The following is a 60,948-nucleotide window of genomic DNA, read 5'->3' on the forward strand; positions in this document are numbered from 1 at the left end:
CAGACTGTGACTTTCGGAAAGTCACTTAACCCCTCTGGGCTTAAGTTTCCCCTGTGGTGAATGCTGACTCCTCTTGCAGGGTCATTTTATGAGAAATAATGAGAAAATACAAAGGATGGCAGGTTCCTCTGGAGACATTGATAATAGCAAATGGCAATCAAGGGTTGACACAAGTTCTTTTCCAAGCTTGTAAACCAGTACGCTACCCGCTCTGAAAGGATGGGGCTCAGATGAGAGCACTGAGTGGAACACAATGGGAAAGGGAATCCCTGGGGGTGTGCCAGGCTGCAGACCGAACCCCTCTGAAGTTTTCTGAGAAGCAGAGTGGTCTAGTGGAAAGAGCATGGGTCTGGGAGACGGAGGACCTGTGTTCTAATTCTGGTTCCGCCCCTTGCTTGCTGTGGGAACTCGGGCAAATCACCTCTCTGTGGCCCAGTTTCCTCATCTGTCAAATGGGGATTCAGTACTTGTTCTCCCACTCATGCTCCCTCTCTGTGAGCTCCATGTGGGGCAGGGAATGTGTCTGACTGGATTATCTGGTATCTAACCCAATCCTTGGCATACAGTATGCACTTAACAAATTCCACAAATAATTATCCATGAGGCTAGGTTGATTCTACCCCCTCTTCCCTAAATTCTGCAGTTATCTAAAGTGAGACTGAGATTGCCTCCTGGGTCCCCAGGCTGATCCAGCCCCCAGAGCAGAAATGAACCCCCAGAACAGGTTCACAACCAATTCAGCCCCGGGAGTGGCAATGGATCAATTAATCAATCAATTAATGGTATTTATTGAGCACTTCCCCTCTCAGGGTTGCACCTGGAGAGTTTCCAGTAGTCTACAAGTCTTGACTACGGGAGGGAGAGTCAAGCGGAGGCATATCCATTACATTTCTAGCTTGGACAGTGGCAAGAGATTGGAAGGCAATCTGCTAAAAGTCAAAACCCACCTGTGCTGGGCAGCAGTGGCAAGGGAGAGAGTCGAGGACGGAGACTCAAGTTTACTGCATGGGGAAGCAAAGGTAAATTACTTTTGTATTCTTACCAAGAAAACTCTATGGGTATACTACCAGAATGACTGCAGGTGGAGGTGGGGCATTCTGGGAGAGATTTGTCCATCGTGTCTCTATGGGTCAGACACAACGCGACAGCATAAGACAAGACAATTGAGCACTTACAACATGCAGAGCACTGTACTAAGCACTTGGGAGAATACAATAGAGTTGGTAGATGCAATTCCAGCCCTCAAGGACCTAAAAAAAACTGCCTGTACCCCTCCAGGGGTGTCCACCCCATCAAGTGGTCCCAAAGGACTGGAAGAGAAGTATCCCAAGGGTTCCTCTGGACCCTCAGCCTGGAAACAGAAGGTGCTTCTGTGAATCAAGCCATGGAGTGGAGGAATTCGAGGGGCTGGGATAGCCTATCTGGATGACTCCTGCCTGCTGACTCTTCTCTTGGGGCTCAGGGAGGACAGCTCCAAAGCCTAGCCTTGGAGAGAAGCAACACGGCCATGTGTCTGTTGTGTGATCTTGGGCAAGTCACTTCACTTCTCTGTGCTTGTTAGCTTACATGTAAAATGGGGATTAAGGCTGTGAGCCCCATACGATACATGGATTGTGTCCAACTTGATCAACTTGTATGTATCCCAGTGCTTAATACAGTGCCTGGCACAGAGTAAGTGTATACAAATACCATTTAATAATAAAAAAAACACAGAAGAGAAGTTGAGTAAACTGGTCTGGGACATGGTTACTCCCAACCAGAGAGGGCAACTAGTCACCCCAAGTTGGTCCTGGGCATTGAACCCCACTGAGAATAGTGCATCCTGTTGGTCACTGGTGGACTGCAGCAGCTGAGTCCACTGGTGGGTGACACCAAACTACCCCATTGGATTAGAAGATCCTTGAGGAGCAGAGACAAGTGTACTCTCCCGAGGGTGTAGTACAGTGCACACAATAAGTGCTCAATGAAAACTCTTTGACTGATTGATTAGTTGTGGCATTTGTTAAGTGCTTTCTATGTACCAAGTGCTGTGCAATGTACTGGGGTAGATAGAAGATCATCAGTTCAGACACAGTCCCTGTCCCCCATGGGGATCACAATCTAAGGCAAACGGATAGTAAATGCCCATTTAATAGATTATTTATATTAATGTCTGCCTCCCCCTCTAGACTGACTGTACGCTCGTTGTGGGCAGGGAACGTTTACCAGCCCTGTTGTATTGTATTCTCCCAAACTCTTAGTACTGTGCTCTACATAAAGTAAGTGCTCAATAAATAGCATTGATGATCTGAGGCACAGAGAAGATAAGTGATTTGTCCAAGGTCACAGATTGGGCAAATGGTGGAGCTGGTACTAGAATCGAGGTCTCCAGACTCCCAATCCTGTACTCTACCAACAAGGTCATGCTACTTCTCATGGACTGATCATGTGCCTTACAGATTGTCCTTTCTTGGGCGCCGATGGCCTCTCCCCTTTGTACAGTCACCGGATGGGGGGAGGGGGATAGGTAGGAGAGTGAGAGCAGGAAGAGGGTTGATGATGAATGGACATTTGCAGCTGGGCGGAGCAAAGCAAGCCTAGGAAAACTGTGTGAATATTTACAAGCATGTCAGTCCTAGACTAGGATTCAACATGTGACCTGGGGATTAAGCCGAAACACCTGGGGTGAAACCGCCCCACTCCACAGGGCCTGCAGCTTTCTGTCTAATAGTGTGACTAATGCAGAGGGTTGGAAAACACTTTGCAAATGCCTGAGACTAATTATTCTGATCGTTATTGTTAGTAAGTAATAGTTTTAATTAAATAATAATAGCTAATACTTACTAATGAAATTACCGACACTTCCCACAGCGTTTCTGGACCTTGAAGTAGATCATCAAAGTCGTTCGGTAGAGAGTTCGTCTTGAGAGACGGGCAGAGGTCAGAGGTTGGGACCGGAGGACCTGGCTTCTGACCGGGGGATCTGGGACACAGTTCTCTCCTCCGCACCAGATCTGCTCATGTGACATGCCTTTCTTTCTCAATCTGGGACTCCCCGGCTAGCTCCATCCCCGTTCCCATCTTCCCCACTCTCCCCTACAGACTGACCAAGGAACGGCTTGACCTATATACAATGGGCATTCTGCCCACATCACCCAGGATGAGAGTTGAGGGGTCGGGACCTGGGCCAGAGACAGGAGCAAATGTGTTCAGTCAGTCAGTCAGTCAGTCAGTCAATCAATCATATTTACTGAGTGCTTATTGGACACAGGGCACTGTACTAAGCACTTGGAAGAGTACAATATAATAGACACATTCCCTCCCCACAATATGCTTACAGTCTAGAGGGACACCAGCAGTTATGTTTCCCTCAGAAATTAAAAGACCATCAGCTATGCTATTACCAGACGAGAGGAATGGGGTGCCTAGCCCAAGGTTTTGTTTCTGACTGTAAGACTGTAACCTTGTTGTGGGCAGGGGAAGAGTCTGTTCAGTTTATTATTATATTGTACTCTCCCAAGTGCTTAGTACAGTGCTCTGTGCACAGGAAGCACTCAATAAATGATTGAATGAATCAATCAATAACTGGCAACAGAATGCTTGGAGCGCCTGAAGGATGGTTGTCCTCCTGCCATCAAGGGGCATTCTAGGCACCTGAAGGAACCATCTGGTGCCACTTGTCTGCTCTGAGACCTTGGGCAAATTACTTAACTTCCCTGTGGCTCGGTTACCTCAATGGTAAAATGGGGATTAAGACTGTAAGCCCCATGTGGGACATGGACTGTGTCCAACCGATTAAGACTGTAAGCCCCATGTGGGACATGGACTGTGTCCAACCTGATTAGCTTGTATCTACCCCAGTGCTTAGTACAGTGTCTGGCACATAGTCAGCTCTTAACAAATACCGCACTCACAAACAAAAATGTGATGGTCATCCTCCTGCGCGTGCAGCTGCATTCTGCACTCTTCTGTATGATAGTTATTCTCCTACACATACAGATGCATTCTGGGTACCTGGAGGGGCACACAATCAATGCTGTACCAGAGCCCAATAACCTAACAGGCAGTTGCCAGGATAGCCACCTCAGTAGCCTCTGTGGTATTTGCCATCTATATTAGCAGGTCATTTTTCAGAATTCCTACTGGGTCTCAAGTTGCCTTAGGTGGTTCTTTGATGGGAAACCTACACCACTGCTGGCTGTCTTATTTCACCTGTGCAGAAGAGATGCTTTTGGTCTCCCCCTGGGAACATTCTTACTGGGTAAATAGCTGCCTGATTAACATTTCTCATCTGCCTCTTCCAGCCCCCGCCTCCCTCACTAGGAAAACATTTCTTTTCTCTTTCTCAGAGTCACTACTTTGCCACCATCTCAATTCCATGGGCAGTGATTTTTGAACAGTAGTATGTGGGCCACTGCAGGCACTGATTTCTGAGAACATTTTCCCATTCCTTTCCCCATTCCGGTGCCATCGAGAGACAGGAGAGAGAGGAAGGAAGGAACCCGAAGACAAAAAGCCTCCCGATCAAACCCGCAGAACTGGCACAAATGATGTCCAGTCCACTCAGTCTCCACCAGGTCTGAGGCCGAATCCAACCGCAAGTCAGCTGGTACTGGGTCTGATCCACCTCTATCTCTGCCAGTACTGAGACCCAAGCCACCCCGGTGTCTGCCAATACTGAGTCTGATCCACACCTACCAAGGCCCAATCCATCCCTGTCTTCACTCAGGATCTCACTCAGGGCCCCAGAAACAAATGGCTGGGGTTCAGTGGGTTTCTAGAAACCAAATGAAATGATCCAGATTGAGATGGGGATTGGGAAGGAGAGAGCAGTGGACAAGAATGAGGTTTTCGGACTGCAGCAGAGATAGGGAGGGGATGTTAGTCTCCTACCCAGTGCTTGACCCATCTTGGCAAGGAGGAGAAAGTTCCAAAGCAGCTGGGCTAGGATCAGTTCGTGTAATAATTGTGGCATTTGTAAAGTGCTTACTCTGTGTCTAGCACTGTTTGTAGTGCTGGTGAAGATACAAAATGATCAGGTCGGACACAGTCCCTGTCCCACATAGGGCCTATGATCTAGGCAGGAGGGAGAACAGGTGTTGAATCTCCATTTTACAATTGAGGTAACTGAGGCACAGAAAAGTTAAGTAGCTTGCCCGAGGTCACACAGTCGGCACGTGGCAGAGCTAGGATTCTCTAACTCCCAGGCCCATGCTCTTTCCACTGAGCCACACTGCTCTTCACCATTGGAAGAGCATGCTCCCTTCCCACTGAGGGAAATTCAGAATGAAGATCATGAAAGGACTGCTACCTTGGAGAGACACAAACCATCTCTCCCTCCTTAGGCTTCTGAGACCTCAGCCCCCTCCATTACCTCCCCTATGAGAAACAGCATGGTTTAGTGGAAAGAACATGGGCTTGAGAGTCAGAGGACATGGGTTCTAATCCTGACTCTGTCACTTGTCTGATATGTGACCTTGGGCAAGCCACTTAACTTCTCTGTGCCTCAATTAACTCATCTGTAAAATGAGGATTAAGACTGTCAGCCCCATTTGGGACAACCTGCTTACCTTGTATCTACCCCAGTGGTTAGAACTTGGCACATAATAAGCACTTAACAAATACCATCATTATTACTATTATTATCCCTGTCCCTCCTCAACCCATTCACCAGCCAGATGACTAGATCATCACTTGATGTTTCTTCAGAGCCACGGGAAGGTATGGGTAGTTGTTCTGTGGGTATGGGTAGTTGTTCTATATGTTGCCAACTTGTACTTCCCAAGTGCTTAGTACAGTGCTCTGCACACGCAAGTGCTCAATAAATACGATTGAATGAATGAATGAACAACTGCTCACATGACTTTCCGAGCCTTCCTTCTCTTGAAGAACTACTCCACATTGTTTGAGGGTGGAAGGAGGCTCCTATGGTCATCTCCAGCTATCACAACATATCACGTGGTTTTATACCAAAGACCGCATAGTTTCCAGCTGATCTCCTCACTCTCCCCTAACCCAGGGCCAGCTTCAAACAGTAAGTGGAAGAGGCAACAGCCTCAGGGAGCACTGTGAGGTAATAATAATAATATTAACAACAACAATAATTATGGTACTTGTTAAGTGCTTACTATGTCTGAAGAAGTTAAGTGACTTGCCCAAGGTCACGCAGCAGACATGTGGTGGAGCCAGGATTAGAACTAGGTCCTTCGGTTCCCAAGCTCTTGTTCTATCCATTAAGCCACACTGCTGGCAAGGGTACTGCAGAACTCTGAGGATTTTCCCCTCAGAACTTCTGAAGCATGGCCATTTTGAGACCCTCTTCTAAGCCTAAAATTGTTAGGAGATTGAGTTTATCCTTTGTTTTTATTCTCATGTTCTTGAAATAGGTTCTGGAAGACTCAGGAATTTCCATATAATGCTTCTTGTGAAAACACTAAGTTATGTTCTGCTTTCAGTACAATGCCTGCAGCAGCACTTGACACAGGGCGACCACCCAAGAGAGAGGATGGATAAATCTTGCCCACCCGGTGACAGCTAAATGTCTGTCCTGTTGGGTAGGTGCGTAGGCGGGGGTGTGGGAAGAGAGCTGGCAAAGATATTCTGGATAATCTTGGTGCCATCAGCAACACCCTGTTCCACAGGTTAGGCCTGAGGGGATATCCTTAGGCTTTACCTTCTGGCAGGCAAGAAGGGAGACCAAAGATGGGAACAGTGTGTAGTCCACAGGAACCCCTGATTCTTCCTTCCCCACTGGGGTCTACTACGCCAGCTCCAGACTCCTCCAGGTCATAATAATAATAATAATGATGGCATTTGTTAAGCGCTTACTAAGTGCAAAGCACTGTTCTAAGCGCTGGGGGGGATACAAGGTGATCATGTTGTCCAACGTGGGGCTTACAATCTTAATCCCCATTTACAGATGAGGTCACTGAGGCTCAAAGAAGTTAAGTAACTTGCCCAAAGTCACACAGCAGACATGTGGGGGATCAGGATTAGAACCCATGACCTCTAACTCCCAAGCCCATGCTCTTTCCACTGAGCCCTGCTGCTTCTCTGCCATGACAGGAGGCCATGACAGGAGGACTCCAGAACACTGCCAACATCCAATCCTGTTTCATTATTTATTGCCTTCTGATAAAAAATAAAGGTTTTAACACAACTGCTTTGCAGCTTTCTGCCAACTCCAGGAAGAACAAGGCACTTTGGTGATGGGTAATCCTACCACCCTTTAATAGGTCAAAGGCACACACACATCTTCAACAAACACACACAAGCTTTCTCCAGCAATGGCTCCTATAACTCTTCATGCCCCTGCCCCAGCCCTCCCTGCCCGACTCAAAACACATCGGATGCTTTTTAAAATCCTACAGAAATAAGTGCTGGATCAGTGAGGCTACTCTGCCTCTCTCTCTCTGTCTCTCTCTCTTTCCTTTTCTGTCATGGCAATGCCTGACATTGGCAGAGGAAAGAGCAGAAGGCAGTGTAGACCACAAAGGGGGGATTTCTCTTACCCAGTCCTGGACCGGAAGCCCCTCCCCCAACAGTGATGGGGACCCCCAGACCCTCCCCTAATCAGGTTGAGCAACTTGGGGGCTTCTTATACCCGTTTTAACTGGAGAAGACCCGCCCTCCCGCCCTGAGGTGAGCAAGACCTTGTCAAGCACAGCGGGGTGAGGATGGGACGACTCTCCAGGAAAGAGGGGAGACAGTGGAACAATCTTCCCTCCTCTCCTCACCCATTGTTTGATTCTCAAAGGCACCAGGTGTGTCGAGTTGTCATTTGGGAGTGACCCCCGCTAGTCTCCCCCTCCGGCCTGTTCCCTCAAGTTTTGCTTTAGCTTGATGACGAGGCAGATGGCGGAGAAGGCGGGAGCCCCTCTGGGGGCCGCTCCGGGGTTGTGGGTGCCTCTGAGGGGAAGTCGGACACCTTCGGTTCCTCTTGGGCTCTCGGTTCCTCTTGCTCCTCGCCCTCCTCCTCCTCCTCAGGTTTGTGCTGATCCTGGGGCTGGGGCTGGAGCTCGCTATTCATCTTCTCCTCGGCCTCGATTTCTTCTGACGTGGGGATGGAGTTCTTCTTGGGACGGCCTTTTGGCTTGGTGGGGGCTTCCTGTCCTCCTTTGAGGACCTGTGGAACATAAACATGTAAGCCTGTGAGCATGGTCTTTCCAGGGTCAGGCTCATGGTCCACCCAGTGTTCTGCCTCCAACCCACAGAATGTTTGGGAAATCCATGAGATAGCATCCCCACCTGCCATTCAGCAGCCCTAACCCTTCCCTCTAGAGACCCCTGTCACCCATGAATTTCTCCACTCCCTCTCAACCTTTATCCAAACCCTTCTTGTGCTGATGCCTTCCTCCTGCACAAGCTTATTGTACCAAATCCCATATCTTTATCACCACGTGGGTAAAGATCTGTTTTTTTCTTATGGTATTTGTTAAGCACTTACTATTTGTCAAGCATGGTTCTAAGCCCTGGGGTAGATATAAGGCAATCAGGTCAGACACAGTCCCTGCCCCACATGGGGCTCACAGTCTAAGTAGGAGGGAGAATGGGAATTAAATTTCCATTTTATAGTTGAGGAAACAGAGGCACAGAGAAGTTAACTAACTTGCCCAAGTCACAGAGCAGGCTAATGGTGGAGCTGGGATTAGAATCCAGGTGCTCTGACTCCCAGGCCCATGCTCTATTCTCTAGGTCACAATGTTTGTTTGGCACCTTTCCCCTTTCAAGCCTCAATGTGTATGTGGTAGGGAAGGTTCAGGGGGTTCCCTTATCCTGAGGCCGTGGGATATAGAAGCAGCATGGCTCAGTGGAAAGAGTACGGGCTTTGGAGCCAGAGGTCATGAGTTCAAATCCTGATTCTGCCAGTTGTCAGCTGTGTGACTTTGGGCAAGTTAGTTAACTTCTCTGTGCCTCAGCTCCCTCATCTGTAAAATGGGGATTAAGACTGTGAGGCCCACATGGGACAACTTGATCACCTTGTATCCCCCAGCACTTAGAACAGTGCTTTGCACATAGTAAGCACTTAACAAATACCATTATTATTATTATTTGCTGAGCAACAATTCCATGTTTACCTCACCCACCTCCTTAATTGTTTTCTAGACATTAATAGGGTCCCCCTCTCAGTCTCTGTCTTCCTGGGCTGAAAGTTCCAAATCTTATAAGACTGTCCACACAGAAGGCTTCCATCTGCCTGAGCTTTTTGGCTAGTGAAAAAAAGGAAGTTGCCCAGAACCTTGTCCTGCCCTGCCTGATCCATCCCTGGAAATTCGCAGGCTTCAGTGAGAATGCCTTTGACCCCTTCAGTCGGAGAGGAGCAGTGGTAACAGGTGTCAGACCATCACAGATGGATGAATATTCAGAGACTGAGCTGGGAAGACTTCCTTGTTGGTAGCTGCCTATGTTAACTCATCCCTACAAAATCACTCCCAACTCCCTCTTGCTTCAAATCCACCAGGGCACAGCTCCTCCATTCTTCAAAACCCTCCTGAAAGCCCGCCTCCTTCAAGAGGCTTTCCCTGATTCATTTTCTTCTCCCATTGTCCAAGTCCCTCAGCATTTATGCACTCACTGCCCCCTTCTAGCATTTTCATACATATCGATAGATGCATTCCTACTATTTAAGCACTTAATCACTAATCCATCTTTCCATCCTCCTCTTCCTCCTAACCACAAATTATTCTGTGTCTGTTTCCCCCATTTGACTTTTAACACCTCAGAGGCATGAAGTGTATCTTTCACCTCTATTATACTTGCCCTAGCACTTATTACAATGCTCTGTACTCATTAGGTTCTCAAAAAATATGATGGATTGACTGATTGAGGCTGTAAATTAGGACATAATATTGGAGCGAGAGAGTAGTCTTGCGGAAAGGGCCTGGAATTTGGTGTCAAGAAACCTGAGTTCTAACCCAACTCTGATACTAGACTGCTCGGTGAGTTGGGACAAGACACTTTAAGCCTCTGTACCTTAGTTTCCTCATCTGCAGTGTGGGGATAATAATGCTTTGCTCTACTTAAATGAGTCAGATGGTACAAAGATGCTTTGGAATGAAAGGGATGTCTCCCCCAACAAATCGTAAGCTCTTTGAGGTCAGGGATCATGTCTTTTACCACACTATCACACTCTCCTAGGTGCTTATTATAGTGTTCTGCTTAGAGTAGGTTTTCAATAATGTTATTGAAGAATCGAAAACTAAGATGACTTTATTTTGAAATACTTTTGTGGGGGTATCTGTCAAGCACCTACTATGTGCCAAGCTCTGTACTAAGCACTGGGGTAGATACAAGATAATCAGATCAGAAAGAATCACTGTCCCACCTGGGGCTCCCAGGCTAAGGGGGAGGGAGAACAGACTTTGAATCCCCATTTTACAGATGAGGAAACTAAGGTACCGAGAGGTTAAGTAACTGGCCCAAGGTCACACAACCGACAGGTGACTGAGTCAAGATTAGAGCCCAGGTTTCCCAACTCCCATTCCAGTGCTCTTTCCTATCAGGTCACATCTCTTCGATAGGAAATGCAGTTGACCAAGGAGTTCTGGTGGGCTCTCAGCCCCATGGAATCTCACCTGAAGGACAGTCCAGGGCTGGCTCAGCTTGGAAAACTGATTCCTTCCAACCCCTTCCCCTTCCCACCCCCCAACCCATTCCCAGCTTCTACAGAACCGTAACACTCAATAGTTAACCTTCCAAGCTGGAGAGGATTGACTGACCACCTCAGTGATGTGATGATGCCAATGACCTCAGTGCCCAGTGAGCAGAACAACTGCGCCAGGAACTGGGCCACAGGGAAGTTAGCTCTGTGCCTCTGGGGTGATTCCTAGCCCCAATGGAAGCCAAGACCCCTCTGGTAGAAGGGCAAGCGGTGCATGAAGAGAGTCAAATGGCCGCTGTGGAAGGGATCGGAATGATGCACTCACATCCAATGACACACAATCAATTCTTGTCTCCCTGACCCCTGTTTCATAAATCTCTTTGAGCAAAACACCATTTTCCACTCAGTGGCCTTAATGATCTATATGGAAAGGCCCTTTCAGGTGGAAATATCCTGTCAGAGTTCCCCTCATTTCCATGGGGTCATAAAGCTATGTATCAAGCATTGGATGAATGTGGGGCACTGTATTAGGCTCTTGGGAAAAGACAACAGAAACATGAGGCACATTCCCTGTCCACAAGGGTCTTTTGCTCTGATGGGGGTTTCCCCTTTGGCCCCCGACAATCTCCATGTGAAAAATAGGATTGGCCTAGGGGAAAGAGCACAGGGCTGGGTGTCAGGAGACCCGGGTTCTAATCCCAGAGCTGCCCCTTTTCTGCTGTGAGACTTTGGGCAAGTCACTGAACTTCTCTGGGCCTCAGTTTCCCGTTGTACTAAATGGAGATTAAATATTCTTTGTCCCTTCTCTTTCAGACTGTGAGCCCCATGTGGGACTGGGTCCAATCTAATCTTCTACGTCAGTTCTGGGTTCTACCTCAGAGCTGGGCACACAGTCAACACTTAACAAATACCACAGTTATTATGCCATTGGCACTGTCTGCTATCGACAGGGCCTGCTTGAGGGATGGTGCTTGATGGCTGTAGCTCCTAGTGGAGAGGCTGCTAGTACCGTGTTCTGCATACAGTAAGCGCTCAATAAATACAAGTGATCGATTGACAGTTCTCCAATACTCATCCCAGCCCCAGAGTACTTAAACTTTCCTGTTTCCCCTGAATCTATTTTAATGTCTGTCTCCTGCTGTGGACTGTAAGCTTCTTGTAGGTAGGGAACATGTCTGTCTTCCAACTCTGTCATAGTGTACTTTCCCAAATGCTCCCGAGAGCCCAAAGTGATTGATTGGACAGTGGTCAAAGCTGGATGGAATGATGAAACTTGACCCTTCCAGGTCTTCAATTGACCTCTGAGAGGGCAGACCTCCAGCAGTCACCTAATTGGCAACGGAAAGTCCGACTGAAGCAATTAGCAAACACCGCCCACACGGCCTGGGCCCGCTCACTCTGCTCTTTTTCCTACTGCAGAGAAAACAATCAGACCATTTTCTTAGAGGAGTTGAGCGTTCCAGGAAGTGCCCTCATTAAGAGATAAGGACTTTCTTGGCTGCTACAGGATTTCATGTTTTGGCCCCTTGCCTCCGGACACACCTAATTGAAACAAGCAATTATCTCTCCCCTCTCCCCTTGCCAGGTACCACCGCCAACTGAGCCTTTGCCTTCCCTTCCAAAAGGCTGTCCTCTGGGCTGGGGCCAATCTCATCCTCTGTCCCTCCCTACACTTCTCATTCATTCATTCAATCGTATTTATTGAGCACTTACTGTGTGCAGAGCACTGTACTAAGCACTTGGGAAGTACAAGTTGGCAACATATAGAGACGGTCCCTATCCAACAGCGGGCTCACTGAACAGGGGGTCAAGCCCCCTCCCTCTTTCTCCCCTGGAAAACTGTGCAAACACACCCATCTCTTCTCATAGGCCATCAGGGCATGCCCAGTTTCCAGTGCTACTACAGGGCCAAAGCCAGATCAGCAGGATCTCTCTGGGGCTTAAAGGAAGGAGTAGCAGTGTGGTCTAGTGGAAAGAGCATAGGCCTGGGAGTTGGAGGACCTGGGTTCTAATCCTGGCTCTGCCACTCATCTGCCGTATGAACTTGGGCAAATCACTTCACTTTGCCATGCCTCAGTTCCCTCATCTGCAAAAATTCAATACCTGGTCTTACGTCTATCAGATTATGAGCCTTATGTGAGACCTAATTATCCTGTATCTACCCCAGTGCTTAGTAGAGTGCTTGGCACATAGTAAGTGCTTAACAAATGCCAGAATTATTATTATTATTATTATTATTATTATTATTATTATTATTATTATTATTATTATTATTATTATTAAAGGAGTAGCTAGGCACCTGATCAGAACGATTTGTAGTGGTGGTAGAAATGCTAGTTGTTGAATCCCCACTAAGTGTCTGGGAAAGTACAGTGGAAGTAAAAGACCTCCCCGGAAGGAGCTTAAGCTTGAATGGTGGTGAAAGTCAATCATTTTAATTGAGCGCTTATATGTGCAGAGCACTGTACTAAGTGCTTGGGAGAGAACAATATGGCACTAAAAGACACATTCCCTGCCCACAATGAGCTTACAGTCCAGAGGGCAGTGAAAGTGTGAGGCACTGGTCTTGCTGACCTCTACAGGACATCTCCCCACCCTCTATAATATATAAATGTTTCTACATCTCCATCACTTGCTTTTGCTGGGGTTCTTTAGCATTTGGCTGGTGTTCCCTACTAGATGGCAAGCCCCTCAAGGGCAGGGGAAAGTTCTTCCCTTCTTCCTGTACCTCCCCAAGTCTTTTGGTAGACTGCTTAGCACCAGGGAAATGCTTCATGAATGGTATTGCCTGGTCTGGGGAAACAGAGCCTGGAGAGCAGACCACAGAGCTTTTAAATGCTCAATTTCTCCCAGCTTCTTATGCTCACTCCTCTCCCACTACACCCCAGCCTGCATACTTCCCTCCTGTGTCCTCTAGACTGTAAGCTCATGATGGGCAGGGAATCTGCCTGCTAATTATGTTGTATTGGTCTACCCAAGCACTTAGTACAGTGCTCAGCATATAGTAAGCACTCAGTACTATTGATCGATCGATCGATTGATTGATCTGATGCCCACCTACTTACATTGCCTTGCCTTCATCTCTGTTGCTGCCAACTTTTGCTCACACCTTCCCTCCTGCCTGGAATCTCCTCCCCTTTTGCATCTGTGGCTGTGTGGAAAAGCACGGGCTTAGAAGTCAGAGGTCATGGGTTCTAATCCCACCTCTGCCACTTATCAGCTGTGTGACTTTGGGCAAGTCACTTAACTTCACTGTGCCTCAGTTACCTCATCTGTAAAATGGGGATGAAAACTGTGAGCCCCATGTGGGACAACCTGATTACCTTGTCTCTACCCTAGCACTTAGAACATTGCTTGGCACGTAGTAAGTGCTTAACAGATACCATTATTATTATTATCTGACAGAGTCCCACAGCACTATGTAAATATCTGTAATTTTATTTACTTATATTAATGTCTGTCTCCCCCTCTAGACTGTAAGCTCATTCTGAGCAGGGAATGGTGTCTGTTTTATTGTTATATGGTACTCTCCCAAGGGTTTAGTACAGTGCTTTGCATACATTAAGTGCTCAATAAATATGATTGACTGACCACTGCCCTTCCCATGTTCAAATCCCTACTAGAATCATAGCTCCTTCAGGAAGCCTTCTCTGACTAATCTCCCTCTCTCCACTTTATTGCCCTCCTCATTTCATCTCTGCACTTACCCCTCCAGCCACATAGGTATCCATCCCAGTATTGCTACTATTATTGTTATGGTATTTGTTAAGCACTTACTGCGTGTCAAGCACTGTTTTAAACTTTGGGGTAGATACCAGTTAATCAAGTCAGACATGGTCCCTGTCCCACATGTGCTCACAGTCTAAAAAGGAAGGAGAACAGGTACTGAATCCCCATTTTACAGTTGAGCAAACTGAGGCATAGACAACTTAAGCGACTTGCCCAAGGTCACATAGCCAGCAAGTGGTAGAGCTGGGATTAGAACTCTCGTTCCCTGATTCCCAGGCCTGTACTTTTTCCACTAAGCCACTCTGCTTCCCCCTCCCCCTTTCCCCTTTTCCAGGGCTCTTATGTCAATATTTTTTTCTTGGTTTCTTACCCCATCCAGTAATTTATTTTAATGTCTCTCTCCCCCAACCCTAGATTGTCAGTTCTTTGAGAGTAGGAATTATGTCTACTCATTCTACTGTGCTCTCCCAAGTGTGCTGTGTAGTGCTCCACCCAGAGAAAGTGTTCTGATAAATACCCACTGAAGTACGGACTGATTGACTGAGGAGGAGATTCACTGATGTGACCTGTCTCTCCTCCCCCATGTACACAGCAGCTCCTCTCTGGAGGAGTCAGTAAGCTGCGCAGGGTAATTTCCCTCCTCACCATGCAAGTCCACCAGGGGCAAATCCATCAAGCTGGGCAGGTTCCAGAAGAAATGTAAGCAGGATCTCACCACCACTTTGGACAATGCCCCTCTGATCCAGATAGGCTCCTCTTTTTGTTTTTATTATTTTTTATAACAAAGGTATATGTTAAGTGCTTACTATGTGCCAGGCACTGTACTAAGTACTGGGGTAGATACAAGCTAATCAGGTTGGACACAGTCCATGTCCCTCATAGGGATCACAGTGTTAATCCCCATTTTACAGATGAGGGAACTGAGGCCCAGAGAAGTGAAGTGACTTGCTCAAGGTCACACAGCAACAAGGAGCAGAGCCAAGATTAGAACCCAGGTCCTGTTTACTTGTTTACTTGTTACAAATGTATATATCTATAATTCTATATATTTATATTGCTGTCTGTTTACTTGTTTTGGTGTCTGTCTCCCCTCTTCTAGTCTGTAATGCCAGTGTGGGCAGGGATTGTCTCTATTGCTGAATTGTATTTTTCAAGTGCTTAGTACAGTGCTCTGCACACAGTAAGTGCTCAATAAATACAATTGATTGAATGAATGAACGAATGAGTCCTTCTGACTCCCAGGCCTGTGTCCTATCCCCTAGGTCATGCTGATTTTTTCAGGAGGTCTTCAGAGAACTTTCCCTGGCTGACAATCCCTGTACACCATTTCCTCCAAACTCTCCCGAGGCACAGAGCTGGGGTCGATAAGAGGCGAGCCCACACCCCAGGGGGAATCCAGTTGGCAGAGGAGATTCCAGGACAGTGGACTGGGTGGAGATTTCTGTCTTCCTTTTCATGCCGGGACCGTGAGTGCAGAGATGGGGGGCAGCAGTGGGGGAGGGGTCCACCTCTGCTTTGGGTTTCTTTGAATAATTCCATTTGTCGCAAAAACCTGGTAGGATTTTTGGATCGACCCAAAGCAGTGATGACCCCAAGGGGAATCTTACACTGAGCCTGCAAGAACAAATTTTCCCAACCCTCTGCAGTTTACCAATCCCTATCAGTAGCAACTAGTCAGAGATGCTATCTTGGCTGTGACAAATTGGCAGCTGCCATCTTGGCAGCCAAGTCAGTAACTCTGAGAATCCATTTCTAAGCCTCCTCTGTTTTTTTAAATGGTAATTTTTTAGCACTTACTAAGTGCCAGGCACTGTACTAAGCACTGGGGCAGATACAAGATAATCTGGTTGGACAGAGTCCATTTAATAATAATAATAATAACAGTAGTATTTGTTAAGTACTTACTATGTGCCAGGCACTGTACTGAGCGCTGGGATAGAAACAAGCTAATCAGGTTGAACTCCATCCATGTCCCAAATGGGGCTCACGGTCTTAATCCCCATTTTGCAGATGAGGTAACTGAGGCCCAGAGAAGTGAAGTGATTTGCCCAAGATCACAAAGCAGAGAAGTGGCAGAGCCAGGATTAGAAGCCAGGTCCTTCTATTAGGCCCATGCTCTATCCACTAGGCCATATGGCTTCTCTTCCATCATAAGCAGGGCACAGATCTCTGAAATGTCTTCAGTGCCCAAATCATTGCTTTCTCTTCCTTCCCAGAATCTGGAAAAGGACTGCAAGGAGGTCTCTAAACCCTTGTTTGTTCCTGTTCTCGAACCACTGTGGGGATGGGGAGAGGAGCACCACACTTCTCTCAAACGCATTTAAGGAGGGGCTATAAGATGGTCAGGTCAGGTCAATCTGCCAACACAGGGTGCCCACAGCTCTGCATCATCACCAATCTGGGCATCCAGGGACCGGGCAGGGGATGTCAATCCTGGGCGAGGAATGAAGAAGAAAGGACCAGATGGTTTTTTGTTGTGTTTTTGAACCTGGGCAAGGCCTGCCAATGCTGGTGGGTAGTAAATCAACTCAAACCATGACTCACTAAGGCAGCCTCCACCACACTTTCAAACTACAGCCCTTGTCACTCTGTGAACACTTTCCACCTGGGGGAAACTGAGTCACGGGGTGGGGAGGGGGTCTTGTTCCCACTTGGAGGTTGAGCTGGGAGGACAAACAAAAGCCCTGGCTCCCAGCCTTGCATTACACCCTCTCCGACCAAGGCTTTGCTTAAGGTTAAGGTAACCCAGGTTGTCAGCAAATTTACTTCTCTCTCTCTCTCTCTCTCTCTCTCTCTCTCTCTCTCTCTCTCTCTCTCTCTCTCTCTCTCTCTCTCCTCCCTCCCCTTTTCTGTCACTCATCCCACTGCACCTCTAATTCTCCAACCACCCACCCGGGCATGAATCTACATAATCAAGCACACGTGGGAGCGTATGCACACAGAAATATCTGCATTTCTTATCATTAGTAAGCTCATTATGGACAGGGAATTCTGCTAATTCTGTTGTATTGTAATAATAATAATTATTATTATGGTACTTGTTGATCACTTACTATGTGCCAAGCACTGTTCTAAGCTCTGGAGTAGATACAAGCTAATCAATTGGACACAGTCCCTGTACCCCAAGGTGCTCACACTCTGAATCCCCACTTTGCAGATGAGGTAACTGAGGCCCAGAGAAGTTAAGTCACTTGCCTAAGAGTATACAGCAGATACATGGAGGAGCCAGGATTAGAACCCAGGTCCTTCTGAATCCCAGGCCTGTGCTCTATCCATTAAGCCATGTTGCTTCACATACACTCCCAAGTGCTTAGTACAGTGCTCTGCACCTAGTAAGCACTCAGCAAATACCACTGATTGATTGATTTGTCTCGTGTCTGTTTGCTTCATCTTCCTCCTCGAGAGCAGGGCCAGGGTCAAATCCATACTCTGAAAGTCCCTCATAAGTGCACAAGAGAGGCCCAGGCTGGTGGAAGGTACACTAATAAACTCTTGCTGAAGACAGCAATGAGCTGGTGTGGAGATTTCCCCTCAGGCCCCAGTGCAAAGGAGATCGGCATCTGTGGGTGGACTGTCTGCTCTCCTACCTATAATAATAATAATAATAATGATGATGGCATTTGTTAAGCGCTTACTATGTGCAGAGCACTGTTCTAAGCGCTGGGGGGAGATACAAGGTGATCAAGTTGTCCCACATGGGGCTCACAGTCTTAATCCCCATTTTACAGATGAGGTAACTGAGGCTCAGAGAAGTTAAGTGACTTGCCCAAGGTCACGCAGCAGACATGTGGTGGAGCTGCGATTCGAACCCATGACCTCTGGCTTCAAAGTCCGTGCTCTTTCCATTGAGCCACGCTGCTTCCCCAAGTACCTACTTGTCTTATCTTCACCAGCCCAGCCAGGAGAGGAGGCCAAGACTGGGGAAGGAAACCATAGAATTTCCAGGCCTCAGCAGTGAGGCCCGAGAGAACGGGGGAGGTTGGGGTTGCAGAGTGGCCTGTGGGTGAGGGGGGAGGGTGGGGAGGCGGGGAGGCTGATATTGCTGGGGGCGGGAAGGTTGTGGGGGTTGAGCCTGAGGAGGACAGAGGATGGGGAGAACAGGGAGGTCAGTATGAGGAGAGGCTGGAGGAGGAAGGCAGGGAGGTGGGGAGGCAAGGAGGTGGAGGCTGAGGAGATCGGGAGGCTGGGTGGGTGGAGGCTGGGAAGATGAAGGCTCGGGAGGCCAGGAGATGAGGTGAGGGGGCAGAGGCCTTCCTCTTTCTTACCATTTTCTTCCACTTCATCCTGCGATTCTGGTACCAAGTCTTCACCTGGAGCTGTGTGAGTCCCAGAGACTGGGCCAGGTCCAACCTAGGGAGTGAGACCGGGAGGAAGGGTGAGTCATTCATTCATTCATTCATTCAATCATATTTATTGAGTGCTTACTGTGTGCAGAGCACTGTACTAAGCGCTTGGGAAGTACAAGTTGGCAACATATGGAGATGGTCCCTACCCAAAAATGGGCTCACAGTCTAGAAGGGGGAGACAGACAACAAAACAAAACGTGGACAGGTGTCAAGTCGTCAGAATAAATAGAAATAAAGCTAGATGCACAAAGCTAGAGTCATGGGTGGGAGGGAGGCAGGGGGGTGCTGGGAAGCTGGCAGTGATGGAGGCTCCCGCTGGGGGCTTCAGAGTTCCCTGGTTGAAAACCTCAAGCCCGAAGGAGGCAGTGCGGAGTCTAGGCTCTGGTCTGAGCCAGGCAGGAGAGGCCCTTACTCCCTGGTCCTCACCAGGATGGAACCACGGCATAACCCCAGCCCCTTGGCATGCCAAGGAAGGTGGGGAGCAGGTAGAGGGGTCACGCTCTATGTCGGAATTGAATTGGGGCGAGCTCTGCCTTCCTCCTGACTGGAGTGCAAGGCTGGCCACCGAAATCCCCCGAAGCTTCCAGTGGCACCCACCACGGGGCAGCAGAGACCACACAAACTGAGAAGCAGCATGGGCTAGTGGATAAAGCATGGGCCTGGGAATCTGAAGGACCTGCGTTCTGATCCCGGCTCTGCCACTTGTCTGATGTGTGAAATTGGGCAAGTTGCTTTATTTCTCTGGGCTTAGTTTCCTCATCTGTAAAATGAGGATTAAGATTGGGAACCCCATGTGGAACATGAACTGTGTCCAACCTGATTATCTTCTAACCCAGTGCTTAGGACAGTGCCTGGCACATAATAAGCACTTAACAAATACTATTAGGAAAAATAAATCCAGGTTCAGAATTGGTACCGAATCCACATGGCCCTGGGAAGGGAGGGGACTGCAGAGGCAGGGGTTGGGTGGCGGTGGGGGGCGGGGGGGGGCAGGGGCACACTAAGTATGCACCAAGTTTCTGTGAATTTTCACGTAGAACCTTTTCCTGTGTGGTCCCGCTGCCCCTGTCAGTCAGCCAATCATATTTATTGAATGTTTACTGTGTGCAGAACACTGTACTAAGCGCTTGGGAGAGTACTATGTAACAATACAGCAGACACATTCTCTGGCCACAGACGGAGATTCTGGCCACCAGCTGCTGCTCTTGTGTTTGGCCCAGCAGTCCTGTTTGCAGGGCTGTTTTCTAAGCAGCAATCCACCAGGGGGCGAAGGCCTCCACCACTTTCCTTCTCTGTGACCTTGGGCAAGTCACTTTACTTCTCTTGGCCTCCTTTTGTTTATTTGTAAAATGGGAATTCGTTGCCTGTTCTCCCTCTTGCTTAGACTGGGAGCCTTTTGTGGGACAGGAAGTGTGTCCAATCTTGTATCTACCCTAGTGCTTAGTACAGTTTCATTCCTAGTAAGAGCTTAATAGATACCATAATTATTGTGAGGGTTATTGTCATCAACCCCCAGCTGCTGGTTCAGCCTCCAGGATGGGCATTCCACACTGTTAGCCCCGGGGAGCAGCTCCTCAATGCCGGCCCCAGAGCTGGGAGCTCTGGGAGAATGCTGCTCTAGACTCAACCCTGCTTCAAGCAAGCCTGACACCCTCCAACTAATAGCCACCGGGACAGCCTCCCGGCAAGTACACTAACCCATGGGGGTCACCTTGGCAACCAGGGAAACAAACAGAAAGAGAGACAGAGAGAGACACATAGAGTGCGAGAGAGCAGTACCATTAAGGGTGATGGTGCATGGCTGCAGTCACGTACAGGGCAAGGCGTGGCCATGACAGCCTGCTCCACAGGGTCGGCCTCCTCAGCTAGCGGCCCAGCCCCAAGCAGGCCAGTTAGGGCAGCCTCAGTGGTCCCAAAATGCCCCTGGAGGAGTCTCTGAGCTGAGGTGAGGGGCGGATCTCAAAACATTTTGATTCCCAGGCAAGAAATCATTTTTCCCATCTCCCGGTGCCTCGGCCTGCTCAGTCCAACCAACTCTGATGAGCCATAGTTCAGGGAACGGGGGTTAGGGAATTCACCCCATCTCCCACCAACTCTGATCACCCCGAAAATCCTAGATCAGAGCAGCAGCCAAGCAGAACAGGACTGCACTTCCTCTACTCCCCTGTACCTCCTTGACAGGACTGAGGAATGGAGAGACAGTCCAGTGGGAGGAAATGTAGAGTTCGGGCAGGACAGTCCAGTGGGATGTAATGTAGAGTTCGGGCAGCCTGGGGAAGGTGAGGAAGCCTGGGGATGTTCCAGGTGATTACTTCCACTCCCCAAGGGCAAACAGGGTAAACCCCAATCATCCATAATCCACCACGTAGGAATATTTGCCTACCACGGGGTGAGGTCTAGGCAGAGACAGGGAGGTGGAAGTCTGGTCTGATCCCAGTTCCATCCCTTTCTCCACTTGGTGACTCCAGGGAAACCTGTCTCCCAACAAGGCCAGGCTTGTTTTAGAAGATGGGGGGCAGAAGAGAATAAGATGCAGCTGGACCTTGTGGTTTCCTCATAATTGCTTTTTTATGGTATTTGTTGAGTGCTTACTATGTGCCAGGCACTGTTCTAAGCTCTGGGGTAGATACAAGGTAATCAGGTTGTACGCAGTCCCTGGTCACATGGGGCTCACAGGCCTAATTTCCATTTTACAGATGAGGGAGCTGAGGCACAGAGAAGGGATGTGACCACTTGCCCAAGGTCACACAGCAGACAAGTGGAGGAGCCAGGATTAGAACTCAGGTCCTTCTGGCTCCCAGGCCGTGCTCCATCCACTAGGCCATGCTGCTCCTCCAGTCTTCCTGGTTGGAATGGTGGTATGTCACTCTGTTACCCAGCAAACCCCTCCCTATGGAGCTCAAAGAGAAGCAGGCTGTGGGCTGGGCATGAGAACACCTGTCCACCAATCCAGTGAAGGTGCTGGGCTCTGGGGCCTTCCAGTTGCAGAACCCAGGAAGAAGGTCCATTAAGACTGTTAGCTCCTTGAGGATAGGAATCATGTCTAAAATGCAAGCCATGCTTACTACAGTGCTCTGCAGAAAGTAAGCGCTCAATAAATACCATCAATTGATGAATTAGGGCAGGGAATGTGTCCACCAACTCAGTATTCTGTACACAGTAAGTACTCAATAAATCCGATCGATTGAATTGATTGATTGATTGATAGGGTTATGATGGGAACTGTCCATCAAGATGCCAGCCTGTGCCCAGAGGCTAACCTGCTTGGCAGCTCTGCGGGGGGCAGGGGGCAGAGCTCTTCTCAGCCGAAAAAGCCTGGCAGGAGGTCAGGGTAGCCAGTGCCAGTTTTCCCTTTCCATCCATGCCTGGAAAAGGGAAAACTCATGAATCTCTTAACCAACGCTTGGGGAGAGATGACTGGACCCATTTCATATGCTGATGTCCTGGGAAGCTAAGAGGGTTGTCCACAATACATTGAGGCCTGGCACTAGAGAGCAGGAAACTCTTCTCCATACCAAAACCCCCGGGCCCCATCAGTCAATCAATCAATTGCATTTACTGAGTCGCTTACCGTGTCCAGAGCACTGTACTAAGTGCTTGGAATGTACAATTTGGTAACAAATAGAGACAATCCCTACCCAACAATGGGCTCACAGTCTGACCCTAGCTCGGGCCCTCTTATGGTCTGTGTCAAGCGCTTACTATGTGCCAGGCTCTGTTCTAAGTGCTGGGGTAGATACAAGTTAATCGGGTCAGAAACAGTCCATGTTCCACATGTGGCTCACAGTCTTCAGTCTCATTTTCCAGATGAGGCAACTGAGTCACAGAAAAGTTAAGTGACTTGTCTAAGGTCACTCGGCAGACAAGTGGCAGAGCCAGGAATAAAACCCAGGTCCTTCTGACTCCCAGGCCCATGCTCTACCCACTAGGCCCCACTGCTTCTCACGGCCTTCAGCACCTCCACAGCAGATGTACAAATGCCCTTCTACCTTTCATTCATTCATTCCATCGTATTTATTGAGCGCTTACTGTGTGCAGAGCACTAACAGGGAATTTCCAGTCCAATCAGAGGCTATAGGGACAGTAAGGCCCTTCTCTTCCTGCTAGCCACTGCCAGTTCCTATGGTGCTTTCTTAGGGCTGGGCCTCCCTCCTTCCAGAGTCCTTCTCCTCGCTGCTCTACGATCCTCTTTGCCTAAGCCTCCCTTCTGCCCCATACCATGTTATAAACCTCCCTGCCCTTAGCATTCCCTCTTCCTGCCCCTTCTTCTCCCTCCCTCCGGTACACAGTCCTCCCTGCCCACCACCCCACATCCCTCTCCCCCCGCCCTATGATCCTTCCTGCCCCAACCTGTCCTCCTCCTCAATCCAGGGTCCTCCCTGCCCTGCCTCCCCTTCCCGTCCCCACTCTCACCTGTCAGGAGTGGACAGGTATTTCTGTTTCTGGAATTTTTTCTCCAGCCCCATGAGCTGCACCTCCGTGAAGATGGTCCGGCTCCGGCGGGGTTTTTTCAGGCGAGGGGCGGGCTGCTCGGCCTCGGACTCGCTGCTGGCGGGAGCCTCGCGGGCTGGGGTCTCAGTGGCTGGGGAGGTCTCTGAGGCCGGGCGGCAGGTCAGCACCTGGGCCAGGCGGGGGTTGGCGGGGACGAGGCGAGAGACACTGGGGGGCTGGCGGGTGATCACAGAGAGGAGAGGGTATGCCCGCAGGGAAGGAGACCCTGGAAGACAGAATGGGAATCAATCGATCAATCAATCGGTGGCATCCATTGAACAATGAACCTTGTGCGCAGCACTGAACATAGCACTTGTGAAAGTACAATAGAGAAAGTACATTCCACCCCTGAAGATGGGAGGATGAGAAGTAGAGTGACCTAGTGGAAAGATCATAGGCCTGGGAATCAAAGGACCTGGGTTCTAATTCTAACTCTGCTGCTCGTCGGCTGTGTGACTTGGGAATGTCACTTTACTTCCCTGTGTTTGAGCTTCCTCATCTGTAAAATGGGGATTCAGTACGTGCTGTCCCTCCTACTTAGACTCTGAGCCCCATGTGGGACAGGAACTGTGTCTCCTTTGATAATCTTGGATCTACCCAGCACTTAGTACACTTCTTTGAATACAATAAGAGCTTAACAAACACATTATTATTATTATTATTATTATTATTATTATAAATATTGCTATTATTAAATTTCAGAAAGCAAAGATAGAAGGGTCCCAGAAAAATCAGGTGAGCATAGAGAAAGAAGGAAGTACCCAACCAATCTCCAGGCAGAGAGAGGCCATCCAAAACCTACAAGGGGTAGGCAGATTCTTGAGAGGCTGTCACACTTCAGGGTGTTTGATGGGGAGTGGGGAGGGACTGGGGGTGGGGTGTGGGGGAGACCTCCATGAACATCCCCCTCCTCTACTTTACCACCTCAGACGTCTCTGATATGTACGGGTAGGTTCTCGGATTACAACACAGTGTGGTGAGTCAGAACCACTTTTCTCCTAGCAACTGAGTTATTAATGGGTCTTGTTTTCTGACCCAAGTTTGGACACTCTAATATTAGTAATAATATTACTAAAATCATCCAGAATCATGTAGCTACATTAATGCATTTGTATTATGACAGAGGGAGTCTATTGTAGGGTAGCCAACTTGTACTTCATTAGAAGTAAAATATTTCTATTTCTGTCTCATCCTTTGGAGTGTAAGCTCCTTGTGGGCAAGGAGAATGATGTTCCATTATTTTATACTTCCCAAGTGACTAGTACAGTGTACTGCATCACGGGGGAGCTCAGCAAATGCTACTACTACTACTACTACTACTACTACTACTACTACTACTACTACTACTACTACTACCACTACTACTATTACTACTACTACTACTGCTACAACATGTCATCCCCACTAGACTGTATATAAGCTCCTTGAGGACAGAGGAAGTGTCTACTAAGTCTATTGTACTGTCCCAAGCACTTAGTACAATACTCTGTACATGATAGGTGTTCACTGTCCTAGCAATCAGATTGTGAGTTTAAATTGTGAACCCCCTGAGTGTCAGGGACCATGCCTAGTTTCCATCCCTGTACTCTTTTCCAGGGCTTAGTACAGTGCTCTGCACTCAATAAGCACTTGAATTCTATTTCTACTATTAGTAGATAACATCCCAAACCCTCTGCCTTTTTGGCCTCCCACCATCTTTAAGCGTTTTCGCCTTCCTTCCTACTTATCGTGACTTTTAAAATTTTTTCTCCTTTTCCTCTCGACTCCTGTCTGTCCCCACCCGCTGCACCTCCAGTTCTTTAAAGCAGGCTAGTTTTGTAAAGTTGAAACCAACATGCTGTTAAGCTGAAACAAGGTGCAAACTGAGAAACTATACAATCGTAAACTATTTCCACGTTTGCTCCTCCAGCTAGATTGTAAATTTCTTGAGGTTAGGAATCACATTTGCTAATTCTTTTCTGCTCCCTCAAGTTCTTAGTACAGTGCTTTGCAAGGAGTAGACTGTAAGCTTTTTGAAGGCAAGGATAGTGTCTACTAACTACTGTGCTCTCCCAAGCACTTAGTATTGTGCTCTGCACAGAGTAGGAGTAATCCCCATCCTCGAGAAGCTTCCAGTCTAGTGAGGAGATTATAGGCACAAACTGATGAATAGACTAGTTCAAAGTGAGAGAGTAGATTGAAATGAGCCCCAGGAATAAAATCTCCCCAAGTCCTCTTCACCCATTCCACAAACCAGACCAAGCCACTTCAGGGACGTCTTCTAAACTGTAAGCTCCTTGTGGGCAGGAAACTAGTCTATTATATCTACTGAAGTCTGCCCTCCCAAGTGTTTATTACAGTGCTCTGCACAAGTAAGAGTTCAGTAAATATCACTGATTGATTTCCCTCCCACCATCTTGTGTATTGATGTGAATCAATTGCTCACTCGATTATTTATTCTGATTACTCTCTGTAAATATATTTTGGCTGTGTTCCCCATTAGAGTGTAAGCACTTTATGGACAAGGACTGTGTCTCATACTTCTTTTGAATATTCCCAAGTACTACAGAGCTACCAGTGAGTGATCAATATATAACGTTATGTCTACACAGCCTTGCTTGCCAATGTGCAACTTGCTTCCAGACTCTACCGGAAAGTCTACCAACTCTATTATAGTATACTCTTTGAAGCACTTAGTACAGTGCTCTGCACATAGTAAGCATTCAATAAATACCATTGATTGATTGGTATATTGATCAAATTTTTCCTCTCTTAGGTCACTTCTTTCCAAATGCCATTCACTCACAACCACCCAGAGAACTTTAGTATACAATAAGCACTCAATAAATGCCACTGATGATATATCAATCAGTCAATCATATTTACTGAGCATTTACTGTATGCAGGGCACTTAGGAGAGTACACTGTAACAGAGTTGTAGATACATTCCCTGTCCACAATGAGTTTACAGTCTAGAAGAGAAGCCAGAAATTAATATACATAAATAAATTGTGGATATGTGCATAAGTGTTTTGGGGCTGAGGGAGAGGTGAATGAAGGGAGCAAATTCAAGTGCAAGGGTGATGCAGAAGGGAGTGGAAGAAGAGGGAATGACAGCTTAGTCAGGGAAGGCTTCTTGGAGGAAATGTGCCTTCATTAAGGTTTTGAAGGTGGGAGAGTAATTGCCTGCTGGATATGAAGAGGGAGAGCATTCCAGGCCAGAGGTAGGATGTGGGTGAGAAGTTGGAGGCGAGTTAGGTGAGATAGGCAAGATTGAGTGAGTAGGTTGGCAGTAGAGAAGCAAAGTGTGCAGGCTGAGTTGTCATAGGAGAGCAGCAACGTAAGGTAGGAGGGGGCAAGGTGATTGAGTGAGGAATTTCTGTTTGAGGGAGAGGTGGTTTGGCAACCACTGGAGGTTCTTGAGAAGTGAGGAAACAAGAACTGAACATTTATCGATTTTCAGGCTCTAAAATTTAAGCACTTGCTTTCCCACCTACCAAGTTCATAGCCTCCTGTCTGAGCTGTCCAGGCTCAGCTCCTGGACAGGGGCTGAGAATAAAGAGCCTGGGCCAAAGCTTCCCCGGAAACCCCTCCCGATGGCAAGGAGCAGTGGCCGGCACCTCAATCATTTCAATGGTGTTTAATACAGTGCCTGGCACATAGTAAAAGCTATTTAAAAAAAAATAAAAACAAAAAGCACTACACACAGAAAATGATGTTCTTGAAGCCAAGGGGGCCTGGTTTAGTTTGGGTTCAGGATGGATTCCTCTGCTGGAGTCACGGTGGGGCAACAACCCCTGGGGTAGACATCCACCCCCCCCCCCGCCCCCCGCAATGCTCCCCACACCTCTCGCCTGGTCACAGTCCAGGCCGAAAGGACCTGCAGTCTAGGGAGGCGTCACTTACCAATTTTTTAATGGTATTGGTTAAGCACTTACTATGTGCCAGGTACTGTACTAAGCGCTGGGGTAGATAATAGCTAATCAGGTCGGATGCAGTCCATGCCCCACATGGGGCTCACAGCCTTAATCCCCATTTTGCAGATGCGGTAACTGAGGCAAAGAGAAGTTAAGTGACTTTCCCAAGGTCAAACAGCAGACAAGTGATGGAGCAGAATTAGAACCCAGATCCTTCTGACTTCCACTGCTCTATCGACTAGGCCATACTGCTTCCTCTATCCATTCAATCATATTTACTGAAAGCTTACTGTGTGCAGAGCGCTGTTCTAAGCACTTGGGAGGGTACAATACAACAATAAACAGACACATTCCCTGCCCACAAGAGCTTACAGCCCAGTGGATGAACTGACTAGTAGCACCTTCCACAATTAGCACATTTTGTGGATACAGCACTGATCCCCCAGTGCTGTAACTTCACCCAAAGACCACAAAGGAGACACTAAGAGATTGGACAAGCCCCTGAGATGCCATTATGGTTTTCTATCTGTCTGTCTGTCGGGGGCAGGGCTGCCTGCAGACCCTTCTCATGGAATCCTGCAGAGGACAGACTCCCCAGCTTCCACAAGGAAGCCAACACAGGGAATAATAGCAGGCATTTTAGAGTGCTTCAATTTTCCCAAAGCACTTTAACATCAGTTATCTCATTTCACCCTCACCACATCTCTGTGAGGTCCAGGGGAAGTTGGATAATCGCATTATCACCCCTATTTTATAGTTAAGGAGACAGAGGCCCAGAGAGTTTAATGATTTAAATTAGTCCAGCCTTCCCTGACTAAGCCCTAATTTCCTCTAACCGCCCTGCCCTCTGTGTCACCTTATATACTTGGCTGTGTACCCCTTAAGCACTTTAATACTTACCCCATCCCCACAACACTTATGCTCTATTATGTTCCCTATCTGTAATTTATTTTAATGTCTATCTCCCTACTGTAGAATGTAAACTCCTTGTGGGCAGGGTAACATTTACTAACTCTGTTGTATTGTACTCTCCCAAGCACTTAAAACAGTGCTCTGTACAAAGTAAGCATTCAATCACTGACTGAATAATTACTTACAAGGTCACACAAAAGGACAGAGGCGGAGTTGGGTTTACAACTTGAGCTTCCTGTCCCTGGTTCTTTTTTGTTCTTATGGCATTTGTTAAGCACTTACTATATGCCAGACCCTGCACTAAGTGTGCTGGGGTTAATATAAGCTAATTGGGTTGGATACAGTCCCTGTCCCACATAGAACTCCCAGTCTTAATCCCCATTTTACAGATGATATAACTGAGGCACAGAGAAGTGAAGTCACTTGCCCAAAGTTACAGAGCAGACAAGTCAGGGAGCTGGGATTAGAACCCGTGTCCTTCTGACTCCCAGGCCCAGGCTCTTTCCACTATCCCATGCTGGTTCTGTCCACTTAGATCACACAACTTCTTTATGAGTCCGATTCTTTGAGCCGTCCCTTCTAGGGTATGTCGTCCAAACCTCTATTCTTTCCCAGTGCTGGACACTCCCCATAGGCCCTCCATCTCCAACTCCAGCCAGCCACTTCTCAGTGAGCCTAGCTCTGTGGCAGAGAGACCTCTCCCAGGCAAACTCTGAAGGAGATGGGTTTATCCACCCTGAGGTGCCAGGAGAAAGGATCGAACTGACCGGCATGAGGAAGAGCCCCAGCAGTCCTCTCCAGCTCTTCCTCAACCCAAACACTGCTTTTGGAATCTCATCCAGTTCTTTGGCCAGGCCGACTAGGGGAAGCCTTTGGGAGGAGGAGAAGGGGGAAGATGTTCTCAGGAATGCTCCAGAGGAGACGGCGATAATGAAATCGGACCCGAGATCACAGAGGAACAGCTGGGGGCTTCCCACTACGAGACTCAGGCCGGGATTTCCCAACTTGACCGGCCCTCCAGGGCTCCAGCCTGTGAACCGATAAAAATCCTCAGGCCTAGCTGCTTCTGAACTGCCAGTTTCTGATTAAGAAGTCAAAGACTCTCAAGTATTTCCCAACAAGGCCTGAGAGAGGAAACCCCATTTTGGCTCTCTCGGGTATTCTCCCTGGTTAACTGGGAGACCAATCCTCCTTTTCCCGTTGATCTGGGGACCTAACTGGTTGGCAGGACACTCTCAAGGATGCAGCATCAACCACAATCCACACCAATTGGTCCCGGGGTTGATGCTCCCTGGCATTTTAATCAGCCAGCTCGTCTTGGGATTTAGAGGTCGTGGGTTCTAATCCCAGCTCTGCCACTTATCAGCTTTGTGACTTTGGGGAAGTCACTTCACTTCTCTGTGCCTCAGTTACCTGATCTGTAAAATGGGGATTAAGACTGTGAGCCCTATGTGAGACTACCTGATTACCTTGTATCTACTCCAGTGCTTAGAACAGTGCTTGGCATACAGTAAGCGCTTAACAAGTACCATTATTATTATTATTATTATTATTATTCTTGTGAACAAAATAAGAAAGCTGCTCACTGCACACACCTTAGGAGAGGTGGCTAGTAACTTAGAGGACAGAAGGGGAATTCACAGTCACCTCAAGATATTGGAGAAGTGGCCCAGAACAAGTAAAATGGGGATCATAAGGGACACAATTACAGTTTATGAAATGAATGGAACAGAAAAAAATCTAGGGGGCCTAGTGGACCACAAGACAAGGGCAAATCAGCAATACTCTGGTATGGTCTTATCCTATGCCAGCTAGTTCAGGGCCCCACCCAAAGCAGGTACTCGCGCCATTCTGCTGATGTGGAGGAGGAGAAGAAGGAAGAAGGAGGGTAAGAGGAGAAGGAAGAGGACAAAGAGGAGGAATAGGCCATGCTTTTAAGATTTCAGTGTCCATGCTGAATACCACAAACTGAGTGTGGAAAAGTCAGAGGTAGTTCACAGAGGGAAGATAGGAGAATTCAGGACTGGATAACATGAGCAAAGATGAAATGAATTGGCATTATTTAGCCCCAAGAAGAGCACGCTGAGGAATTACTGAATAATTTGTGCAGGGTTTTTTTCTGCGGGAGGGCTGGGGGGTGCCACAATGGAAAGAGCATGGGGACTTGGAATCAGGTGACCTCACCCAAATGCTTAGTTCAGAGTTTTGCACTCAACAGTTGCTCAATCCATACCATGAGATTGTAAACTTCTTCAGGGGAGAGATCAAACCACCTAACTCTATTAGAATCTCCCAAGATCTTATCATACAGTGCTCGACACCCAGTAAGCTTTCAGTACCTACAATTGATTGATGGATTGATACAATGACAACCCCCAGGGATGGAATGTTTGTCCCCCAGTTATCCATGGGTGGGCATATAATGTTCAAGTACTGCTCGCATCCTTCCAAACTACATTCTTTATTTTTTATGGTATTAATTAAGCACCTACTAAGTACCAGGCACTGTACTAAACATTGGGGTAGATACAAGTTAATCAGGTTGGATACAGTCTACGTCCCACATGGGGCTCACAGTCTTAGTCCCCATTTTAGAGATGAGGTAACAGCAGCACAAAGAAGTGAAGGTCACGCACAGCAAAGTGGTGGAGCTGGAATTAGAACCCAGGTTCTTCTGACTCCCAGACCCGAGCTCTATCCACTAGGATTCCCTGCTTCTCTAGGCAGCTGTTCTTGAGGCTGGCCTCCCTGTTTCTATTTGTCATTAGAGGAAGCAGGGAGGGGGCTGTCTCCTGTCTTTTAGGGCAGAACTGAGATCAAAGACTCCTCTGGCAGTCTCAGTCCAGTTCCCCAGCTGAGCCGATTAAAATGGAGCCGATCCTCTTTGAGGCCCAGCCCAACCGAGGAGCCTACCCAGGCACCTGTTCCAACTCTCCTTTCACTTGCCTCTCCAAATGCAAAGGCTTTTTCCTTTCCAAGAATGAAAGAATGGAATGCTGGCATTCTCATCATCTCAGGGTCCAGAGATTATAATAATAATAGTAATTGTGGTATTTGTTAAGAGCTTACTACGTGCCAGGCACTGAAGTAAGTTCTGAGGTGGATACAAGCAAATTGGGTTGGACACAGTCCCTGTCCCACATGAAGCTTACAGTCTTAATCTCCATTTGACAGAGGAGATAACTGTGGCACAGAGAAGTAAAGTGACTTGCCTGAGGTTACACAGCAGACCAGTAGCACAGCTGGGATTAGAACCCAGGTCCTTACCTATCTTTAATTTATTTATTTATACTAATGTCTGTCTTCCCTTCTAGACTCTAAGCTTGTTGTGGGCAGGGTATGTGCCTGTTTACTGTTACATCGTACTCTCCCAAGTGCTTAGTATGATGCTCTTCACACAGTAAGCGCTCAATAAATACGATTGAATGAACGAATGAACCCAGGTCCTTCTGACTCCCAGGCCCGTACTCTATCCACTAGGCCCTGCTGCTTCTCAAGTTACTGAAGTTCCCACAGCACATGGATCAATCAGTCAATCAATCAGTGGTGTTTAATGAGGTGAGTTTGGTGTGCAGATGACTCCACTAAGTGCTTGGATGATTGAGCTAAGGAATAATAGTAATAATCGTGATATTTATTAAGCACTTACGCTGTGCCAAGCACTGTACTAAAGTGCTGGGATGGATACAAGCAAATGAGATCAGACACCAGTCCCTGTCCCTCATGGGGCTCCCAGTCTTAATCCTCATTTTACAGATGAGATAACTGAGGCCTAGAGAAGTGATGTGACTTTGCCCAAGGTCACACACAACAGAAAAGTGACAGATCTGGCCTTAGAACCCAGGCCCTTCGGACTCCCAGGCCCACGCTCTATCCACTAGACCATGCTGCTTCCCTAAGGAAGATACTGGCTATCTGCTCTCCAGGTCCACTGGGGCCTGAATTCTTTTGCAGTGGGTTCAGGCATCATCATCATTAGTAGCAGGAACAGCAGCAGCAGCAGAAGCCACAGCAGGGCCCGGCTGTTTTCCCGCGTCCCCGCCGTGCATCCGCCCAGAAAACTCGCTAAACCCCCGGAGCAGGGAGGCGGACTGACCTTTACCGTCAGCCCCGTATGCGTTGGCCCCGATAACAAGAGCGGCCTTGTGGTCTATGAATAGGGCATTGTATGAGTGCTGCGGCGGCCTGCTCCCTGGCCCCCATGTTTGCTTGGGCGATGGTTATCGGAAGAGGAAGCCACCAAGGAGTCCCATTGGGCCACCCCGGCAAGATGGTTTCCCAAGATGAAACCAGGTGAACTCTGCCCCTGAGGGTCAGTGACCGGGTGAGCTCCCATCAGCCGCCCTCCTCCTCCATCCGATCCAGGTCACTGGTCAGCTATGGTAGAGAAGCAGTATGGCATAGTGGATAAAGCATGGGCCTGGGAGTCAGAAGGTCATAGGTTCTAGTCCTAGTTCTGCTACTTATGTTCTGGGTGATCTTGGGCAAGTCACTCGACTTCTCTGTGTCTCAGTGACCTCATCTGTAAAATGGGGACTGTGACTATGAGCCCCATGTGGGACAAGGGACTGTGTCCATCCCAATTTGCTTGCATCCACCCCTGCAATTAGTCCAGTGTCTGGCACATAGAAAACGCTGAACAAATACAATAATAATAATAATAATTATTATTATTATTATTATTATTATTATTATTACAGCTGGGGATGATAGCTTTTCTTTATGGCATTTGTTAAGCACTTACTACATGCCAGGCACTGTACTAAGCACTGGGGTAACAGGGTAATCAGGTTGGACCACAGTTGATTTCCCATGTGGGGCTCACAGTCTTAATCCCCATTTACAGATGAGATAACTGAGGCACAGAGAAGTTGAGTGACTTGCCCAAGATCACTCAGCAGACAAGGGGTGGACCAGGGACTAGAGCCCAGGTCCTTCTGACTCCCAGGCCCGCGCTCTATCCACTAGACAACACTATTTCCCTTTTTTAATAGAGCCCCAACTCAGTGGAGATTGGGTGGTTCCGGGAGTAGAGGGGGAGGCAGTGCAGGGTGGAGGGGGCTCCTGGTCACAGGGGGCTGATAGATGGGCACAGGACAAACTCCTTGTTCAGACAACTGCAACTTGAAATGAGGATGTGGCTGCTTAGTGCTAAGAGAAACAGCATAGCCTGGAGGAGCAGCATGGCCTAGTGGAAACAGCATGGGCCTGGAAGTCAGAAAGACCTGGGTTCTAATCTCAGCTTGGCCACTTGTCTGCTGTGTGTGACCTTGAGCAAGTCACTTCACTTCTGTGTGCTTCAATTACCTCATCTGTAAAATGAGGATTAAGACTGTGAGCCCATGTGGGACATGGACTGTGTCCAACTGAATTAGCTTGTGTCTACCCCAGCACTTAATAGAGTGCCTAAAACATAGTAAGCGCTTACAGAGACCATTAAAAAAAGGGGGAGCATTGAATGCCTCCTGGGAGTCCTCCTCACACCACCCCACTTTTGTACAGGTCCCCAAGGTTTTGATGGGCTTTTGATGGACATGACTGATTTTAGTTTGTTTTTACAAAGGGTCTGGGAATTCAAAGGTTAGCAACTCTGGGCAGGACAACTGCTCTTTTCCTCCTCTTCCCGGAGTGTCTGGGCCCTCATCGGAGTCTGCACACAGCAAGGCTATCGGGAATCAATCGATCAATCAAACAATTGTATTTATTGAGCACTTACTCTGTGCAGAGCACTGTAATAAGCACTTAGCCAGTTAGTAGACACAATACCACTGGCCTGCTGTATCAATCCAGGGAAATCTTTTAATTTCCTATTAATATCTGCCTCACCCTCTAGACTGTGAACTCATTATGGGCATGGAACGTTTCTGCTAATTCTGTAGTATTGGACTTTCCCAAGTGCTTAATTCAGTGTTCTGCACATAGTAAGCTCTCAATAAATGACATTGATCGATTAATTTAACCACCCTGAGCCTCAGTCACCTCTTCTGTAAAATGGGGATAAGACACTGTTTTCCGTCCCTCAGACTTTGAGCCCCTGGTCAATCAGGAATTGCATCTGATCTGATCCTTTTGTATCTACTCCAGCACTTAAATTGTGAGCCTCTTTGGGGCCAGGGACCTTGTCCAGTTCTCACCAGTGGTTAATACAGTGCTTTGCCCTTGATAAATACCAATACTACTACCATAATTACAGTCTACAAGCATTCACCCATGCACACACACACACGCACACACACACACACACACATTCACAAATGCACACACTTGTGACACTGGGAAGCATAACCCAAGAGAGGGCTTTTTATGTGTTTGTAGATGTTGGTGTGGACAGGGCTCTGGTTGCATGGGACATAGCTCATTATCTTGGTGGAAAGTTTTTTTTTACCCAGGTAGAGAAGGGGGAGGTGAACAGGGGGCAAGTCCAGTTTGAGCTTCTGACTACAAAACATTCCCTTTGTTCCTGGTTGGTCTCCTTAGAGAAGGAGCATAGCCAAGTGAATGGAACACAGACCTGGGAGTCAGAAGGACCTGGGTTCTAATACCGCTCCACCACTTGTGTGCTGTGTGACCATGGGCAAGTCACTTCACTTCTCTGTGCCTCAGTTCTGTTATCTGTAAAATGGGGATTAAGACTGTGAGAGCCTTATGTGGGACAGGGACTGTGTCCAACCTGATAATCTTATATCTACCCCAGTGCTTAGTACAGTGCTTAGTACAGTGTTTAGTAAGCACTTAACAAATACCATCATTATTATTATTATTTTAAAGCAACATCCCATACCATCTTGTTCCACTGTCACCAGGAGAGCCCACTTGCTGCTGCTGACATATTTACGGACACACAGACATACTTATATGCATTTGCACATATGAGACATAATTGCTCCTTTAAAAGACCAGAAGGGGTGTAGAAACCCAGGGACAAGAGAGGTGACAAACCAATTCAAGAAACATGGACGTGACAATCAGAGCAACAGTCACAGAATACTCAATTCTTGGTTATACTGCTTCCTCCTTCCCAGACTAATTGTCCAGTATTTACAGGGCTTATGTGACTTCATGCAAGAAACCATGCTGTCTAGCAAGATGTGCTTCCCTCACCTTAGAAAGGGAGAAACGAGATATTTTTTCCCATCTTTTGACTGAGATGGTGTGTAGAAATACAGCCTTTGCTCACCAGAAGCAATCGTATTTATTGAGCATTTACTGTATTTACGGTATTAAGCACTGCTGGTTCTGAATTCTATACCCCGTAGACACTCGGTATATATTTGCTGAGGATGTCGATGAGCACTGAAGTTGTTCTGGAATTTGCTCGTTTTCTCACTTTCCCAGTTCTTTAACAGTAGCTGCTCCTTCCCCTCAGGCGGGACCAGAACAAACATCATATCAGGCAGTCAATGGTCATCATGATTTATTGAATCCCACCTGAGAGGAGAGGTTGACAGGAAGTTGGGGGGCACCCTGGGGAGTTCAAGGAAAGGGCAGGATCCCTGTCTTCAAGGAGCTTCCAGGGTACTGTGTGAGTAGAAAAGGCAACACCCAAAGCAAATTCAGGCACATCAAGCACAAAGGGTGGAAACAGAAAGCAATTATATATTGAGAGAGCATGAGAGAAAGAAAGAAAGGGGGGGGGGGATGGAAAGAGGAAGAGAGAGAAAGAGAGAGAGCTCATCGTTTGTATTTGAAGAAGACACTGTTGAAAGCCTACCTCTGGTCTGAAACACCCTCCCTCCTTATATCAGACAGATAATTGCTCTCCCCCACTTCAAAGCCTTATTGAAGGCCCATCTCCTCCAAGAAGCCTTCCCTGACTAAGCCCTCATCTCATCTTCTCCCACTCCCTTCTGCGTTGCCCTGACTTGCTCCCTTTATTCATCCTCCCTCCCATCCCCACAGTACACATACACACATATATATATATATATACATATATATATGTATGTATATATCTGTAATATATTTATCTATTTATTTTAATGTCTGTCTCCCCTTCTAGACTCTGAACTTGTTATGAGCAGGGCATGTGTCTGTTTGTTGCTACACTGTACTCTCCCAAGCCTTAATACAGTGCTTTACACATAGTAAGTGCTCTATAAATATGATTGAATGAATGAATAAATCCATGAATGCCAGTGTGACTGAAAAATACATTAACAGATCACTGTTACACAGGGGCCTAACATGTCCAGAGATAGATTTTGTTTGAGCTATGCCCCCAGGGAGGGAAGGAGAGAGGAGGTCATTGGAGAAGATGGGGGGATGGTGGTGGTCCCAGGCGACAAGATTCTTAAGATTTGGAATTGTTTCCATTTTCCACCTGGTCACATGACTCTAGTTTGGTTTTTCCCGTTCGGTCACATTCCAGGGCCAGACGCTGGGCCCCAGAATGTCCAGGGCAGCCAGGGTCACACCCGCCAGTCGATCCCATGTGACACTCCCAGGAAGCTCTGGGCCTGGTGAGTTGCGGGTGGAGCCAAAGAGAGAAGGGGCCAGAGGGAGGCTGAGGTGGGCCGGGGGGCAGGCTGAGAGAGAAAGGCAGGGCGGGAGGGAAGGGAGAAGGGAAAAGGGGGCAACTGGGACAAGGAGTGAGGAGCTCACCTTGGCCCCTGGATAGCCTCGGCCATCAAGGACCACTGCCCCGGTCAGTCCTCGTTCCACCCACCCCCAGGTCCTGCCATTCGGCATTGCAGTCATTCATTCATTCATTCATTCAGTCATATTTATTGAGTGCTTACTGTGTGCAAAGCACTGTACTAAGCTCTTGGGAGAGTAAAATATAACATTAAACAGACACATTTCCTGCCCACGATGAGCTTTCGATCTAGAGACAAGCTTAAAGTTTAGAGACTTTTTGGGGTGGCACTGCCACATTTGTTGTCCCCTCATAGGAAACCTCCAGAAAATGGCTGGAAGGGGCCATTTTAGGGAAGCAGCATTCATTCATTCATTCAGTTGTATTTATTGAGCGCTTATTTTGTGCAGAGTACTGTACTAACCCTTGGGAAGTACAAGTTGGCAACATATAAAGACGGTCCCTACCCAACAACGGGTTCACAGTTTAGAAGCATGACCTCACTACATTCATTCATTCATTCATTCAATCGTATTTATTGAGCGCTTACTGTGTGCACTTACTGTACTAAGCGCTTGGGAAGTACAAGTTGGCAACATGGCTGCGGAATGCATAACAAGGTGTTTTTCAACCCTCTAGCCCCCACCCCACTAAGGCCAGGGCACGGGGTAGGGAGGGTAGCTTAAAAGGTACCCAAAATCTACTTTCCCTGGTGCTTTCATTCATGCCACACCAGCCACCAGTTTCCCTATGGCCCCAGTTTCCCCATCTATGAAATAGGAATAAGATCACTGTTCTCCTTCCCTCTTAGACTATGAGCTCCAAGTAGGACAATGACTAGATCGATCTGATTCTCTTATGTCTACCCCAGTGCTTAGCACAGCGCTAGGCAATTCATTATCATTTAATAATGATAATGATTATTTTACTAGTAGCATTCTTTCTGATTGTAGAAAATCAGACCCTTTTTTCTCCTCAGCCTATTGTGACCTGGATCTAAGTGCTGCCATGTATACAATATTTATTTAACTTTCTGGTGCTGAGCACCTCAACAGTTGCATTTCACTGTCTCTAGCACCCTGGCTTCATAAGACCCTTTGATTTTCCCAAGAACATTCACATCTAGTGGGGGAAGCAGCATGGGCTAGTGGATATAGCACAGGCCTGGGTGTTGGCAGGACCTGGGTTCTAATCCCTGCTCTGCCACTTGTCTGCTATGTGACCTTGGGCAAGTCACTTAATTTCTCTTGAATCTTGAATTTATTGAGCACTTGAATGCCCATTCTACAAGCATCATGTCTGTCCTGGGGGTATAATAAAAGTAGAATCACGGTGAGTCTATTTCCCTGAAGCTTAAACTAAGGCAGAACAGAGGAGGAACTGAAGTTTTGTAAGGGTAGGACAAGAACTAGCTTCCAGGTTTCCTGGTTCTAGCTTAAAAATTATTTTAAGCTAGACAGATCATATCTGTCAACCAATCAGTCAATCAATCATATTTAAGTGCTTACTATGTGCAGAACACTCTACTAAGTGCTTGGGAAAGCACAATATTAACAGAGTTGGTAGCCACTTTCCCTGCCCATAAGGAGCTTACAGTCTAGAAGGGGAGGGTGGTCAGGGTGCCAGGATAGCCTTTTGTCTGAATTTACATCAGGCAGTCTGGTTTTCTGCTGACCTGTCCCGTAACTGGTACAATTATGGCATCAGACACCTTTTTGTCCACTATTTCTTTTTCCTGTCCCCAGCCTCCCTCTTCCTTGGCTCCTGCTCCCAAATTCCTTGGCTCAGGAGTGGCACCCATGTTTACCTGGGAGGGGAATGGAAAGGCTCTGGAACAACGTGGAGGGGGAAGCAGGGGGCAGCAGGGGGCAGGGGTCTTCTTGGGGAAATGCCAATGGATCGGGTGAAATTTTCATACTGCCACAAAATGGCACGTACAACAACCTCACATTTCCCAGCGTGGCTGGTGCAATATATGTGATGTCACAGCGTCCCCTTGCCTGGTACGGATGAGGGGCATCAGTGAACTCCCCAATCCATGCCAACCTACCCTCCTGGCAGACCGACCTCGAGCTTCGGCTGTGCCAAGCCCCAGCCCCTCCCCAGCTTGGCTGCCAACCCTTCCACTGGTGGAACAGACATGCCACGGTGCTACTGGGGACTCACACCCTTCGTCCTTCTCTTAGCTCCACATGCCGCTCTGGGCGGCATCTCTGGTCCTGGAAGGAGCCTGGAAGGAGCCTGGAAGGTGGCCCCCAGGAGACAATGAAGGCTGCAGTGGAAAATGTCATGTGGAGAAGGCCCACAACCATAGCCACCCTCAACACTTTGATGCAAACTGATTTACATAATCCATTAGTGAAGCACTTACCTACCCACTTTCCCAACTTCCCATTCTCCCTCTCCTTATGTTACTTGGCATTTGTCTCTCACAGTAAGGCATAAGCAACTAGAGGGCAGAGCTGCTGTGCTCCACACATTGTAGGAATACAGTATATATCATCTGTTGATTGGTTAACTGGGAGTTTGAATGGGTACGTGCCTGCATGTGTGGATATGGGTAGTATAATATGTACATGCGTGTGTAGGATAATATATGGGTATGTGCATGTGTGTGTGGATATGGGTAGTATAATATATGGGTACATGCATGCATAGGAATAGATGTATATTTAAAATTGCATGTGTGAATATGTATGTATGAATACATGTATATTAATACAAGAGTATTCCAAGGAGCCTCTCTGAAAAGATACAATGTATATAAATAATTATAGCGGGTTATTTTTTTTATGTGAATGTGGGAGTAGGTCAATATGTATGCCTGCTAATTTTATTGCTCTGAAACTAAGTTATTGCTGAATTTATGACCACTCTCCTAAAATCCGATGCATCAGTGAGAAGAAATCATGAGAAGCAGTGTGGCTTAGTGGAAAGAGTACAGGCCTGGAAGTTTGAGGACTTGGGTTCTAATTCTGGCTCTGCCATTTGCTTGCTGTGTGACCTTGGGCCAGTCACTTCAGTCACTTTCTCTGGGTCTCAGTTTCCTCATCTGTAAAATGGAGATTCAATTTCTCTTCTCCCTCCTACTTAATCTATTACCCCATGTGGGACATGATCTGTGTCTGACATAATTATCTGGCATCTACCCCAGTGCTTAGTACAGTGCCTGGCTCATAGTAAGTGCTTAATAAATATCACAATCATCATTCATTCCTCCATTTTCCTTTCACCATCTCTCTGGATGTGTGCCATTTGTCCCCTGTCTCTGTCCAACATCTCTCAGATGCAGAGAAATGGGGAAAGACCAAAAACCAAAGCCAACAGAGAGAACAGCACAAAGGGAAATAGGCTCTTCTTGTTCTTTCTCCTCCTGCCCTCTTAGTTCTAGATTCTGCTCCCTCTGAGAACACTAGACTGTAAGATCTTTGTGAGGAGAGAATGTATCTGCCAACTCTGTTGTATTGTGCTGTTTCAAGAGAAGCAGCATGTCCTACTGGGTAAAGCCCAGGCTGGGAATCAGGAGGACCTGGGTTCTAATCCCAGCCCTGGGGCTTGTCTACCTTGGGCAAGTCATTTAACTTCTCTGTACCTCATTTACCTCATCTGTAAAATGGGGATTAAGACTGTGGGCCCCATGTGGGCCATTGACTGTGTCCAATCTGATTAATGTTTATCTACCCCAGCACTTAGTACAGTGTCAGACACACAATAAGATCATAACAAAAACCCTTTTTTTTTAAAAAAAAAGTACGTTTAATGCAGTGCTCTGCACTCAGTAAGTGCTCAAGAAATATCACAGTTTGATTATTTGTGCAGGGAGAGGGAAAGAGCAGGGGAGTGAAGTGATTTTAACAGCCAGGGTGTTGAGAGCAATGACTTTGAGTGCAAGAGTTTACATTGCTATTTTAAGATAAGCCTGCATCTTTAATGCTCCGAATGCTCACTTTGGATTTAGTACGGCACGTTTAAACACGTGTGAGTGGGTGTTCATGTGTGTGCATGTATTTATCAGGGGCCCAAATGCAGGTATCAGTGTCAATCTGCATTCCTGCAATTAGGACATTGTATTCAAATAGACAAACCTTTTTGGGTCAGGATGCTGTGGGGAGATTACACAACTTTCTCATTTCTAGGGATGGGCGAAGCAGTTAAAGTCAAATATGAGCTAAGTGGCACCATCGCCCAAATTCACCCTGAAACATGGCAGTCATCTGGATCCTCCACCCTCCCGGGCTGTAATCCACATGGGCCCTGGGGAGAGGTTGCAGGGGTCAACGGGTCTGGGATGGGGCGGTCCGGGCTTATGCCAGGGTGGACTGAGGCTGTGTCCAGATTGCCCTCCACCCCACCACAAGGCCGGGCTTATGCCAGGGTGGACTGAGGCTGTGTCCAGATTGCCCCCCACTCCACCACAAGGCCAACCACTCTGTCCATTAATTAAAGATATTTATTGAGCCCTTACTGTGTGCAGACCACTGTACTAAACACTTGGGAGAATGCAATACAACAGAGTTGGTAGTTACTCACCCCACCTTCATAGCCTTATTGATGGCACAACTCCTCCAAGAGGCCTTCCCTGACTAAACCCTCCTTTCCTCTTCTCCTACTCCCTTTTACGTCACCCTTAGTTGCTCCCTTTTTTCAACCCCCTCCCAGCCCCATAGTAATTATGTTGGTATCTATAATGTATTTATTTATATTGATGTTGTTTCCCCTTCTAGACTATAAACTCATTATGGGCAGGGGATGTGTCTGTTTATTGTTGTACTGTACTGTCCCAAGAGCTTAGTAATAATAATAATAATAATAATGGCATTTATTAAGCGCTTACTATCTGCAGAGCACTGTTCTAAGTGCTGGGGAGGTTACAAAGCAATCAGGTTGTCCCACAGGGGGCTCACAGTCTCTGTGAGTACAATGCTCTGCAAACAATAAGCGTTCAGTAAATACAGTTGACTGACTGTTACATTCCCCATCCAGGATGACCTTACTATCTTCTTTCTTCCTAAACAACTAGAAAGAGTCAACACTGTTTCCAGCAGGTCTGGTCTGCTCTCTCCTCACTAATAATAATAGTAATAATAACAATTATGGTATTTGTTAAGCACTTGCTAAATGCCAAGCACTCTTCTAAGCGCTGGGGTAGATACACGTTTATCAGGTTTCCCCATGTGGGGCTCACAGTATTAATCCCCATTTTACAGATGAGGTAACTGAGGCACAGAGAAGTTAAGTGGCTTGCCTAAGATCACACGGCAAACAAATGGCGGAACCAGGATTAGAACCCACGTCCTCTGACTCTCAAGCCCTTAGTACAGTGCTCTGCACACAGTAAGTGCTCAATAAATATGATTGAATGAATGAATGAAAGCCCATGCTCTTTCCTCTAAGCCATGCTGCTTCTCTGCTTAGCCTTGCTCTACTGACATTAGACCTAAGCCTGCACATTTCACTCCTCCAAGACCAACCTACTCACTGGGCCTCGCTTTCATCTGTCTCACTGATGACCCCTTGTTCATGCCCACCGTCCTACCTGGAACCTCCCAGCCCCTTTACAGCTGAAAGACCACTGCTCTCCCTATCTTTGAAGCCCTACTAAAATCACATCTCCTCCAGGAAGCTTTCTCTGGCTAACTGCACATCTCCTGACCCCATTTCTCTCCTTATTGTGTTTCTGGACTTGAGTCCATATCTCCTAAGCACTTAGGTACTCAACTGTCTCCTTAATTTACTTTTTCTTATAGTATTTAAGTGCTTACCATGTGCCAGGCACTGTACTAAACTCTGGGGTTGATACGAGCTCATCAGATTGGACACAGTCCATGTCCCACATGGGGCTCACAGTCTTAAGCCCCATTTTACAGAAGAAGGAGGTGAGGCCCAAGATAACACAACAAGTGGCAGAGTCAGGATTAGAACCCAGGTTCTTCTGACTCCCAGACCCATGCTCTATCCACTAGGCCACACTGCTTTTCCTCCTTCCCCAGGCCACTTATGTCCATATCTTTATACTCAGTTGCTTCCCCTTTCCTATAATTTGTTTTAATACCTAGATTGTAGGCATCTTGAGGACAGAGATCATGTCTACTTTTCTGTTCTTACCCAAGTACGTATTACAGTGCTCTGCATAGAGCAAGTGCTTAAAAATACTATCAAAAGATTGTAAGTTCTCAACAGATTGCGAAGCAGTATGGTCTAGTGTAACAAGCCCGGGCCTGGAAGTCAGAAGGCCTGAGTTCTAATCGTGACTCCTCCATTTGACTGCTGTGTGACCTTGGTCAAGTCACTTAACTTTTACATGCCTCAGTTCCCTCATCTGTAAAATGGGGAGTAAGACTGTGAGCCCCATGTGGGACATAATAAACTGTGTAAGATCTAATCAACTTGTATCTACCCCAGCAGTTAGTACAGTGCCTGGCACCTAGTAAGTGTTTAACAAATACCATTAAAAATAAAACAAAAGAAATGAATACCATTGATGGACTGATTGATTGATTGACCACCCACCAATCAGAGTGTTCCTGCTGTATTCCTGTGTAGAATCCCCAATTACTCCTGTTGATAGAAGGTTCACACAGGTCACCAAAAGACAGCAAACCCCCAACTGGGATGGAAGGCCACCATTCCCCCTGTGGCAGTGACAATGACATCGTGCATTTTAGTTGGAGTCCTAGTGGATTTCACCGCCTGCTTCCCAAAACATGGAACTCTGGGTAATTCTCCCTGGGTCATATGCGGTCCTGGACACTACTTCTTGGTTTTTCTATTGGTTCTTTGTATTTTCAAAGCTCTTAATGAGCCTTTATTAGTCAACCCTGACCAACTTCCCTTGGGAGGAAGGTCGGTATTGGTCATCGCATTGAACAGAGAAGGAAATGGAGAGACTGAGAAGTGAAGAGACTTTGCCAAGGTCAAAGCATGAGTCAGAGCAGGGACTGTGGAGAGAAACTTGGGTTTCGAATACCTTGTCCCATCCTAGCTACAAACACATGCCCCACCACCTATAATAATGGCATCCAATACACCTAATATACATATTGTTGGAGCCCCCGATCTCATGTAGTGGCCGCCTGAATACCATTACTGTATTAACATAATACAATAATAACGATCTTTTTTGACATAAGGTGATGAAATACTTTCATGCATCATTAATATATACGATAATTAGCCCACAAGGGTTGTTAAGCAGGCCTTGCCCAATCACCCGTCATTGGCTCCTGGCAGTTAGCAGGAACACCTCCGATTTTCGGCACGTACTCTCTGAATTTTTTCAGAACGAAATCACCCATTTGCCTTAGTATTCATTTCTGGATTTCAAATAGACAATTAAAGTGCCCCTATTGTCTGCTCTCACCTCCCTGGCAGGCCTCCCTCTCCCTACCCCACCCCACTTTGCCTTTAGCTCCAGAAGTGGGAGTGGGGGTCGCATCCCATTGTTCAGTCAGCCAGCACAGGGGCAGCTCATACCCTGTCAAATGCTCACAGGGTGGGGGCCAAAGTGGCCCATCCAGCCATTTCACTCGGCCCCCTGCTGATCAGGCCAACAATTCCTCATGCTGCTCTCCTCCCTTTCCCCCAGCCCCTTGTGGGGGAGGTGGGGAACTCCCCTGATGGGGGGGTGGAGGTGATAATCTTTTTTTATGGTATTTGTTAAGTACATACCATGTGCCAGGAATTGTACTAAGCACTGGAGTAGATACAAGCTAATCAGGTTGGACGCCATCCATGTTCCACATGGGGCTCACGGTCTTAATCCTCATTTTACAGATGAGGGAACTGAGGCCCAGGGAAGTAAAGTGACTTGCCCAAGGTCACCCAGGTGGTAGGGATGGGCTTAGAATCCTTCTGACTCCCAGGCCTGAGCTCCATCCACTTGGCCATGCTGCTTCTATAGTCGGACTTCAAGGGATCCAGCCTACCAAACTGCATTGTGCTCACCCAGGTACTTAGTACAGTGCTCTGCACACAGCAAGCACTCAATAAAGCATGGCCTAGTGGAAAGAGCTTGGGCCTGGGAATCAGAGGATGTGGGTTCTAATCCTGGCTCTGCCCCATGTCTGCTGTGTGACCTTGGGCAAATCCCTTAACTTCTCTGTGCCTCTGTTACCTCATCTGTAAAATGGGGAATAAGACTGTGAGCCCCATGTGGGACAGGGACTGTGTCCAACCTGACTACCTTGTATCTACCCCAGCATTTAGAACACTGTTCGGGAAATAGTAAGCATTTAACAAATACTCCAATTATTAATAAATCCCAATGACTGACAACCACAGGCATGACTGGTCAGTTGTGCAGCCTCCACAGGAAAAGGAGCGTTGAAAAGAGGACTCAAACCTTCGTGTGCAGGGAAGAGATGGATCCCTCGTCTTAACCAGGCTACTGACAACTTGGGGACCACTTCCCACTGGCCGAGCTGGCCACACAGACCAGGGCAGAAGCCCCGGCCCAGCCCTGGCTCCCACAGTTTCTACACAACCCATCATCCATTACAACCACTTAAAATACAGTCATTAATCAATCAGAGAAACCACCTACTTATTACCAGTGTCCAAGAACGGGCAATTTAAAAGCTTATTAAACAGGGGCTTCTTTCACAATGCCCTTCCTACCAGAGAGCCAGGAGTTTGAGCAGGATTAACCCTCACAATGCTGCCTTTCTCCTGCAGTCTGATTAAGTAGGGTGGCTCTACCCCTTAGCTCTGACCTGTTGTTCCTGGTGAATTTGCATTTCAGTGATCTGAAAGACTGAGTAACCTAGATCCAGCTCTCCCCAGGTCCTGGTACAGGCAAGGCCCCGTAACCCCAGTGACTCTGAAATAGATCACGGTGATCTGGGAGGTTATTGTGAAATATGATTAGGGGGAATTACAACCTAAACCACACTCAGCGAAATAAAGGAACCAAGTGGACTTCTTGGTGTGGGGGTGTCAACTTGAAGGTGTTGGTTTATTTCACAGAACTGGTGACCCACAGTGCACCACTGGAAATGTCCTGGGTGTGAGCTCAACATGTACGTGCTCACATAGAACTCAACACGAGTTTACATAGGCTCTTCGGAGCTCACATATGCTCAGCTCATGCACGCTCATTCCATGCGTCTGGGGTCTCTCAGAATACAAAGTGGTTGAACTCACCTTTACAGTTCATTCCTTTGGTTTTGTTTTGAATATCAGCCTCTTTCCCTACTGCTCCCTGGCCCCCCTAAATCGGTCAGTCCCCCTCCGTATGCGAGTCTTGGCCGACAAGCTGTGTCGGCAGCAATTTCCGCCTCGGCTCCTGGCCAGAGAGACAGGGACACCGAGCTGGAAAATGGTTTGTCTTAGCGTTTGTGCGTTTGAGGTGTATCAAGTTGAGTGGGATTCATTTCTCTCTGCCCAGTGGCCAGACAAAAAAGCAGAGGCACAAAGCGCAGTAGATCGGATGTAAAACAGTGATGCCTCCTGGAAACGCAGCCTTTTGAAGGCCAGGCTCTTGGAGAGAGTGAAAAACAGCCTGGGCTTCTTTCGGAGGTGCTTAACAATGGGCAGGACAGGCAGGACTAAGGCACCCCTGCCAAGCCCCTAGAGCTCCAGGTAAAGCCCTGTTTCCCTGAGCCTCAGTTTACTCATCTGCAAAATGGGGGTGGAATACTTGCACTCCTTCTCTCTTAGACTGAAAGCCCCGGCTGGAACAGAGACTGTATTCAATCCGGCTATCATTTTTCTTCCCCAGCATGTAGTTAAGGGCTTAATAAATTAAATTATAACAACAACATCAAAATAATAATAATAATAATTCAGTTGCATCTGGTTTTGAGTAAATCTTCTGACATACAAAACATATCAAAATAGTAGTGGTAGGATTTATTGAGCACCCTTATGGTGCAGTGCTCTGTATCAAATTGTCACTCCCCTTTGGTCAGTGTCTATTCTGAGCCCCTGTACAGAGAAGGGGAATCTCTGAGGCAGAGGGATGCCCTCTCCACTTCAGTTAACCTCAGGTGGGCTCACAGGGTGATGGGACCTACCGCTGAGATTCCCCAGGGCTCTGCCTGAAGGACAATTACAATGAAACCAAATCTTATGGTCAAATCCCATGGTCTCTTTCTGCTGTCAGCAAAGCTGAAAGGTTGAGGTAAGGAGCATGAGAAACAGTGAGGGAATAATGGGTGGAACGAACTGACCTTCTTGGGGCATTCTGGGATACCTGTCTGAATTTCACGGAAATGAGAGTGAAAGGCGAATCTCTCCTTCCTGAAACTCCCTGGCCAGAAGCACTGCAGGCTGCCAACTGACAAAGATGTGGATTACTGAAGAATCCTGAGTACAGCAGGAGTGATGACCCACATTTTCCCTGGAGGGTAAATTCACCCCACTCTCCACTCCCCACTCCCCACTCCCCACCCTCACCTACACACACACACACACACACTCTCTCTCTCTCTCTCTCTCTCTCTATCTCTCTCTCTCTCTCTCTCTCTCTCTCACACACACACACACACACACACACACAATGATCTCTGGAATGATTTCACCACTTGTTTCGACAACCTGTTAACCAAATGAACAAAAGAGGCCCAGACCCAACCAACATCTTTCAACCCTTCCCACTCCTCAGGGATTGTCTGAAGAGGGATATTTTGACTAAATTGAGGGAGAGGGTCAACATTCCAGTGAAATACAGTGACAGACTCGTTTCTGCCAGAAGAAGAGAGAGAAATCCTCAAGAAAAGGTCCAGGTAATCTGAGCTTCGAGCCACAATCCCTAAATTCATTTATACCAGGTCCAAGACAGATCTGGTTCTGAACCAACCACCCAAACTGGAAAGATCTCAGCAATTACCATTTCCAGATCTGGAACACTGGCAGTTGGCCAGGTGTGGACTGTGAACTCAAGGTGTCTGGCCCACCTCGAGCTATCGAAACAGGTAATAATTTTCTCCGAAAGCTGTAGAAAAGCAGTGTTGCTTACTGGATAGCATATGGGCCTGGGAGTCAGAAGGATCTGGGTTCTAATTCCAGCTCCCTAGCTTGTCTGCTGGGTGACCTTGGGCAAGTCACTTCATTTCTCTGTACCTCAGTTACCTCATCTTTAAAATGGGAATTAAGACTGGGAGCTCTATGTGGGACAGGTACTGTGTCCAACCAGATTAGCTTGAATCTACCCCAGCACTAAGTACAGTCCCTGGTATATAGTAAACACTTAACAAATGCCATGAAAAAAACTTTCTTCAGAAATGCTTAGATATGCTTTACCCCCAAACTGGTGCCTAATCAGTTCTAAAGACAAATTTGCTTTGACCAAGAATTAGTTTTTAAGAATGGTTTCTGATTTGGAAATTTTTGCTGTGGGGCGGGGAGGAAAACATCTTAGTTATTCAAATGGACCAATGAAATTTTTTTTGTTAATATGTTTTGTTTTGTTCTCTGTCTCCCCCTTCTAGACTGTGAGCCCACTGTTGGGTAGGGACCGTCTCTATATGTCGCCAACTTATACTTCCCAAGCGCTTAGTACAGTACTCTGAACACAGTTAGTGCTCAATAAATACGACTGAATGAATGAATGAATGAATGCCAAAAGTCTAGAGTAATGTGCTGAACCATTCCTGGGTATCCAGATATTCCCAGGGACGTGTCTTTCCTTCTGCTTCTAACGAAACAACTTTCACTCCCCTCTCCACCCCCCTTCCTCATACACTCCCTTCTCCCACCACCCCCACCCCCAGCTTCAATAGAGGGTCAGATTTTTCACTTTTTTTTTGATGTAATGACAAATCTAAATCAGATCCAGACGACGGAAGACCATAAGTTGATGGTCGCTAGGGTGACACCTAAAAATCATTCTGCTTTAGATTGGGCATTAAACCATGGCCAGCCCTCCATAAAAATCAAAAACCACTTCAAGGACTGGTGCCAACAGGAGTGCTGGGCTCCAGCCAAGGCTAAGATAGAGCCCTTGTGTTTGTCAAATAGTTGCTAAAACATGAGGCAATCAAAGGGAGTTCTTGTCATTCTCTCCATACTGTCACCAGGGATTCTGGCATCCCAGCGTGAACAGGTGGTGTGTTTTCATTTTAATATGATTAGAAGGAGGAGGAGACACGGTCCACTGTCCCCAAGTTTTTCCCATCCGGCAGACCACTGCTCTCCCCATCGTCAAAACCCTCCTAATAATAATGATGATGATGATGATGAAGCTATTTATTTGGCCTTTACTAAGTGCCAGGCACTGTGCTAAGTGCTGAGGAAGACATGAGAAAATCAGTTCAGACACAGTGCCTGGCCCACAAGGGGCTCACAGTCTAAGATGGGGGAAGGACTGGTATTTTCTTCCCATTTTACAGAGAAGGAAACTGAAGCACAGAGAAGTTAAGCGACTTGCCCAAGGTCACACAGCAGGGAAGTGGAGGAGCAGGGACTAGAACCCAGGTCTCTCCTGACTCCATAAATTCTTGCTGCCTCCCTGCTGACATCATACCTCCTCCAGAAGGCCTTCTCCAGATAGTTTCTCATCTCCACAATCTATATTTCCCCATCTGCCACTTCAGCACTTCTGTGTCACCAAAGCCCTTCGATATTCACTCCCCTCCCCTCAAACCCGGAGCATTTACATATATATATTTATACCATATAACCTTCTCCTCCTTGTAGTTCATTTTGGTGTCTAACTCCCCAGCTGGATTACAAGCTTCTTGAGGGCACTGATCAGGTCTCCTAACTATAATATACTCCCCCAAGTGTTCAGTACAGTGCTCTGCCTACTCTAAGAACTCAGTAAAACTTATTAACTGATTGAATGATTTTACCTGAGATTTAGGAAAACATTTTTAGTGGCTAAGCCACTAGGTTACCAGCCATCCGATCAATCTATCATTTATCAAGCGCTTACTGTGTGCACAGCACTGACCTAAGCAGTTGAGAGAGTACAGAGTTGGTAGAAATGTTCCCTGTCCACAACAAGTTTACAGTCAAGTGGCTAATATGGAGGAGAAGGAGGAGGGCATGTGGAAAACAGACAAGAAGAATGCTGAATTTACATGAAGGGCTCCCCCCACCCCACTTTCCTCCCCACCCATTCAGGGGTCTCTGCCAGCCTCAAAGGGGCCCGGCCCAAGTGCACCTCAGCCTGGAGGAAGAAGCTCATCCAACCTTCCTGATCCAAGGAGGTGCATAAGAGATCTGAATCGGTTAATTTGGAACTGAGAATAATCCCAAGGATCAGGAGGAAACTGTCTCTAGATTCACTCTCCAACCACCACTGCAAATCAGATGTGAGCTGCAACGGCGCCTGATAGAAGTGATTCCCTCGTTCCTGCGGTTCCCGGGACCTGGAATCAATTGATGGACCAATTGCATTTATTGAGTGTTTACCATGTGCAGAGCACTGTACTAAGCTCCTGGGCGAGTAGGACATTACCGAGTTGGTAGACACAATCCATGTCTATAACGAGCTTAACAGTCTAGAGGAAGTGGAACTTCCTGGAACTCCCTGGCTCCCCAAATCTGACAGATGCCTCCCCAGCTCTCTTCATATTCCAGTCTTTCCTAAAATCCCACCTCTTCCCACAAGACTTCCCTGATTAATTCCCGGCACCTCAATTCAAACAAACCCAGCGGTCAACTCCAGCACTTACAGACTTCTATTCATATCCATATCCCCAGAATTTTCTATATATTTTTATTCAACTGAATCTTCAAGTATTTATTTTCATGATTCTATTCATAAAGAGTTTTATGTCTGCCCCTCCCCTGGGAAGGTGATGTGTCACGTCTTTGTTTTGCACTTCCCGATCATTTAGTACAAGGCATTGCCTCCAGTGGGTGTTTAATAAATGCTATCGCTATTGACTGAACGCCCACTAAGTGCAAGGCACTGTTCTCCTAAGTGCCTGGGAAAGTACAACAGAGATGCAAGAGGAGTTCTGTGGCAACAGGACCTTCTATTCTATGGGGTAGATGGAGATTATAATATTGACAAATAGAGGTAATTGAATGTACACATGAATGAGCCCAGATGCCCAAGTGCTGAGAATGGGTGTAAATGACTAGAGGTGGGTGAGTGCCCAGTGGTGGCACTGGATTGCTATGCTTGGCAGAGATGGGGCTGAATTCATGGTGCTACCATGCCTGAGGGGTTCGGAGGAGCTGGAGGGGCCGGGTGTTGGCCCCATGTGGTGTTGAGCGGAGCGGTGTCCCACAGTGCCGGTTCCCAAGGCCCCGAGCCGGTGTTGGTGGTGAGGTGGAGTCGTGGGAACCCCCCGGACCCCACTGCGCCTGCCAGTGAGCCTCTCTGGCAGGCCAGCCCCCTGTGACACCCAGTGGCTAGGAAACTTCAGGCTCAAACCTGTCTCAGCCTACAGGATCCTGGGCCCAGCCTGACGATGGGCAGGGAAGCTAGACTCCACAAAAAGTCAATAGAGCAAACAAAACAAACAGATAAGTACACAGAAACAATGAGGATGATAACATGAACAGATCAAATAGTTGGAGGAGGGTGTGAATTTGCAGTGAGTTCAACACCAGGTAGGTATCCTTTGGGCTGCTAACACAGCCTTGGGCTGCTCTTGGGATATCTTCGAACGCTTCCTCTAAGGGGCACAACTAGGGAGCCTCATTCATTCTGTTGTATTTAGTGAGTGCCTACTGTGTGCAAATCACAGTACTAAGCACTTGGGAGAGTACTATGTAAAAACAGACACATTCCTGCTCACAACAAGCTCACAGTCTAGAGGGGGAGGCAGACATTAATATAAATAAATAAATACATTACAGATATATGCTTAATATATATAATATATATATTCTCAACCCTCCAGGATATGTCCCCATTCAGTCAGTGAATAGGGGATGCAAACTTGGGAGGCAGGGAGACTCCCCCGGCAGACATTGGGGATGTTTCCCGGTCCCAACAAGGGCTCAGTCCTAAAAGCTCCGTGACCAGGGGACGCCAGCTAGTGCTGCACTGATCCAATGCTCTGTTCTGGCCATCTCAAATGAAGCCCCCACACCTCCCGGTCCTAGAACCTCACTCAGGACATCTGGATTACACAAGAAGGGTCGAGATAAGCTCTTAGCACAGTGTTTTGCATGTAGTAAGTGCTCAATAAATACGACTGATTGGGTGAATGAATGAACATTGGCTTTTGATGCAATTGGTGGAATAAACCATGGTATAAATCATGCGGTAAGTCCTTTAGAGCCGCAGGTGTTCTTTTTTTCGGGACGGGGATTATTTTAATGGTATTTGTTATGTACTTACTATATGTCAGACACTATAGTAAATTCTGGGGTAGATACAAGATAATTGAGTTGGACACAGTCCTTGTTCCAAGTAGGACTCACAGTCTTAATCCCCATGTTAGAGATACAATAACTGAGGGAAGATAGGTGACTTGCCCAAGGTCTCACAGCAGACAAGTGGCAGAGCTAGGACTGGAACCCAGGTCCTCTGACTCTCAGGTCTGTGCCCTTTCCTCTAGGTCATGCTGCTTCTCGCGTTCTTGTGCCTGAGCTCTAAACATTTTAAAATGGACGTTGAGGGACTTTAAACTGGCTCCAGGCCTGACCCATCTTGACCTTTCCGTGAAGAAGAGTTCCTTGCACCTTTCCAAGCCTTGGCACCAACCTTAGAAAACACATTTAGCTGTCATTTGTGTCCATCAAACAGCCCTGCCACCAGAGTCTATTGGCGACTGACAAGGGACTCACTTCAAATGGCCTCATCCATCACTCGCCATGCAGAATTACTTCACCACAGTTTCAATTTCAATCAGCACAAAAGAAACCCCAGCCTTGCAAAAGTGACTTCTGATCTGGATCATCTGTCAGCCTCAGCGCCTTTATGGCCATCGTATTTTGGAATCAATCTGACCCCATATAATTACCCCATCTTCTGTTATCAGTTAATAATTCTGGCTGCACAATTTTCTTCCTGAATCGCTTGCCAAGTTTCCACTCTCAAGGCAGTTAAATTGACATATAAATATCCCTGATGATGATTAATTGACTTGATTATAATTGAGAGTTAATTATATTTTTATTTTGAGCATTTGACTTTACAAGTCTTTTTTTTTCTTCTCCCAAGTGCTATTATGTAGTAGTAAAAATATTTTAAATTGCCCTCTGGGTTTTGCAGTGGATCTTCTTTTTAACGAAACAGGGATGGACGCTTAGGGGCTTGTCCATAAGAAGAGGGTCTCCAACCCCAAGACCCCCAGGGGACCAGAGAGGTGACCAACCCCTAGCTTCTTCTCTGTAAATTTGGTTCATTTTCCCAAGCTCGTAATGAGGACCAAGAGCCTAGCACAACTTCCACAGACAGGTGTCCCCGAGTGAAACAGCAGGAAGGGGAGAGGCTGGTAAAATATTTTTAAAGCTCCAAATTGGCCTCCCCAATTGCTCTTTTTCCTCCACCTCACTTTATTGCCATTCCTGGGGGCAAAGCTGTTAAGGTTGTAACTTGTGTTTCATTGAGTTCAACACAAGGATGGGTGTTTAGAGTGAGGGCTTTGTTTTCACACAGGGTTTCACTTTCAGCCTCGGGACGACCCGGGATCCGGATCATACGCAGAACGAAAAACTCACGAGACTTTAGAAATGCCCCTTTTCTGAAGCCTCTTGCAGACTGAATCTGCTAATTTGCAAAGTCTCCATTTGCTCACCCCGATTTTCTCCCCCAGTACAGAGTGTCACTCTCGATTACCCAGCAGAATTTTTTCTAGCAGGGGACTGAGCTAGGGCTCCATGTTACTAAGTGTCTGTTCACTTCATGGCACAAACAACAGCTCAGTTGCCTCAGTGGGCTGGAAGCCATGGCCACAGATAATTGAGGGTGAATCGTGCCCATTAAAATCAGGGAATCCCATGCCGTTTGAGGCCCCATTTTTTTCCCATCCGCTCGCTCTTCTCGGCTAAGTGTGGTACACAGGGTTGGGTCCCAGAGATTTTCTGATTTAGCGCTGATCAAGCTCCCAGAGAAGACTAGGTGCTGGGTAGGGCATTGTCAACCGGGGCTTGCTGCTAGAATTCCTGCAGAAAAGAACCGAAACCCTAAGTTGGGCTTATGGATTTTGGTGTCTGTGCTTACTACCCCAGTGCAAGCACCAACAAGGCTGAGATTACACAGTCTCTCCACTTTCAGCACACTGCTCCAGTGACGGCTTGCGGGGGGCGCATTTCTGGTGGGGCCTACTTGAATTAGAAGGGAAATCAAGTTTCTCTTTCTTCTAAGGGCCCTTTACTGAGTATGTATCTGGGCCATGGAGCTATTGGTTAATCACTTGAAGTAATTAATCACTCCCACCCCAGAACCTTGTGGCCAAAGACAGTCGCTAGCTTCAGAGAGCAGTTTCGATCTCGAAGGCATTGGGGAGGTCTGAATGTGGGTGCGAGGGTGTGTGTGTGATATGTAATGTGGTGTGTTTGCTGTGGATGATGTTTATGCGTGTATGTGGTGTTTGGGGTGTACAATGTATGTGGTCTGTGTAGTGTTGGGTATGGTGTGTGTAGTGTGTGTTGTGTATGATTTGCATAGTGCCTGTGGTGTGTGAGCATGGTGTGTGTGTGTATATGGCGTGCATAGTGTGTGTGTGCGTGTGCGCGTGTGTGTGTGTGTGTGTGTGTGTGTGTACAATACTGCACAAGTCACAGAAAAATTTCCACGAGGACTGCCGAGGGGAAAAAATAGAATCAAGGTTCCCCTTTCCTGAGGCAGAAGAAACCCCTCTGTCGTCATCTCTCTAGCTCTCCCGGCCTGACAGCTACCCTCCAGGGCTCCTGACAGCACCAGTTCTATCCAAAATGAAGATGTGTAGTTGACAGAAGCACTGGGTTAAAATTACAAGAACACTCACCCAAAAAAGGACACTGCTCACAACTCCTTGGGAGTTTGATTCAAGCGGGTTGATACAACCACTTGATGTGCATTGGATACAATGTGGGGGACCTACAGGGAGAGAGCTCTGTGCCACTAGAGTTCCCCTTATCCCAGATCCTCCGGACTGTAAGCTTGTTGTGGGCAGGGAACATGTCTACCAACTCTATTCTATCATACTCTCCCAAGAGCTTAGTACAGTGCTCTGCACACCGTAAGCACTGAATAAATAAGACTGTTTGACTGATTGATCCAAATAGCCCCTCAACAGCCCTGAAGAAAAGCAGAAATGGTTTTGTTCTGATTTTCCTCAGGGATACAAGGAAGGAATGCTGATTCCTGCTTCAGGTGTCTGAGGTGCCTGGATGATCCACAGGTTTTAGGACCAAGTAAAAGAACTGTCAATGGTCCTGTTGACAGGAAGGTTCCCAGGTAATGGTGAAATGCATTGAAATCTGCCCATCTGGACTTCCCTATCATCCTTGTGCTTAACAGTGAAACAACTGAAACTGGAGAAGGGACCCAGGAAACCTAAACCCCGTAAGATCTCAGTGGTGCTCTAAAGGTAGAAAGGAGTTCAGTGGTCCTAGGGGCAGGGAGGTTTGACGCATTCTGTGACCCGGCAAAATCCTGGTGCCGACCTCAGCCCCGCTCCTGAACCTGCTCCCTGACCCGAGGAAGGTCAGATAACCTCCCTCTTCCTCAGTTTCCCTGCCTCTCTTTTCTTTTATGGTATTTGTTAAGCATTTACTATGTGCAAAGCAGGCAGGAGCACAGCAGTCCTAAGTAATTACGATGAAAGCCTATTTGCACCTGGCAAAGCTTACAAATACTTGTTGATAATGATCATTTTCCAAGCCCTCGTGTTACATATCTCCATTAACATTCCAGTGTCCAATTCTCCAGCTTCCAGAAACCTCGAACATTTAGCCACTGGCTAACAGAGCAGAGCTGTGGTTTCAGGAAGCTCCAAAGTGCTGGGGCCGCGACAGCCCCCTTTATTCCCTGGGGAAAAGGAGATGAAAAGTGAAATCTACTGAAGGACTCGATTTTATTTTGCCAGGACAGGGCACTCTCCCGATCCGGGAGATAGAAATGCAACGAGGACACAGCCCCAAGGATACGGTTTACTCCTTTCTGAGGATAAAATGTTCTCCACGCAGGCTGGGGTCCTCTCCAAAGCTTGGCAAGGGGCAAATGGAGTCTGGGTTGTGTGGAACCCCAAACTGAGCTCCTGTAGCCTCAGTTCCCCTCTGCTATCTTGTTTTGATTTTTCGTATTTAACCCTGTCCTTGTGTTTTATGTTGCTTTCGTGTCATTATTCTGTTTTTCCTTATGTGTCTATCACCGGTTCCCTCTTTCCCCTTTATTCCTAGATTGTGAGTCCCTTGAGGGCCAGGAACCAGGTTTAATTAATCAATCAGTGGTATTTATTGAATGGAGCACTGTTCTAAGGGTTTGGGAGAGTAATAATAATAACAATAATAATGATGGTATTTGTTATGCACTTACTGTGTGTCAAGCTCTGTTCTAAGCGAGTTAGTGGACATGTTCCCTGCCCACATCAAACTTACAGTGCAAAGGGGGAAGACCGACATTAATATAAATGAGTAATTTATCATATCTAATTTAATGATTCTCACCACTATAGTCTTTCCCAGCACTTAGTACAGTGCTTTGCACAGAGTAGGTGCTTAATAACTTCTGTTAGTACTATTAGTACTATTACTCCTATTAGTAGGTCAAGAACCACATCCAGACCTTAGCATTACATACACATTACATAGGCATCAGGGGATTCCACTTCCTTTGGAACTTTTCAGCCAGTTGACTGACTCTTATTTTTATTAAGTTCCCAAAATGGTTTCTAAATGGCAACATACTGGTACTCAAAACTGGGGTGGCTACTATCTGATTTAGAGAGAAAACCATCTGAGAGACTACACGTCGCTGAAAATAAAACTGTCACCCTAATCTGAACACTCAGTAGGACAGATTTAACTTCTCTTTGCCAAGCAGAACGATTTCTCAGATTTAGAAGGAACATTTCTACCTGAAAGTTTTCTGGTGGTTCAACTCAACTGGTAGACAATTTTCTCTCAAGATTTCTGTGAGGCTTGTCGGAAATTCTCTGGCCAATGAAGAGTAAAGAAAGAGTCCCCATTTCAACATCCCCACTCAGAGAGACAAAGTTGCTCAAATGAGACATTAAAAGGTCTCTCAAAGAGCAGAAAAAACGCAGATCATGGGAGCAAGAAAACCGAATAAATTGCTGCTAGGTTATTAACTACCTCATGAAAAATATTTCCATTCCTTTGTTCCTTGAAAAATCTTTCACCTGGGAAAATGCTCCTCAGAAGTTGATATTCAGTTTACCCAAGTCTAAAGAATCGGGTCTTCTTGATTAAGTGTAATCCTTGCTTGGTTATAGCTCTTTAAATTCACCTCCGGATGCATTAAAGAAAGATTCAGAGAAGGCAATCTCCCTTACACGTCATTATTTCAATGAAATGTCACTATTTCAACAGATAAGCATCTCGCCAATAGTAGCTTCATAACCTGAAAATGCTAAGGACAATCCTTTGACTTTCATTCCAGCACACAGCTCCCTTTTAGTTGATCTGAGTTCCTTTATTCATTGGTTCCACCAAGAGGTCTAAATATTTGTCTCTCTCCCAGCAAAAAGAAAATTAACCTTTTTTTGGTTTGGTGACAGCACTTTATTGTGGTCTCTTTCGATCCAAAAGGGATTAGGCCCTTCCAGATTAAGATATGTGAATCATAGCTGCTAAGGACAACAGCAATGCTTTGAAAATCAAGTATTCACAAAATGATCCAGAAGTGGCTAATAGAGTTCCCATGATCTAATACGAGCAAGGCTTTAACTGTAACCATAAACCCACTGGCGGCTTATGATCTGAAAGTGGGGACTACTGTAGCTAGTTTTTATGGGTTTAATTCCACTGGCAAATCTCAGTTTCTAGAGTTCAAATCTTTAGCTAAGCAAAATCCACCAGAAAAGTGTAAAGTTCAGAGGGTTGATAGGTCGAGACAGAAATAATCCCTGTCTCGTCTCTTGACTACAGTCACTGAGTGAGAAATGCACCAAATTTTATCCATGGACAAATCATACTATTCTTTAATGATGTGCACTGAATACTTTAAAATTGTCCTGGTGTGTCAATCAATAACTCAATCAATGGTATTTAAGGACTGCCTATAGAGGGGACAGCTCTATGCTAAGCTCTTGGGAAGGTACGACAGAAGCAAGACTTGTTTTCTGCTTATGAGGAGCTTAAATTCTTATTTTTACCCCCAGTCCTTTAAGTAGGGAAACTTTGGATTGGTTTCTTATCCTTTTCAGGCCTGTTCTCTCCAGCCGCTACCTGTGTAACACAGTGGCCCTGGCGTCCACCAGAAAAAGCGACTAGAAATTCAATTTACATAAGGCCCTCCATTGGAGCCTATGAGGAAGGTGCCTCTCTCCCCTGGAAAACTCATCCAAACGCAGAAACAACCAGAATGATTACCGAGCTTGCCTTTGGATTTCCCTACAAATGCAGTTAATAATTGTTAATAACAGTTCCAGTGTGTGATACTGTAGATTCAAAACCCCTGTTTATGTCCCTTCTGCTCCTAGTTTCCCCCTACTTCGGATCCCTTAAATTTTAGATTAGCTTTTCCCCTAAATCCTTACTCTTTCCAATTTTGCAAAAAATTCCACCGCTTCCACAGCTCTCCCCATCTAATGAATGTAAAGCCATTAAATTCAAGCATCAACACTGCCCTAGGACCAGAGCACCAATTTATTCAAATACTTACATGGGGGCTAATATTTATTATTAATTCTACATGTGCCTCAGCTGATTTGGGAGGAAAACAAAACTCTGAGCAGAGACCCCTTGCCTTTTGGAACTTGATTATTGTACTTTCCCAAGCACTTAGTACAATGGTCTGCACACAGTAAGCAGTCAATCAATATGGTTTATTAATTAGTGAAATTCTCAATAGATGACTGTGGAAATCTTACAAGAAGAGAGTTGAGACAGTCAATAAAAACTGGGTTTGTTTGGCCTGAATAATTCACACTAGTTGTGAACATAAGATGCAGTTCTGGGGCATTTGGTCAATTCTTTACTTCTGAAGGGTTGTAGAGACCCGACATTATTAGGAAATAATTAACTATAATAAATTAGTGGGAAATTGATTACATGAATTCCCCGCAATAAACTCATCACCGAGCTTGGTTCCTTGAAACTGTATGAAAAATTGTATTTTCTATCAGATGACTGAAGAAATTGCTGGTCAGTTGGGACTTCTACAGATTCACTTTTTATGCCTGTCCCACGTAGCCATAAAGGACAAATCAGCCAGGTCTCGGAACTTTACAAATGCATAAATGTATTGCTTAGACAAACCAGCCAAGTCCCAGATTTCTCAATAGTTATTGAATTTTGGAGTCCCTTGTATCTCTCTAATAATTTTTGCCTTCACATTTTATGGAGCTCCGGGATCTATTCCGTCAGCTTTGCCTTGGCCATGCCAGAAAGATGAACCTGGTAGGTCCATAAAAAATACAGGTAATAATAATAATAATTGAGATATTCATTATGTTCTTACCATGTGACAAGGATGGTACTAAGCATTAGGGTAGATATGGGATTATCTGGTGGGGGACAGTCCCTGTCACACATTGGGCCCCTGTCTAAATTAGCACAGATTGCAAAACACATGTTGAAGAAGTTGGGATATTTTTCCACTTCCCCCGAGCAGTGACCCTCAAACTACTTCCTCTCCAGGAAAAGATCTTGAACTTGGTGGGGAGACTATGGAATTTTGCTCACATTCCCACACATACTTAGATTTTATTTCTGAAATTTCTGCTTGTGAGAGGGGGGAAAAGGGCTAAGTGCACAAGTCAGGGTTGCAGCCACCCAAGGCAGATCGGAATTAATAGCTGAAACAAGCAGCCCAGAGTCACGGAACACCGGCCTTTTGGGAGAAGGCGCAGGGTGACTGCGGGAAGGCCTTAAGCCTGGATTGCTGGGTAACTTTCAGAATTGAGAGGTGTGGAGGGTGGGGAAAGTGCTGAAGTCTGGGAGGGTCGCCCCCTCCAGGGACAAACAGGGTCCTGTCCCTCACGGTTCAGTGCCTCGAGGTGATCCACAGGACCTATTTTGTACCCCACAAGCAAGAGAGGAGGACGGGGAAGAAGACAAGGAGGAAGAGCGTGTCATTAGATACTGAGGGCTCCCTGCAGACCCCCTGCATACCAAGTCCTTAGTACAGTGCTCGACACACAGTCAGAGCTCAAAAAATACCATTTTGGCTGATTGATTGACCTCTAAGGGTGAAGGAGGGGAATCCGAATGGCAGCTATCACTTTGAGGTCCTCGGTGGCTCCTGCTCGGACGCAAAACCCGGGGCTGTGGGGCTACAGAGTGTTTAGAGGGGGCCAGAGGAGACCATTCATTCATTCAATCGTATTTATTAAGCGCTTACTGTGTGCAGCGCACTGTACTATGCGCTTGGGAAGTACAAATTGGCAACATATAGAGATGGACCCTACCCAACAGCGGGCTCATAGTCTAGAAGACCAGAGGAGAGAGTGCAGCTCAGGGGAAAGAGTGCGGGCTTAGGAGTTAGAGGACATGGGTTCCAATCCCGGCTCCACCGCTTGTCTGCTGTGTGACCTTGGGCAATCCACTTGGCTTCTCTTCTCCCCAGTTACCTCATCTGTAAAATGGGGCTGAAGACTGTGAGCCCCCATGTGGGACTAGACTGCGAGCCCGTTGTCGGGTAGGGACCGTCTCTATATGTTGCCGATTTGTACTTCCCAAGCGCTTAGTCCAGTGCTCTGCACAGTAAGCGCTCAATAAATACGACGGAATGAATGCAGGCCAACCAGATGACTTTGTATTAAGTCCCGCGCTTCGAATAGCGCTCAGCCCCAGGAATGACTTAAACCACAGCCCGGATGGCCATCGCTACGTTGCGTGCTGGCGAGGGAAGGAGCCTTACCCGAACAGGAGTGCAGGGGCTTGGGCCTGAGGACGAGCGAGGGGCAGACGGAGTAGAGGGACAGTTTCTCGAAGTAATCGCACGTCTCCTTGGAGAGGATCTCGTCGATCATGAAGGTCTTGTAGCGCCGCCTGGCTGCTTTGAGCTGGCCGGGTTTGCTGAGCGCGGGCTCGGCCTGGCAGTGCATGGTGAGCCCGGGACCCCGCGAAGTGCGGGAAGGCTGCGGGGAGGAGGCGGAGGCGGAGGCGGCGGCGGCGGAGCGCTGCGCCCCCGCCGAGTCTCCGCGCGCAGGGATGATTCGACGCCCTCCCTCCCTCCTATATAACCGGCCCGATAAGCATCATCACCCGAGCTTTTTTGGGACGCAGCCCCGCTGTCAATCCCGGGGCTCTCCCTGCTGGGCCCGGCCCGGCTCCATCGTCTCCCCGCCCGGCCCGGACACCAGAGGAGCGCTTAGTCCAGTGCTCTGCACACCGTAAGCGCTCGGTAAACACGACTGAAGGAATAGACGCTCATCCGCGGGCCGCCTCTCCCCTCCCGAT

At 47.1% G+C, this 60,948-nt stretch overlaps 1 protein-coding gene across 1 annotated transcript; it reads right to left on the reverse strand.

Moving 5' to 3' along the window:
- Window positions 1–7,086: 7,086 nt before the first annotated feature.
- On the reverse strand, window positions 7,087–60,648 carry BARX2 (BARX homeobox 2). The gene is made up of 4 exons (XM_038753322.1): window positions 60,407–60,648; window positions 23,068–23,371; window positions 18,574–18,658; window positions 7,087–8,104 (listed from the first exon to the last, which is right to left on the reverse strand). The coding sequence occupies exons 1-4, from the start codon at window positions 60,591–60,593 to the stop codon at window positions 7,814–7,816; spliced, it is 867 nt and encodes a 288-aa protein (XP_038609250.1). The 5' UTR covers window positions 60,594–60,648; the 3' UTR covers window positions 7,087–7,813.
- Between the last annotated feature and the right edge of the window lie 300 nt (window positions 60,649–60,948).

This window comes from Tachyglossus aculeatus, chromosome 11 (assembly GCF_015852505.1).
Source record: "Tachyglossus aculeatus isolate mTacAcu1 chromosome 11, mTacAcu1.pri, whole genome shotgun sequence".
Lineage (NCBI taxonomy): Eukaryota > Metazoa > Chordata > Mammalia > Monotremata > Tachyglossidae > Tachyglossus > Tachyglossus aculeatus.

What these genes read in the sequence shown, in the direction of transcription:
- BARX2 (XM_038753322.1), bottom strand. Translation starts at nt 60,593, where the DNA reads ATGCACTGCCAGGCCGAGCCCGCGCTCAGCAAACCCGGCCAGCTCAAA. An exon ending in GCCCCTGCACTCCTGTTCGG is followed by an intron (nt 23,372 to 60,406) that starts GTAAGGCTCCTT and finishes TCTGTCTTCCAG; the next exon opens with GGTCTCCTTCCCTGCGGGCA. An exon ending in GGATGAAGTGGAAGAAAATG is followed by an intron (nt 8,105 to 18,573) that starts GTAAGAAAGAGG and finishes TATGTTCCACAG; the next exon opens with GTCCTCAAAGGAGGACAGGA.